At 32.2% G+C, this 63354-nt stretch overlaps 1 protein-coding gene across 1 annotated transcript; it reads left to right on the top strand.

Moving 5' to 3' along the window:
- Nucleotides 1-14981: 14981 nt before the first annotated feature.
- On the top strand, nt 14982-49552 carry LOC132712715 (uncharacterized). Its single transcript, XM_060695136.1, has 10 exons — nt 14982-15536; nt 16279-16497; nt 16884-17174; nt 20592-21116; nt 23657-23866; nt 33712-33915; nt 34876-35103; nt 38904-39122; nt 39443-39667; nt 46612-49552. Exons 1-10 carry the CDS (start codon nt 15005-15007, stop codon nt 46863-46865), a joined length of 2907 nt encoding a protein of 968 aa, XP_060551119.1. The 5' UTR covers nt 14982-15004; the 3' UTR covers nt 46866-49552.
- The last annotated feature ends 13802 nt before the right edge of the window (nt 49553-63354 follow it).

Here is a 63354-nt window from a genome sequence, read left to right as displayed (position 1 = left end):
CACTTGTGGTAGTGACGAAAGTGAGTCTCCACTTGATTACTGGCAAACAAGTAAACGAAGAAGTTTAAAATGATATATTTAAAAAAAAAGTTGAATAAACAACAAAAATAATATTCAAGAAATGTTCCATTTTTCATTTCCATTTTTTTTTCTGAATACGTGCTTACTGTTCTCGTATGTTATTCGAGTGAAGAAATAGTATGGCCTATAAAACTTGTTTTAAAACATTTTCAGTATAATTGACCTTATTTACTTCATATAACATCAAAAGAAAAAAAACTTTATCTTTCAACATGTTTTTGTTGTATTTGCATCTGGTATAACACCGATATTTCTTAGGAAAACGTGGTTATTTTGACAGTTGGCATATGCGGTGCCTACGAAAACTGCCCGTTTACAAAAAATTCAACACGTCAACATAAACTTTTATTTTTGAATAAACCATAAAAATTTGCTTGAAAATTCTGTTAAAGAATTAAGAAGCACGAACAACTCATTTTTTAAAGAAATATCTTCAGATTATCCTACCTTTCATACAAAATGATTGCAAAAAGTTATATTTGTATACAATTGTGCTTGTAATGTAAACAATTTGATATGAGTGTGGCTATTTTGACACTTTTGAAATACATGTATTTACGGTTAGTTATCATGGATACTGCCAGTTTAAAAAAAATCCAGTACGTCAACATATATATTTCTTTTTTTGAATTATTCATTAAATTTTAATTATCATACAAAAACTTTCATAGAATGCTATAAAAGAAAGTTGTCTATATTTTTCATAATTTACATAATTCGTATTTTTCTCATTTCTTGTTCAATTCAGAAGCTTAAAAAACTCATATTTTAAAGAAATTAATTTAGATTATCATTTGTTTCATTCAAAATCAGTATATAAAGTTATCTTTGTATAAATTTGTGCTTGTTTTGTGTATATAAAGCTGTCTTATACATGTTTTTAATACACAGTGAGACTTTTTTCACAGTTTTGATATATTCGCTATCCAACACCTCAAAATATGTTTTTCTTTCGTTTTTTTTTTAAATTCTCTATTAAATTTTACTTATCATACAAAAAATAGGAAATTCTATGAAAGGGTTAAATTTAAAATGTCTTTAACACACATTTATTCATTTAATAAGACAAAATTTATTTTTGCATATAAATGTTAAAAAAAAAAAGAAAAATAAGTTTCATTTATTTTGAAAAGATGGCTGTAATGAATTGGACATTTTTATCATTTTGACGAGGTTTATCAGCAGTATTACTTTGACTAATATTCAAAGTTGAACTTAATCTGAAAAAAAGAGTTATTTCCAAAGAAATTGTTAAACTTTATATATTTCATTTGTTTACATTGTGTACGTCAATCCATTGCTCTGTAGAAAGGCCGAACATTTTGTTTTCTGGGTTAAAGTCATATGCTTCATACAATCAGCATAGGTTTGTATTATATTGATATTTTAAGATAATTCTAACCATACCTCCTGAAAAACTTTGATAACTCAGCTTCAAGACTGCAAAACGATATGATCATTTTCTGTAAAATGGCTTCTCGTTGATATACTCAATCAATGTAATTAATTTGCGATTATGTGCTTACTTCCTTTTATCACAACCTTTGATTGATTGTGTATAACATGGTTATAGCGAACTTCCCGTTACATGTATAAGGAACATTTTTTCTTGGCCCTTGTTTTGTCCTTCTTCATTTAGATACAGTTATAGCGAACACGTTTATAAGGAATTATTGCTTAAAAAGAACTCAATGTGAAGTCCCGTCCCAATTAAGTTAAAAGTACAGAAAAGTACGCTTTTTATAAAGTGAAATGGTCAAATAAATGTTTAAAGTGGGTGGGGCAGGGTAACATTTTTATGCATATGAAATTTTTTTTAATTTGTTTAGAAATAATCATTTTGCTCGTGTCATTTTGTACCTGAATGTTATTATTTGTTTCTTAACAATGAGCAATAGCAAATCATTTTTCATAATGATGATATTATAAATTATTTAGAGTTTCCTCATTTCTGAAAAAAAACACCTTCTAACAACACAGTTTATAGTTCAGAAATATATCCATAACTCATAAATCACACGGTAAAGTTTATTTAAATTTTGCATACAGGTGACCTTTAAGACACATAACTGACCTTTGTTGACAATTTTACAGTTCCTTATACTGCCCATTACCAATGGTCTACATCAAACAGTATTTAAATTACAATGAATGGTCTTTTGCAAATGTCGTCTATGTTAGTGTTCATCCATGCTGTTCTACAGAAATAAGAAACTTCGATGGGAGCAATAGCGACAGGAGAATGTTTCTAATTTCTGTAGAACAGCTAAGAAGAAGCACTTACATACTTAGTGACAAGCTTTATTTGACCTCATTAACATACGCTTAATTACGTCAGTCAATTACACGGTTCTATGAAGCACTAAGAAAAATAGAAGGCGACTATGAACGGAATTCATTATAGTATCGACTTTTTTTCTTCTATGAAAATTAACACATATAATCTTTTACAAATGTAGTGTTTTCATTGGATGACAAACAAAGCTGGACACTTATATTATATAGTGATTTATAAACATTATTAAGGAATTTGTTACCAATTTTAACGTGTTTAAATGTTGATTTGTTTTGGTTGTAATGAAATTGAGTTTAAGAAAGATATGGTGGAATTTGTGAAAAACTCAGTTTTGCCCAAAAATTATTTCGTCGACAAGGCCAGAACCAAGTTCCTGAGTGCTTCTTGGCTAAACCTGACGGGCTAAAATACGGTCCTTTAGTTCATTACATACATGCTCTATGGGATTAAGATCCGGGAATCTGGCCGACCAGTTCAAACGAGTCATACCCTGTTTTTCAAAGTACTCTTGGACGACATTGGCTGTATGGGGGCGGCATTATCCTACATCAAAATGAACCCATTACAAATTTCACCAGCATACAGCCTTACCGGTGTGTTGAGGATCTCATCTCGATACCGCTGGGCAGTCAAGGTTCCTATGTCGAAAACAATGAGGTTGTACGTCCATCCCAGCTGATTCCTACCCCGACCATTATTGATCCGCCGCCATAGCGGGCGTGTTCCGCAATATTTGCTGTATGGAATCGTTCCCCTGACATTCGTCATACTCTCGCACGCCTCTCTGTGCAGTTCAGGAAATACATTGACTCGTCGATGAAGAGGACAGGCCGCACGTCCATCCTGCTCCAACCAACAAGGTCCATGGCCCAATCATATCGGAGCCGGCAGTGGTCTCTAGAAAGCGGGATCCGTAAACAAAGTCATGGTCATCTCGATCGCATACCACTTTCATGCAAACGTGTACGTACGGTTTGTGTTGACACACGCACCCCTGAGGATTTTGAAGGTCAGAACAGAGTTGGGATGCAGTTGCATAACGGTTTCCTCGTGCCTGGATGACCAAAACGATCCTTTGCCACAATAGTCGCCCTTATCCTGCCACCATCATGTTTTTAACAAGTGTACCATGCTGTTGGAACCTCGCGCGGACTCGGGTTATACCGTATGGTTCACAACAAACATTTCAGCAACCTCACGATGTCAAGCCCCCTGCTCCACCATACCAACTTGCCGCCACAATAAATGCCTTCTAAAATTTGCATTCGCCATTATTCAATCTTAAATATTTAATAATTCAATGGAAAATGAAGAATAAACACCATACACGTGTCGGTACGTGTATGCTATGTCTAATTAAGACAGTCAAAATACAGGGTTACATTGTTTGTACTACTTGCACGTGAAAATGGCGTTTCATACACAGGGTACACTCTCGATAGATTTACAATTTAAATCTCATTACAATATATGGTGTAGAATGCACGATGCTGTGTGGAAAAGTTGGTGCTTAGCAAACTTTGGTTTATACAGAATTTATTTTAGTTCGATTGCGTAGGAAGCTATAAGCTAATAAACACACTTTCGAATCCGTTCCTGGAACCAACCAGTACTGAGCAATGAGTGTAAAGTTTCTTGCTCAAGGAAACAACGACTTGCCCCTGACAGGGTTTGAACTCATGCGGATAGCGATCAATATATTACTAGCCCGAAGCGTTAACCGCAAACTTTTAGTAGTATATGTCGGATACCTTCTATTTTTCATATTACATCATAGAATCGTATAGTGACCAGACCTGGGGATGATTAAATTGATCAGTAATTGATTTAATTACAATTACTTTCAGATTTTATTGTAATTGATTATTATTGATTACTCAGACTTGCCTCTGTAATCAATTGAATTACAATTACTTTAAGAGAGTAATTGATTGATAATTGATTACATTCAATGTAAAGGAGAATCCCTACTTAAGACCACCCCCTTAATAAGACTATTTTTACAAGGTTCTTCATGTCAATGGTTACATGATCCAGAATTAAGAACAACCGCTTATTCACTTTTAAGACCACCTGATTCAGTTCATATTATTTGCTTTATTCTAAATTTGACCCCACTATTGAGAACACTTACATTAAAGTCAACACCTATCTAGATCTTAAATTTGTTGTTATGATCTGCTTGAATGCTTTGCATGACACTTAATTCCACAAGGTGTGAAAAACTGTTATTATTGGGTTATTGTATGAAATAAGGTGAGAAGGTAAAATTTAGAGTTTTCAGCAAATTCATTTTGTGAAGAATTAATTTTTATTTCATAGGTGATTTAAATGACTAAAGCAGACCATGGTCATAAAGAATGTAAGCAATGGAAAGAATATTTGCAATTAAGACCACCCCACAATTAAGACCACTTTGGTCCAGCCCAGATGATGGTTTTAATTAAGGACTTTTACTTTATAAATGTAAAACAAAAGTTTAAACTGTATCATCAGTCATGTAAAATAAAGGCATCCTTTGAATTGAAATAGTTTCCTGTTAAATCTGAAAGTAATCAATGTCAATCAAATTGTAATCATAATTACTGACTGAATTTTAGCTGTAATTGATTAATTACAATTAAATTAATCAATTTTTGGCAAGGTAATCAATTACATGATGATTACAGTGTAATCGTGTAATCAATTAAAAAATCAATGATTATAATTAATGATTACCCCAGGTCTGATAGTGACGTTATTTAGTGAATAATGATGAGGCCAAATAAAGCTTGACAAAGTACGCTAGTATTGATCCGTAGCTGTTCGTTAGAAATAAGAAACATTCTCCTGTGGCTATCGCTCCAGTCCAAGTTACTTATTTCTGTAGAACAGCACGGATGAACACTAACAATAACTGCGTTCGTAAAAATAGTCGTCACGTTATAAAGGACAAATAAAGTTTGACATTAAGTATGTTAGTATTCATCCGTGCTGTTCTTCACTCCTCAAACTCTTTTGTTATATCCATTGGACATTTGAACAATGACCAAATTGATGTTTGAATTATACTTACTTTTATTACTTCAAATTTTACATGTTTATATGAGTTTTAAAATATATATATAATTATTGATACTATGTTTCGTTTGGTATGTTCATGTGTATGTTGAATAGTTATAGAGATGAAATGATAAAACATAAACCTTATCACCAAATACACAGCGTACACTCCTTTGTCTGCTAAAACTTCCGCTTGCGAGTAAGAAAAACGCAAAAAAATGATGAAATGATTTTGAAATGAAAAATGATAAATAAGTTCAATAAAGACCAATTATGGAGGAATTCTTACTTAATATATAACTGGGCGTTACATAAAAGAGATTATTTCTTACCTAAGTCCTACGGTAAACCCTATTAATATTTTTTTTAAAAAATCGATTTCACACCACGATTCCTCAAAAAATGTCACACTTGTTGACTTCAAACACCGATTTGAAGCTTTGCATATAATATACGAGCAAATCTCCTTGCCCCTTTGAAAAATTCATTCAACATTTTCCCGATTATCATGAGGAAAATGTGTTGCGTACATTTTGTACATGTTCTATATGACACACGTTTCGCAAATATATAACTTTTTCAAAGGATCCTCACGTGATGTTGAAAAGTCTCTTTAATAGAGGACACTATTTATATTATAATTTTTATTTAATAATAATAATAATAATAATAATAATGATGATAATAATAATGAAATAAAAGTAATTATAACAATCGTCTTTCAAACAAGTCGTCTGGTGCTCAAAAATGCGAAAAGTATTTTAAGCAACCTTACAGTGACCTCGCAAGCAACCGGACGACTTGTTTTTCAGATTATGAAACCAACCGTACAGTGAGAAAACCTCACCGGTGTCAATTCAGTGCCAATATTTTCATAACGAAGGGGTTCTCTTCAAATATTTCCTCATTTTGCTGTTACCTAGATAAATACTCTTTTAAGAGTCAAGAGGGAAAAATATGTTTCATGTAAGACCAACTCATAAAAATAAAACAAATCTTCAATGATCGATCTTAACTGAACTGGTTAACCTATATTTAAGTCTAATCCGCGTTTTGTCGTGTATAACTCTCTCGCAAGCGGAAGTTAAAGCGGACACTGGAGTGTACTCTGTGAAATAACCTTTTAAAATACTAAAATCTTATCAACTGAGAAAATCAAGATTTGAAACAATGATTCATCTGAAATACACGCAATTTCTGTAATGTCATATTTTATCGTTTTCAAAACTGTCTATTATAAACAAAACAAAACGCCCCTATTATAAAGCTAATAGTAAAGGCGTGTTAAGTCAAAAACTATGAAACGCCATGATTGACTAATACGAGCACACAATTTGATAGATGTGAATATATCGTAAAGTGGTTCACGAAAATCAATATATGGTAATCAATTTCCGTATGAGAATGTAAGATCAAGAGTTAAATACAATAATACTATTAGTGAAGAGTTTGTATATTACTTTCGAGTAAGACAAGGCGAATCCATGTCGCCATTTTTATTTTCTATGTATTTAGATGATATAGAAAATATTTTATGTTAAATGGTTTTGAAGGTATTGACTTAAGTAATATAAAGATATTGTTATTATTGTATGGAAATGATATAGTGATTATGTCTGAAACAGAGGATTACAAAAAGGATTCAGATTATAAGAGATATACTATGATAGGTGGAAATTAAGTGTTAACTGTACAAAGACAAAGGTTTTGATTTTTAAAAAGGGGGTAAACTTAGACAGAATTTGAATATCATTATAAAGGTCAATCAATTGAAATAGTTACAAAGTTTATATATCTAGGCATTGTTTGTTTTCTGTAGGCGGATCTTTAATGACCTTTGAAACACTTTCTGGACAAGCATTGAAGGCGTTGTATAAACTTGAAAAGCTATAAAATTTCTTTGTTTGTCAGTTAAACATAAACTGGATTTATTTGATAAAATTATTTTACCAATTCTTAACTATGGATCACAAATATGGGGTTTTCTTGATAGTCATGTATTAGAAAATATAAATTATATTTAAAGTATTGTAAGAAATTGTTAGGAGTTAAAAGAAAAACACAAAACAATTGTATCTATGGTGAACTTGGAAGGGACATCTTTAAAAACAATGAGATCTATTAATGTTAAAAAGTTGTTCAGTCAAGTAGTACAAATATGCCAAAGTTGTATATGATCATATGTGTAAAGAATTAGAACATAAACCAAATTCAATGTCCTGGGCTAAGTCAGTTATGCTTTTGTTACAATCTTTAGGTTTCAATAAAGTATGGATTAATCAGGTCGTTGGAGATATAAATTTATTCTTAGCAGTCGTAAAACATAGATTAACAGATACATTTATACGAAATTGGTATGCACTTTGAGAGATTCATCAAGAGCAAGAAGTTATGTATTATTTTGTGATTTTGGTTTTAAATCATATCTGTCAATGGTTAATATTGAACAATTTAGGAAATCTTTATCACGTGTCAGCACTTCTTCGCATAGATTAAAAGTAGAAACTGGTAGATGGCAGAAACCTGAATGCAAGAAAATGTAATATTAGCTCAAAACTAGAAGATGAATTCCATGTATTATTAGAATGTCCACAGTACAATGTTTTGAGAAAACAGCTTATAGATAAATAATTTTGGGGAAAAAAACCGAAATACCAAATTTATTGAATTGTTAACATCTCAAATTGAAAGTATTATAAGAAAATTATCGCGCTGTTGTTGTGTTATAATCGTACTATTAAGTGTCACCATCAACCTGTTGAGGTGATATCACCTTATAATTTAAGTATCATCATCATACTATTATAGCGTCATCCTCGTACTGTCATTATCGCACTGATGTAGTGTCGTCATTGTACTGTTGTAGTGAATTTTACTGAAGAAGTGTCATCATCGTAGTGTCGTAGAGTCATCATCGGTCTGTTGTAGTGTAATCACCTTATAATTGAAGTATCATCACCGTACTGATGTAACGTCATCAGCGCACTGTTGTAGCATCATTATCGTACTGTCGTAGTGTCATGATCGTACTGTAGTAGTGTCACCATCGACCTGCCGTAGTGTCATCACCTTATGATCGATGTATCATCATCGTACTGTCGTAGTGTCATCATCGTACTGTCGTCGTGCCATTGTCGTACTGTCGTAATGTCATCATCGTACTGTCGTCGTGCCATTGTCGTACTGTCGTAATGTCATCATCGTACTGTCGTAGTGTCATTATCGTACTGTCGTAGTGTCATCATCGTACTGTCGTACTGTCGTCATTATACATGTACTGTTATCATATTACTGTGTATGCAGTTTACCTGGATTACAGATTAACAGATTGTTATGAGGTTTTATTTGCTACAAACGAATATTGTCCAACAACAATTACCTGGCACTCGTGCATTTGACCCTGTAGTCGGTACATTCCCTACACGTTACGATCTACTTGTAATTCGATGTGATGAAAATATACAATTGTTGAAAAAGTGTAAATTAAACATCCCTCTTAGCGCAGTTGGTAAAGGGTTTGCACTTGAAGAATGTAAACGTAAACTGGTTGGTCGGAACCTAGTACAGTGATTTCTTTATTATTTTAATTTTAAAATGTCCATTCTCTTAAAACAATTGCGAGCCTTTGTGTTGTGTCTGTACTGTCTATGTAGTATTTCAATTACTGCCCTTAAAGCGTTTATGCGCTAAAGCATATTCGATTTCATAATGTCAAAGAGAACCGTTGAAAGATACTGTAATAAAATGAAAAATATAATTGTGTATTAAAACACCACTTAAAGGGTGTTTTAAAACCAGGTCTAGTAAAACTATTTCAAATTTATTGTTGCCAAAAAACAAAACAAACAAAAAAAACATAAAAAACGTGGTGTTTGTACAGAATCGAACACAGAAGTCCGACATCTATACCAATACACCACACCTCACTGACGAGTAAAGTTAACAAATATATCGATATATTCAATAGATACCGATCAGGGTTTATTCGAATGACCTTAACGAAGTTAATGAAGTGCCAGGTCAATATTGTTGGACAATATTTCGATTCATCAAGCATTTACATTTCGAATCTGTCTAGCTTTCATTTGACGATACCTACATCATTGAATACATCACAGTTCTTTCGCCTGTGTTTATTTAGAATAACTAACACAATGAACTTTAAACCTACTTATGTATATACAGTAACCACAATTTTTACTTATGGTAGATATTTTATTATAATAATAAATAAAAAGAATATAAAATGTCAATTTCCAATCTTTTGAATTAAATTTTAAAACAACAAATTATCATTTCCCGTGTTTTTACTTAAAAAACTATTTTTTTTAAAAACGATCTTTTTTTATCCCGGTGGTAACATAAGAAAAAATTTTTTAAGATGGTTTTAGACTTTATTTTAAAAATCCCTTTGATGGTAAAACAAAATTTAAAAAATTTTTTTTATCTTTATGGGGGGGACATGGAAGAATACTTTGATGATAGAAATAAATAATTTCTTTGATTGACGACAAAGTTAAAATTCTTTGATTGTAGACATAGTGAAAATTCTGTGATGGTAGTCATAGTTAATATTATTTGATGATAGGAATAGTTTAAATCATTGCCAGTTTATGTTTCATTGTTATTTAAGAGAAAATATGATACGCATGTTATGTTATGAAATTTTGAATGCTTATCTTAAAATAAAAATGACAGACTATATTATTTGCACTTATAAGAAAATATAATTGTGTTACTTATAAGTATATAAAAATATATTCATACAGTTTCATGAAAAAGTAATTTTAATTTTATATAAGTATATATGTCTTAACCATAAACTGAGAATGTAACTAACTAACTTGTACCACGCAATACTATTCAAAAGAAAATAGTGTATAAACCGTGCATAGCAAAAACCTATGGGGGACAAAAAAATTAAATTGCGACTGAGAGGTGTTTTACAAGAGAAACTAATTTATTGTGAATGTCAACTTTGTGAAGAAATAAAAGGAAATTGCTCTGAAAAGGGTCGGTTTGCAGAGGGTATACTGTATATGTTTTACACAATTATTGATAAAATGATAAAATGTATTACACAATATACTATTTGTTATGGTGTGTGTAGTTATTACTGTTATTACTTTCGACATTGAACTATACACTTCAATAAAATTACTATTAAAGGCGCTCATATTTTCTTTATAGTTTCTTTGGCATCAATTGTTTGAGTATAGAATTATATATTTGACGATAACTTATTAGTATAGTATTATGTTTTATAGTAATATCGATATTATATATATTCTTAATTAATAATAACTATATACATATCCGGATTGGATATGTATTGCCCAGTAATGTTTTGCCTATCTCAGTGGTTAAAGCGTTATGGTTGAGTATTGGTTTTTCCAAATAGCAAAAACATATTTGTGTCGCCAGTCCTACTCTTAACTATTAGGATGCTGCTCATAATGGTCCTGCACTTGAAAAGAATGGCGGCATTGCGCTACACTGTAAATATACAAAAGCGCGTTCATAGAAATTCACGAGAATCTAGCTCGACTCATGAAAACCTATACAAGTAGAGAACAGGCATTACACTACAAGAGACATATTGTGATTAGATGCGACGGAAGCGCATTTTTAAAAATTAGGTCATACCTGTGAAAAAATAATCATTAGTGTCCTTCATATTCATTATGGACATCTAAATACTTTTCCAGCCTCAGAATCTATTAATGCATTAAACCAAATGTCACTAGTAGTCCAGGACTATAAGCGGGATGCAGCAAAACCTCTATTCTCTGCTCCCCTAAATAAGCTTGAAGAAGGCCGACCGATGCGCAGGTTATCATGGAGTATTTTGATTCTGCGCACCCCAGACCTCCAGTTCTTTATAATGTACTGATTGCCTACAGCAGTGATAACATAGTCACTGTAAAATGTTTCAGTTCAGTAACACTACCCCTCTCAGGCCAAGCGAAACGGGCAACTATTCAAATACTGTACAAGAAAAGCATTGATGCAAAGCATCAAATGGCGACGCCAAAAGAATTTGATCCAGGTTTGCACCTAAATACTTAACAAAAGATGTATACTTTATAGCAGTACCATTACATGTTACCTGGAGGCTAGGCCCAGTTTGAGTTGAAACTTAAACCAAAAAGAATAGACTCTGTCTTGCCAAGATGCAATAAGCAATTTATAGTCAATTAACCAATCTTATAAGACTCATGCTATAAGAAAGAATTTCCTCAGATTTATTTTACAAAATACAAGGATACCTGAGTCATCAGCATATAATCACAGACACGAGTATCGGACATGGGAAGAAAAAATATGACCAGATTGATAAAAAACTGTGTTCATAAAAAACAAAAAACAAAAATGTAAATAAAGACCCCCTTTAAAAATATACTATGAACTTAAAGTATTTTTTCAAAGGGGGTCATTATTTACATTTTTGTTTTTTGTTTTTGGTTTTTGACACTTTTAAGATGAACATAGGTTTTTTTATCAATCCGGTCATATTTTTTTCTTCCCAGGTCTGATACTGGTGCCTGTGCATATAATAAAAGCTTATTGCTTAGGGTTGCAGACATGTCATTGACATATATTAGACATAAAAGAGGACCTAAAATGAACATCAGGGGGACACCATAGGTACTCAGAGCAGTTGTAGAATGAGTACTAGCCACATCCACCAGCTGCTGAGATAAGACTTAAAAAATGTAAGAATGTCATTACATATGGCAGATGCTTGAAGTTTCATGAAGAAGAAGAATAAGAACTTCTTCATGTGCAGTATAGTGTGATCAACTGTATCATTTGTCCTTTGTAGATCTCAAAGTATCATGCAATATTCCAAATTTAATGCAATCTGTTAAATAAATCAAACATGTGTCAGTTGAAAAACCACTTCTAAACCCTGACTGAAACTGCCTGACCATGACTTGAACCCATGACTTTCAGAAGACCAACTGAGCTATCCGGCCGGCTACACATTTTCTCTTTAATAATGAAACAGTTTTAAACCAAAACATATTTCCTCACTATATTGATTTGAGTCATTGAATTTTCCATGTTTACAGAGCATAGTGAATTGAACCCATGCTTATATGCAATCACAGGATGGGAAAAAACGTTCAGCTTGACCAGAACTCGAACCTGTGACCCACAGAATAATGTACCGCAGCTGTAGCGATTAAGCTATCTGGCCGCTTACAAATTTTCCTCCCCTAAATATTTAACAGTTCTAAACCGTGACAGATACTTTTTAGATTTTTTAAATTAACAGATAATTAATTCTTAATTAAAAAAAAACGCTTACATACTCATAGTCTTAATTAAATAAACAATTTATATATTATTGTATAATTAATTTTTACTAAAAAGGGCTTAGACAGTTATTGGTTGTGGCATTATTTATAGCAGGTCAATTTGAAAGTGAAAAACAAACTGTGCTAAAACATGTACCAATATCTATTTTTTTGTATAGATAAAAAAACTAAACCTTTTTTCTGTGAAAAGAAATTTTATGAAGGCTGATTTGTATTTTCCATTCAAGGGCACTGGGCGGAAAACATGAAAATGCCAAAACAAACGACCCACTTTGCATTTTTTTGTTTTCATCTGGCGCCCCGCTTACTTTTTGTACTATGTTTGTTTTCATATGGCACAAATCATCCACTTTAAAATTTAGTGCACAAATTTATTCAATCTACTCTCTGAAGTCTGTTGTCGGGTTGACTCAGGTTTCCTGGAGGTTGAGACCGGTGTCCCTCCATAACAAATAGATAAGACAGAAGCTGTCCTTTTCAATCTACGCACATGTTAAGAGAAAAAATTAGAATAACTATTCAGAATATGATTTTTTGAGACTTTATTAATTATATTGCTTGATCCAAGTTTAATGACATTTTTTAATCAATAACATGTTTTATCATTAAAACTTTTTAAATGAAAGTTGCATCCCTGTAATAAATAATGACATAACTGTAAAACCTCTTTTTAAAAATTCAGAAATATTAATAAGTCTCCATCATATCAATATACTAAGGCACATAACATTAATAATTCCCAGTTTCTATTAGATAAATATGAAATCCTAACATTTACATTAACAATGCTTTTGATGACCTTACAACTGGTAAATTTTATACAACAAAAAAGTAAGTAATACCTAGATAGACAGAAAGAACAAATAATTTAGTAAACATGAGTTTACTCCCTTAAAATATAGAAAACCTGAAACCTAAAAGAACACCCTAAACAGCAAATTATGAAATTTTGCAGGCTCAGTTTATTAAGCCATGCAAATTAATGGTAAAGTATTCATAAAAAATAGATGGCCATGTGACACAGCAGTAACTGCAGAAAATCGGATAGCTTTCAACATCCGGATAACTGGTACACTTTGTAAACAAATCATTCTGTGCAACAGATAAAAACGTAATATGGATAAAATCATAGGATATTCGTTTACAACAAGTTCATTACCTATCATGATACTCATTTGCAGGTGCACTTTCTTCTTGTAGAAAAATTTTGAAAATATAGAAATGAATGAATGAATGAATGAATGGATACGGCATCAATGTAGACCACAACGATATTCGAAATCCGGGTTTTAGTAACTAAGGGACAATCTGTTAAACAGAGCCTGCAATTTCGTGAAAATAATATCACAATGCACATGCTTTTTACATAAAGTTATTAAATACAAATATAACAACATATTTGTTTACTTGATTATTACGAATCAAAATAAAACTAATTAACACAAGATGACATTAACTGCTAATAATAACTGTTACAGCTCCTTCCATAGGCCAAAATAAAAAGCATTCCATAAGAGACGACGCCGCTCATCGGCGTCGCCAAAAAATAGAGCGTACATAACTCTTTAAACGCCCCCGCTGCGTGAGCGATCGCTATTTCCGTCTACCCATATTCAGTTAATTGTCGGGATCAAAAAATAAAGCAACGTTTCATTTCCAGTGACAATTTCTCTCAGGCGTCTAGGGTTTTGATTTTTGAACCTAGTCACTTAGGCCTTTAATGATAGATTTGAAATGCTAAAAGAAATTTACACTTGCAAAGCGTTAGAAAAATCAATAATCTTTCCACTTGTATATTATATATGTACTTTCACATACAAAACATACTTAAATTAAGATGTTAACACTTATTAAAATATGCCCTTCAAATTAAGTGCGGATATAGAATTATAGGTTGGGGTCCGTACCAGTGTTTAATATCATCTTGTTTATTAATGAATGGATAAATTTAAAGCTGAAGGAATGTAAATATAGGATATCACAAAATATACAGGATAACAGCTACAACAAATATGACATAGACATAACATAGAATGATCTACGTTCCACAATACTAAACACATATTGACATGCAACATACAACATATTAACATGACCTTGCAACATTTAAGTACTAGTAATAATCAGTGTCATGTCATACTGTACACTTAATTCCAAATTAATCTTAAAGATTAAAATACTTATGGTATAAGAATCAATCTGGTAATAATAATTGGTTGTCTTTGTTTTAGCTTCAGTTTGGTTTGAGTTACAAATTGATATGGACAACAATATAAGTGTAGACGCAGTGGGTATCTCACCGAGGCACCAAGAAGACCAAACAAATTCACACCCACAAACGTTTCAAGACAGGGATTCTTTTCCTATAAAAGATCAACAGGAGCAAAATAACTATCTACCACCAGATACCAGAAATATTACTTATTCTCCTGAACAACACGGGTATTACCAGCCTCAGTCAAAAAATGATTCAGAGGCTATAAATATTACACAAGTAAGACATGAGGAAGAAGTAAAAGATTTGGTTGATGTAGACATCGCGCATGCAAAGAAAGAAACGGAAATCAAAACACCTCAATCCGATCTAAGTATGCCTGAAACACAAGAAACACAACTTCCTGGAGTAGGCAATTATGATAACCAAAACAGGCAAGTACACACGGGTAATCAACATAAAGAACTCTGTCTTCCGCCGTCTCCACCGCTTGATTGGCGTTTGAATGAACTTCTTGACTACATTGCTACAAATGTTGACGATACAGAATTAAAAAGAATAAAACTGATGTTCACAGGTATGATGCTTTTGACAATTTCAATAAGGTTACAATAACAATTTAGACTTTCACATCATGACAGGAATTAGGTAGACTTGATGATAATAATGATTTGTAAAACATGTTATACCTACTAAAAGTTTCATACGCAGTAAACAATAAAGCCGCTTAACGGATAAATGACGTCTCACACGAACATAATGTCAAATACGTAACGCCAACATATTGCGTGTGAGTCACGTAAAGATGGGTAAAACTTACACGATAAAAGTTTAAATGCGACGTCATTCTTAATCAGCGACTATTTGTAAAAATAAACAAAAGTGGGCCAGTTATCGTAATATGTAGTTTCCATAGCTACCGTTGCTTACATAAGATACATATGATACATGACTGAACAGCAATATTTTCAAAATATGATTGTCTATAAAACTGTAAAAGATTAATTCAGTTAACTTAAAAAAATAAGGAAAAAGCGACACTTTTCTGCGTTATTATTGAACACCCGGTTTAACGAAAAGGAACATAATATTTCAATATCTCTAAACATAGGTATGCGATGACAAACAAAAGTGCATAAGTGTCAAAAGCACAATTAGGCATTTTTGTTGTATTTGAATGAGGTCGTTGGTTCAAGCTTATTGTTAACATGTTTTCTTCTTTGAAATGTATGTTTTCGTTAAGGCACTTATATCAGCCTTCTAAAAAAATCGAAACCGCAGACTGATGTTTAAAATCATCATATCACATTATCTTTCAGGACCAAACGGAATAGGTAAAGGAGTTCTTGAGAAATGTGACTCGTGTCTTCAATTGTTCATAGTCTTGAAGCAACGAGGGTATATATCGAGAGATAATATTTTGTATATGAATAAAATTCTTTACGTTTTGGAACGTCGAGACTTACATCAGAAAACAGTTGAGTATTGTGTGAACGAAGGCGATGTGATACATTATTATTCTGTTGACAGACTACTTGGTAATATATCATTTGATTTTTTTTTCTTTTGAAACTTCAATTTCCGAATTAAGTGTGTTATTTTTTAAAGATGTCAACACATTTATCGGTTGTATTTCGTACATGTCATTCTCGGTTGCAATTATTATAAAATAGTTCGTGATATTACTCATATCAAACTCTTAAATTTGAATTTAAGAAAACAGTCGAAATACTTAACTTAGGTGTAATTAAAATATAGTTCGTTATTTGTTTCTCGCAAAAATATAAATATATAAACCATGGAAATTCTCGCTAACTAGTTTGTTTCGTTGACCTCAATGTCAACAAATACGAACTACCTAAAATCTATATTAAATTTTAATGATATAAAACATCTTAAAAATATGTAGAAAAATAATTTATAGATGTCGGGGAAAAACAGATAAAGATCCACGTCAAAGCTGATGTTCAAAATTACAACAAGGAACAACTTGATCGGTTACGTAACGTTGTAGCTAGTATTGCTTGTATTCCCGCTGAAGAAATATTGATATCTGCTGTTGCGCCAGGGTCAAGCTTACTCATCACATTCACGATGCCTGAAATGTACGTCGACATACTACAAAGCTTGTTTGAGAAGAAAGTGAATCTTAGAAGATTTACAGCCATAGATGTTGACATCATTATAATAGATGGCAAACAATACGATGTGACAGGTAAGGCAAACTACACAAAATGGAGTGTGTCCGATATAAATGTTAATATTTCCCAATGAATAATTCGACTACTTGTTGGCAATATAGCCGTCAGAAGAAAATATCATGTAAAGTTGGAAATGCATGTTTGACATTTTTTACATGTCTTCTATTTTCTTTTGTTTTTATTCTTTTTCAATGGGGGGGGATAATAAACATGTGGCCTGATATGAAGAATAATAACTGACTCGGAACTTTGTCTTACATATGAAAAGTAGAATACAATTCTCACCGAAAATATCTAAATATAGCTCTATGCAACAGAGCGTCCTTCTGTCCGTCCGTCCCTCTGTCCGCTCTCAAGGGATAGTAATAATGTGGCTAGAGGGACAATAGGTAACTGTTCTTTCTCTTTGATGTCATTCATTCCGTAATGTTTTTATGTGGCTATTTTCTTTTGTTTGGCTAAAAAAACAATAGAGAAAAAATAGAGTAGCAAAAAAACTGTGTTAGAACGTGTTTTTTTTTTTGTTGTTGTGTATTAATTTTTGGTCCCCGGATAACTTTGTAATTTTTAAAAAAAGTTTTAAATAACTGGGCCCCAAAAGGGGTTAAATAAAAACGATGTTCAGCACCAAACCAAAAACCCCCCCTCCCGGGGAAGGTCCAAACCCTAATCAAGGTCAAACAATTGTTTTTTTAGGGGAAAATTTGTGTCCGGGCCTTTAAATTTTTATTTTTAAAGGGTTTTTTAAAAAACTTTCCCAAAATTTTTAACAAATAAAGACAATGTTCGCGCAAAAATGGCCCTACTTTAAAAGGCAATTTAAGAGGGCAAAATTAAAAATGTCTGTTAAGATTATTTTGGTCCATCAAATTTTTTCATAGATCAAAGGATTTTGAAAATACTTAGCACAAATAGTCACTATAATAAGACGATGTGTCGTGCGCAACACCTGCATCCCTACATCCAAGGTCAAGGTCCCAGTTTAAGGTAAAAAATTAACACAGTCAGTTATAGGGTATATTTTGTGCCTGATCTAAATCTTCTTCATTTTAAAATAACTTATAATTGGAGGTCAAAGATTAACATAGTTTGTTATAGGCTATATTTTGTGTCCAGTCCATAACTTTTTCATAGATCAAAGGATTTTGAAAATACTTGGCACAAAAGTCACTATAATACATACACACAATAAGTCATATGTCAAGTACAACACCTGCACCCCTACCTCCAAGGTCAAGGTCACACTAAGAGGTCAAATGTTCACAGAGTCTGTTATATGGTATATTCTTCTTCATAATCAAGGGATTTTGAAAATACTTGGCACAAATAGTCAAAATGATTAGATAATGTTTTATGCGTTAACATGTGTCCCCACCTCCAAGGTCAAGGTCACACTTAGAAGTCAAAGATTTACCTGGTTTATTATAGGGTATATTTTGTGTCCAGTCAATAACTTTTTCATAGATCAAGGGATTTTAAAAATACTTTGCATAAATAATCACAATAAAAAGACAATATGTTAGGCGCAAAACATGGGTTCCTACCTCCAAGGTCAAATTTAGAGGTCAAAGATTAACATAGTCTGTTATAGGGTCTATTTTGTGTCCGATCTATAACTTCTTCATAGGTCCAGGGATTTTGAAAAAACATGGCACAAACAGTAACAATAAAACGACGATATGTCATGCACATCACCTGCACCCCTACCTCAAAGTTCAAGATCACACTTAGAGGTCAAAGCTTAACATGATAGATTTTTAAATTCAGTATTTCTTTATATTTCTTTAGTGCTGTTTTTGTTGCATTTGGAGATCTAGCATTGATCATAATTTTGGACTGAAAATACTGAGATCCATACCTCAATCTTTTGAAATAGCACAGTTTAATGCTTCATATAAAACTTACCTGAGGCGGGGGGGGGGGGGGGCGTTGGTAACTGTGTTACAAATTCTTGTTTACAATTATGTCAACATGCAAACAATCTATGATAGACAAAATATGTATGCATCGTTTATTTCTTCTTTGTTCAGTTTTAAAAGTAAATAAATATGCAAACTTATGAATCCGTTAAAAAGTTTATTGACGGGATATACGTGAAGTTAAAGCCTTGTTATATTCATTTAATTCTCGGCTGACGCATTTGGTTACATAAATGTAGCACTTCTTTCGGCTATATCATCCACTAAACCCTGTCATCAAGCTATATAATCGATATTGTTTTCAGACAAAATAGCAAATATACAAAACATGATCCTTGTGTGTGTTTAAAAATACGAATCTGAACTGAAACGAAGTACCATACTTTTAACGCTTGATTTTGTTTCATGAATTCAATTCTAAAGAGACATTATGCTCATTCTTTTCGCTGCCAAGTTGAGCTATAGTTAAATTAATAATATATTTTGAGCGATTGGCTATTATGATTGTGATTGACATATAATTAAAAACGAAATGAAAATGGATTGAATGTAAAAAACGACCTATATTATAAAAGTCTGTCCCCCTCTATTTAACAGTTTATTTTTTCATAAAAATATACGAGTCACGTGGTGTATTCAGTTTTGCATAGTAAGAAATAATATTGAACATGATAAGGATAAAATGTAAAGAAATTTTGACTTTTACTTGTGCAGACATAATTGGTAATTGGATGGGTATAAATTCAATTTAAGTTTAAGGGATCAACTTCATACTTCAAATATATGTGCCTTATCATCAACCACATCTTATTTGAGAAGGTTCATAACTCTAGCACAAATTTTATCAGATTTATCTCCCCTTGAACTTAGAATTTTCTTTAAACCTATTGTTGTTTTTACTGTTACTTATTCATTTCTTAAGGGACCAACTTCATACTTAAAGTATATGTACCTTATCATTAACCACATGTTATGTGACAAGGTTCATAACTCTAACACCAATAAATCAAGAATTATCTCCTTATCAATGTAGATTTTTTTACTTGCAAAATGCTATTTTTACTATAACATTTTTAGTTTTAAAGGTATCTACCTCAAACTTCAAATACTTATTTCTTATCATCAATTCCATTTTATGTAACACAAGGTTCATAACTTGAAGCAATTTTTACAGATAAATCTCTTTTTAAATTAAGATTTTCTTTAAGAAATATAATATTATAACTTCTTTACTTTTTAACCAAGTTTTCAACGAAAACCGGCTTATTGTAATGCCGAAGTCGGCGGGCGGGCGGGCGTCAACTTCAGTTTCTGCTCAATAACTTAAGTTTGTTTTGGCTTATTGACACCAAACTTGGTGTATGGATAGCTTATATCAGACATAATTGGTAATTGGATGGGTATAAATTCAATTTAAGTTGATGTGAAGTATGAAAATAATCTCTTTTAAAAACATTACGATAAAATAACCACTTTTCATCATAAATGTAATAAGGTATATTTTTACTATAGGACAAGAAGCTGTCATAGATGTAAGTGAGCAATGTAAGGAACTCATGAACGTATATAAACAACTTGAAAAAACAAGAAATGATCTTGAAGAGATGGAGATTACAAACTTGAATTGCAAAAAAGAACTTGAAGAGGTAACTGATCGACTTAAAAAGGCCGAATCGACTAGGAACTCAGTAGTAACCCTTGAAAGTAGGAATTCAGAACTTGTGACATTATGTTCGATGTTGCAATCAATGCATTTTACGTATGGTGTAACAGAATCGTCTATTGAAAAATTAAGGCTATTGATGACAGAAGCAACTAATAAAGATCAGGACAAAGAACTCATACAAAGAATTATCAGAGCAAATACAGAAATTGTGGCGGCATGTCATCGCAATCGGAACGAGTTAGAACAAAAGGAGAGGAGTATAAAAGATGAAAAGAAGAAATTTATTGAATTTGAACTGAAACGTGATTTAGCCACTGGTATTAGGACTGCGAAAGAGGTACTGGTTGAACACTTCAATGTGTTTCTGAGAGGTATTGTATATTACAGCCATCAGATATTTATATAAAATATCGATTGCACTCGCTGCAAGTTCTGGGCGTTTGATAATTATCTCTTAGAATCGAAGAAAATTTGTTTAACGTATTTTGCAATTGATTAATTTCGAACATTGAGTCTCTTGACAGTTTTTATTACAGCTTATTTTCTAAAGGAACAAACAATGAAATTGCTAATTTAGAAGAAGAGTTTGGTGGACATATTGTCAGGAGAATGACTTGATGGTCTTTTTATGCCACCGCAGCATCTGCGATGGGGTGGCATATAGCGATTCACCTGTGTGTGTGTGTGTGTGTGTGTGTGTGTGTGCGTGCGTGCGTGCGTGCGTGCGTGTGTGTGTTTGTATGTATGTGTGTTCTATAGATTAAATAGTGAACTTAAAAATACTTCTTGTGAAAAACCACTAGTCCAGTTTCAACCAAATTTGGCGGAATTGATCCTTGGATGAAGGGCTTTAAAATTTGTTCAAAGAATTTCATTCCATGCAGAAATCTGGTTGCCATGACAACCAAAAGGAATTATAAGAATAGATTTAAAAAATCTTCTTGTAAAGACCCAAAAGGCTTAGAGCTTAGATATTTTGCATAAGGCATTATCTGGTAGACCTCTACCAAGATTGTTCAAATTATAGCCCTGGGGTCAAAATTGTCCCCGCCCCGGGGGTCATTCATTTTCACCATATGTACATTTAGTAAACACTTAAAGTACCTTCTTGCCTGAAGGTACAAGGCTTAGAGGTTTGATATTTGGTAAGTGATATCATCTATAGGTACTCTACCAAAGTTGTTCAAATTTTGCGTCTAGTGTTAAAGTCAGCCCCGCCCCGGGGGTCATAGGTTTTTCATAATTATATGTATATAGTAAAAACTTAAAAATATTTCTTCTCGAAATTGACAAATGCTAGAGGTAAGATATTTTGCATATTTTAATATTGTGTATTATAGCGAACCAGACGCTCTTGACACAGGCTTGTTGCGTTATAAATATATTGTCATTTTTTGTCTGTACATGCTACGGATACTGTCGATGATCTGTCGGTGTTTCATATGCTCTGTTCACTGACCATTTAATCAGTACGCAATTGACATGTTAATAAAATAGGGAAATATTACATTTTACTCATAGTTTTACTATTTAAGGTTATTCTGACAAATGTCTATGAGACTTTTATTTCTTTCCTCTTGTAGAAAGTGGGTAATTCTAAAGTACATCTTTATTCTCTGTTTTATATGCAAATTCCGTATTTACAAGAATAAAAAAGCCGCCTCCGTGGTCGAGGGGTTAGAGTCGGTGACCTCTAATCCAGTTACCTCTCTGGCGTGGGTTCGAACCCCGGGAGATGCTTTGGTAGTTTAGCGCTGAGGAAGGTAGTCTAGTACTGGTGTAACTCTCCAGGAACGATGGTTAGTAAACTACCCGCCTATATGACTGAAATACTGTTGGGAAAAGGCGTTAAATGAAACAAACAAACAAGAATAAAAAAGTCATATTTTGGTAATATCTGACCTTGAAATCAAAACAATCCGTATTTTAGTAAATACGGACATCATACAAAGTTTCCGTATATTACGAGTGTGTGGATCACGATATATTAGTCATATACGTATTGCATGATACACGGTACCGTACATTTACGTATTCAAATTTCACTTATTTAACCTGTATAGCTATAATATACGGAATTCCGCATCCTTTATTGTATCAATATATATTCCGCAGTGGTCATAATGGCGTAAAATGACGTTTACAGCGGAATTTTGACACAGGATGATCTTTTTAATGACAAACAAAATATTGTTCAGTCATTTAGACTGAGTATACATTTTAAAGGACGTTTTAAGAAACAAATCAAACATTTATTTAGGAAATTTTTTAATAAGCCGCTTTAAAGGCGACAAATGCGTCAAAACTGAACGACAAATTCTACACAAAACTGACAGTTTTCTTTTCATTTTTCAAACATTTTTCGGCGTCAAATGATAAATTTTATATCAGCTTAAAGGAAATATTACTTTCCATCAAATGCTATAGAGTTTAAGATAATTTGTTGTAATATCCGTAACAGTTGCCAAGGATACGCAACGACGTCATGTTCAAAAACGGGCTTTGATGGTCAAGTTTGACGTCGTGTGTACAAAAATTGGCTAAAACGATTGGAATTAAATTAACGGAAGCTAATCATAAATATGGTCAACTTCTGCATGCTAATTTTCAAGACGCTACCCGAAAGTTCGCAAAGTGTCGAGTTCTACTTTAACAATTTGACATTTACAAGTAGAAATGTATACAATGTGCACACAAAAGTTCTAAAATAACCTTTAATTAACTGAACCATAACACTCCCACTACACCTCAATGTATCTCTGTAGAAAAAATAACTCCTTGTATATAAAAATATAAACCAAGAAGATAAAAGTTATGATTATTCTGATTAACAAAATTATTTTTTTACATGTATTGTATCGTGATTGCAATATAAAGATATCTCTAATGATTAAAACATATTGTATTACAGGTTTCGATTTAGGAATGAAAATGGAATTAGTTGAAGCTATGTATAAGACGTCGGAAAAAATCTCAAGCGAACAGAAAGCTAAACTTAGAGTCGTGTATGAATTGTCAAAAGATGACGTGATAAATGCCTGCATAGACGCTGACGAAGGGTTGATTTTGCTTGGTATAGAATGCAAGGAATCAATAGCGGAAAATAAACCGAACACTTCTGGTATACACACTTAGCTCATTATGAAAACAAAGCACATGCATTGTCTAAAAATTTACATAATAGCGGGTTATTGCACCTTTTTATCCCCCGCCGAAAAGGCGGCGGGGGATATAGAAATAGTCTCCGTCCGTCCGACCTTCCGTGCTTCCGTCCGTGCTTCCGTCCGTCCGTCCTTCCGTCCGACATTTTTGTCCGGAGCATATCTCTAAAAGTATTTGAGTAATCAACTTGAAACTTCATAGGTGGATAGACCTCATTGAGAAGGAGTGCAGTGTACAAGAATGATAACTCTACCCTGCATAATTTTTGAGATATTGCCCTTTGTTATTTTTCAAAATTGATTTTTGTCCAGAGCATAACTCCAAAAGCCTATGAAATATCAACATGAAACTTCATAGGTGCATAGATCTCACTCAGGAGGTGTGCAGTGCTTAAGAATGATAACTCTACCTTTCATAATTTTTGAGTTATTGCCCTTTGTTATTTTTCATACTTAATTTTTCACCTGAGTGGAGCATAACTCAAAAAATGTTTGACATATCAACATGAAATGTCATAGGTGGATAGATTTTATTGAGGAAGAATGCTGTGCACAAGAATGATAACTCTTCCCTGTACAATTTTTGAGTTATTGCCCTTTGTTCTTTTTCATACTATTTTGTCCGGAGCTTATCTCAAAAAAGTATTTGAGGTATCAACTTGAAACTTCATAGGTGGATGTATCTCATTGAGGAAGAGTGCAGTGCACAAGAATGATAACTCTACCCTGCATAACTGTTTAGTTATTGCCCTTTTTTATTTTTCAAAATTAATTTTTGTCCAGAGCATAACTCAAAAGGCCTTTGAGATATCATTATGAAACTTCATAGGTGCATAGATCTAACTCAGGAGGTGTGCAGTGCACAAGAATGATAACTGTACCTTTTATAATTTTTGAGTTATTGCCCTTCGTTATTTTTCATACTTAATTTTTCAATTCAATTTTTTTCTCAAAAAGTATTTGAGGTATCAACTTGAAACTTCATAGGTGGATAGATTTTACTGAGGAGGGATGCAGCACACAAGAATGACAACCTACCCTGCATTATTTTTCAGTTATTGCCCTTTGTTATTTTCAGCCATCAGTAATGACCTAGGTTTCAAATCTGTAATTACTATAGCCATCAGTTTTCATTACCAAAAGACCTCTTAAAATGGAATTATTCTGCTGTACTACATATACATTCTTCCAATGAGCAAACACATTCGGCGGGGGATGGCCATGTTGACATGGCTCTTGTTAGCTTTATAGCCCGAGCCCGAAGCGCGAGATATTAAATGATTTCGACGGATTCTAAAAAGATAAATGCACAAGAAAGGAGTATTAGCGAAATTCTTGCGTTAAAGTGTACGAAGTCTGGTTCTGTAATCTGCCTTTCGATATCATTTTTGTATAAAGAAATTGATGCCGTCATGCTTTTCACAACCGTCATTGCTTTAAGCTATTTTACATACCTGTGTCACCCATATAAAACCCCAGGGCGGCGTTCTCACTGAATCCAAAGAAAAATTCAGAACACCGAGGTGAGCGCAGTAAGATCGCAAGCATCGCGGCATTATCGCAGTGGCATCTCCTACAACGCAACAGGAGCGCCGAAGAAACGCGCAGAAGGAACGCCAAATGAACGCCGTGATTAGCAACGGCGCGTGTACGGAGATTGTGCGTCGTCTCTTCCGCGCTTATACTGCGTGTGTACGGCGCTTTTACGGAGCTTTATTTTTCTCAAACGCTCTTACTGCGACTTCGTGGCACTGTTACGGGAACCTTTGCGCTCATAAGGCGTACTTACTGTATTAATCTGAAATTGCAGAATACAGTTCAGTAGAATCCCTACTTAAGACTACACAGGAATTAAGACCACCCGTCTATTGAGATAAATCTTTAAAAGAACGGAATTTTCTGTTCTTTATTTTAATGGTCACATGATCCACAATTAAGACCCCCACATATCAACTTTTAAGATCATCAGTTCCAGTCTCAATCCATTGTTTTATTTATATTACCCGACTATTGAGACAGCTGATATTCCAGTCAATACCTATTCAGATCTATTCATCTGCCTGAATTCTCTAAAGCATGTCACTTGATGAAAAAAGGTGTTAAAACTCTTGTGACTGGACAATCGTATAAAGATGAGAAAAGAAACTTCCGCGTGGTTAAATGTTACTTTCTGCACATTTATTTTGTGAAGATTTTTTTTAATTAATAAGTTTATTAATACATGAAACAAGACGTATAAAACTTCTTTAAAAGTCTCTTCTCTTAAAAATATTTTATGATTAATATCTCCAGATTTATGCACGAATTAGGATAAATATTATAACATCAGATTATAGTAATATTTGAAGGTAAGAATATAATTCTTTAAACATGTTTATGCATAATAATTCAAAAAGAGTGGTCATGAAATATACATGCCTTAATAATTATATCTACCATTATGACCACCCGCAATTAAGAACACTTAAGTCAAGACCCTTTGGTGGTCTTTATAGAGGGTTTTCACTGTTTATATTAAACGTGTTTGCAAGTTTTTCCGATTATGTGGCCCCAGCTTTGCCGTGTGCAAAATGCGCAGCGCTTTTAAGTTTGGGAACCACATAATCGGATAGCTTCGTTCATAGCCGTCTGGTCCATTGAATTTATCGAAAGTTTTTGTCGTTGAAAAAAAACGGCGAGAATATTGATGTTTATTTCGGCTGTTGCGTTGTTTATATTACCGTTGAAGTTTAAAATTGACCATCATCGTGAAGAATTATATCTTCTGTGTCGATGGACCAAAGGATTATGTGAAAATATTGGAAATGGATTAAAATACATGGTGATTATGACGGTAGGGGTGCGGATTTTTTCCGGCGAACATTTTTATCTTGTGTATTATTATAGATGTTGAAATATGATTTTTTTCAAAACGGCATATATTAAGATTTTTTGATATATATGATCAGTACATGTCCTGGGATTGACAAATATGCATTTTTTTTTGGATTTTAAAGGCGTTTTGAGCTCCAAACCCCAAGCGTCTGTGGAAAAAGCCAACATATACGGGTTACTTTTGTCGGCGTCCCCTTAAGCTTGTCCAGAGCGTAAGTCAGTCATTATAAGTCGGATTGACTGCATGCTTCTTATAATGACCCGAAGTGCAATGCACAAGAATTGGTACTCTGCACTTCTTAATTTTTGAGTTATTGCCCTTTGTTAATTTTCATACTTTATTTCGGTCCGGGCCATTTCTCCTAATGTATAAAAGCTTTGGACTTGAAACTTCAAAGGATGATAGATCTCATTAAGAAGAAGTGCAGTGCCTAAGAACCGTTACTATGCATTTCTTATTTTTTGAGTTATTGCCCTTTGTTTATTTTCATACTTTATTTTTGTCCATGCCATTTCTCCTAAAGTATAAAAGCTATCGACTTGAAACTTCATAGGATGATATATCCGGGCTTATAATTTCTCATAAATTATAAAAGCTATGGACTTATAAATTCATAGGATGATAGATCTTATTGATAACAAGTTTAGTGCACAGAAACTGCTGTTCTGCACTCCTTTTTTGAGTTATTGCCCTTAGTTATTTTCTATGTTTCATTTTTGTCCTAGCCATTTCTCCTAAACTATATTGTTCACAAGGCGACACATCCCTCTCGTGGAGGAGTTCTAGTTTTAATAAACTTGAACAGGGAAGCTTAGGCGCATTACCGGGGCATCCCCGGGACAATACCGGCATCACCCGTAGCTCAACCGTGGTGAAACCAGTGATGGTTGGGATGGATGGTGATGAAACCGTTTGTAGGCGGGTCTCGAAGGGATCAACCAGGAATACACCGGGTTAGCATCTGCACTTAACTGTATATAGCCTGTGTTATATTGGGTACTAAAAGACAGGAATGCACCTGGCCTTGGCTTTGCCAGAGATGTGTAAACGCAATTTGATTTTTTTGAAAAACAACATGGAATACTCCGGTTCAACAGTTTGAGACACAGTAGTAATACCGTGGCCATTACCAGGACAGTGTAAATGGAGCTTTAATGGCTTAATTTGACAGCCCAATTATAAGTTTAAACCAAGTCTGAGCTGGCTTATATTTTTTTCTATTATAGAGTAATGGGAATATTGTTAAGGTTGGCTAAGCCTGTATGTTGTAATTACATGTACATGTAACTTTGGGACAGATTTACTGAATGAATTTATTGATGTGACGTCTTATTTATATGTTGGAGGGACACTGGTTTCAATATTCAGTTCTAGAGCAGAATCAATCCCACTTCAGACTTTTAACAGAGTAGGTGTTTTCTTGCACTCTTGTATAAGACTAAATTTTTTGGTGGCTGAGTTGGTAATTAACATACGTACCTGATGTATATTGGGTTTTTTTTTTTCAATGCGTGTTAATTGAAAATTAATTTACCGGTTTTTAAAAGCTATCTAACCGTATATGTCATGGGTAAGAGGTGTTCACTTTTAAGCTCTTAAAAGGTGTAAGCGGCCGGACAGCTCGAATTACGCACATTTCGGACCATGGACTTTTCGGACCAGATTTTTTGGTCATTTTGGACCAGATTTTTGGACATATCGGACCTTGTGATGGTCATTTCGGATCATGATGGGGACAATTCTAACCAGAACATATATTCCTTTTAATATGTAATTATTTGTTTTTTCAGGATGTATTTACAATATTTTCTAATAATAAATACAACAAATATTTGACATTTTTATGTTTTATGATGCAGTAATGACCTGTCCGACGAGATTTTCACATTTTCTGACAAGCTTATATTACCATTGTTTTGACTATCCATGTAAAATATTTATATCATAATTCATTTATGTATTTCTGAACGTTTGCAATGTTTTAATATTAAAAAAATAAAATAAAAATAATAGCCATGAAAGTTGATCATATCATAATAAATTGTCTGCAAACGTGTGTCATTAAAACATTTCTAGTTTGTTTTTTAAATTTCTTCATTTATAGTGCAAAATATATAAAATCTAAATCGGGATAGGTGTAAAATCTTCCTATGGTGTCTCATATATTCTAAAGTTACACTTTAGTTTATAGAATAATTGATGCATAATATATAAAAAAAAGATATTTATTCTGGTCCGAAATGTCCAACACATGGTCCGAAATGTCCAAAACAGTGGTCCGAAGTGTCTAACGCATGATCCGAAATGTCCAACACATGGTCCGAAATATCCAAAAATCTGGTCCGAAATGTCCCTTAATATGGTCCGAAGTGTCCCAAAATGTGGTCCGAAATGTCTGGTTCGAAACGTCCATGGTTTGAAATGTCCTATTACCGACAGCTCAGTCGGTAGAGACGCAGTGTGGTAATCTGAGGGTCACGAGTTAGGGTCCCTTTGACTGCCATATGGCTAAGAATTTAATTCACATTGCTCTGTAACCCTGGGAAATTCGAGAAAATATTTGAATATTTGCATAATATATAGCAGGGAAGTACGGTTTAGAACTGTTCAGTATTTAGGGGAATAAAGTGTAAGCGGCCGAATACCTCAGCGGGAAGAACTGCGATAAACACTGGTTAATGTACATGGCTTCGAGTCCCTACCAGGCTGTTACATATCAATAAAAAATATGTTAATAAGAAAAAGAAATAAGAAAAATGGTAAGGAATTGTCTAAATTTAATATCACCCTAAATAGGATTCGGACAGTCTGTCTAAAAATGTATTCCGGTGTGAATATCGTGCGTCGATGTCCGGTGTTCATGATACTTCATCATAGGGTCTCAAACTAGATCGAATGTTAGAGTTAACAACGCTAAATTTATGTTATTTATAGAAAATATTTTACTTGAAAAAAAAAACGACAAAAAACTGTCAAATATTATCATATAAAGTAGCTTAGACTATATGTTCTAAACTAATAACAGAAGCAGACGCACGTTATTTACACATTCTGGACCAAACGATAAATGGACACATGCGCACGCTAAACGATAGCAAACGCACACTCTCAAACGCACGATAAACGAAAAACAATACACGGAAAACGATAAGGCGTTAAACGAAATACGCTAAGCGATATACGCACGCTAAAACGCACGCAAAATGAAAACGTTTCTAAACCTTTATTAAAAAATCTTTTCACGTGTAAAATGTCTTTGAACATTACATTCCTAAGTTTCTATATTTGCAATTAAGAACTTAAATTGTCTGTTTTTTTAATAATTTCATTTTTCTTGCGCAATTCTCTAAAATGTGAGACTTGGTTTTTCTATATGCGTTTCACAATAAACATTCACCATACCAGGTTGTAAAATAACTTAATTTGGTCCTTAAATCGGTTTTTACCACAACATCAAACTTCATTCAGAATTCATGTCTAGTTATTGTGAGCAAAATTCTGAGTTTCCTTTAGATATAAGCAAGAAAATGTTTTATTACCCCCGCCGAAAAGACGGTGGAGGATATAGAATTAGTCTCCATCCGTCCGTCTGTCCTTCCGTCCGTCCGTCTACATTATTGTCCAGAGCATATCTCAAAAAGTATCAATTTGAAACTTCATAGGTGGAGATATCAACTTGAAACTTCATTGGTGGATAAATCATATTTAGGAAAAGTGCAGTGCACAAGAATGATAAATCTACCCTGCATATTTTTTCATTATTGCCCTTTGTTATTCTTCAATCTCATTTTTTGTCCAGAGCATAACTCAAAAAGCCTTTGAGATATCAACATGAACTTTCAAAAGTGGATAGATCTCACTCAGGAGGTATGCAGTGCAAAAGAGTGATAACTCTACCCTTCATAATTTTTGAGTTATTGCCCTTTGTTATTTTCCACACTAAATTTTTCCCCTGAGTGGAGCATATCTCTGAAAAAGTCTTTGAAATGTCAACATGAAACTTCATAGGTGGATAGATCTTTTTGAGGAGGAATATTGTGCGCAAGAATGATAAATCTATCCTTTATAATGTTTTAGTTATTGCCATTTGTTATTTTTCATACTTTTTGTCCGGAGCTTATCTCAAAAAGAGTGAGAGGTAACAACTTGAAACTTCATAGGTGGATAGATCTTATTGGGGAGCAGTGCAGCACACTAGAATGATAACCTACCGTGCACTGTTTTTTCAGTTATTGCACTTTGTTATTTTTCATACTTTATTTTTGTCCAGGGTATAACTACAAAAGCATTTGAGATATCAACATGAAACTTCATAGGTGGATAGATCTTACTCAGGAGGTATGCAGTGCAAAAGAGTGATAACTCTACCCTTCATAATTTTTGAGTTATTGCCCTTTGTTATAATATACTAAATGTTTCACCTGAGTGGAGCATACTTCTGAAAAAGTCTTTGAAATGACAACATGAAACTTCATAGGTGGATAGATCTTATTGGGGAGGAATGTTGTGCGCAAGAATGATACCCTTTATATTTTGTTAGTTATTGCCATTTGTTATTTTTCATACTTTTTGTCCGAAACTTATCTCAAAAAGGTGTTGGAGGTATCAACTTGAAACTTCATAGGTGGATAGATCTCATTGATGAGGAGTGCAGCGCACAAGACATTTAACCTACCGTGCATTATTTTTCAGTTATTGCCCTTTGTTATTTTTCATACTTAACTTTGTCCAGAGCATAACTACAAAAGCCTTTGAGATATCAACATGAACCTTCATAGGTGTATAAATCTCACTCAAGAGGTATGCAGTACACAAGAAAGATAATTATTCTACTCTACTACATAAACATGGCTCTTGTAACAAGTTACATTATGATATTTAAAAACCTTCTGAACAAGTTATCATGTCAATTCAACACAATGCTATTTGGAGATACCTTATCAATATATTTAACTGTTTTTTGTTGTTGTTTTTTGTGGGGGGATGGGTGTTTTGTTTTTCGCCGTGACACTCATATTGCTGCATTTCCCAGCAATTTTTTACTTGTCTATAATAACCTCTGAAACAATACGGATTGCCAGTAGTTCTACCACGTGGTTTCAGATGTAAACAGAAACACAGATAATGTAACACGAATGCATTTATTTCACATCTAATGTCTGTTCCGGTACTCTTATGCTTGAAAATATGTCTGACAACAATTTGAAATTTAAATATGCCCACTGATGTTCAATTTTAAACAAATCCGACTATATGTTAACAGGTCAACAGGTCAACAGGTCGGTTTCTTCAGCCATAAATAAATATATCAATAATGTATTGTTTTCTTTTGTACCTATGAAGTCACTTATTTCAGGTGGACTTTTACTACATATATTGAAAATAAACTTGTCAACAACTCCCAACATTTAATTACTATTTGTTTACATGTTTAGTTTCTTAGCGTAGGTTTGACCGAAATACCGCATCCGTTCTGTTTATTGATACTATTGTGTTCCAGGTCCTTATCCGAAGACTGACGGAAAGGGCCGAGTAGTTGCGATTGTGACAAACATATAACTTTTGCATTAAGTAGTTACATATCCTTTCTCAAAAACTGAATTAATAATCAATTTAAAATTAAATTATTATCGCCTATTACAAATGCCAAGGTTTATATTATTAAATAAACTGTCAACACCTTCATATAAGTATTGTCACATTTTTTTTACCAAAATACACATACAAAAATATCCCTTTTATCATTAACACCATATGGAGCAAAGTTTATTTCATCACCATCCATATTTGAATACTTATTTACCTCCTTTAAACTTCTTAAAAAAGTCAAAACTGAGAAAATAGCAACTTTTTACAACATCCGTTTACGGATTAACTTTAAACTGCCATTGTTCCCGCTGATAAGTAAGTTTCCACACGACAAGTTCATGACGCAGTATTTATAATAACATTATTAAAATAAACATCATCTGAAATTGCTAATTTTGTTATTTTATAGACATTTTATTGGAATATGATACTAAAGAAATCACGGGAGAGAATTACGCCATTTGTTACCCAAACAAACAAGATGACGGATGCAGTCGAAAAATAAGTGTTTCCCCTTTTTCTCCGAAATACGTGATGTTCCGGTGTAATGGTACATATAATAGCCTTGTCCATAATTGTCCGGGCTCAAAGGATTTTATTTAGTGATGTTTCGTCCCATACTTTATCTGAAATGCGCGTAACCAGATTTGAAGCGAGATAATTTTCCGCCGGTTTGATCGTGATAACGTACTGCTTTTTCTCTCAAATTCACTGTTTCTTTTACATACACATGCATGCATATTAACTGAAACCACTGACTTTAAAAAGTTGTAATATGTTGTCATCTAAGCATGCATGCTGATTCTGGCTAGATTTACGGGTATAGATATTAATATCGAGGCATTTCCGGAAATGATAACGTATGACGCACAAAATATCAGTGATAACGTATGGTGCATTTTTCTGCTTAGTGGATTTTCTGTATATCAGTCATTTTTGAATAGAGTGTTCATTTGGAAAATATTTTATACAGACTACCAACAAGTATTCCTTAATTTCGGTATTGCAATGAATCTATATAATGTGTGCGAGAAAAAAAAATAAAAGAAGGAAAGACCTAGACATGCCTCCGCCATCAGTGATTCTCCCCCGTGGAATAGAAATAAATCAATATAAGAATAATACTTTTTCTTGGGTGAATCTTGTCAATTACGTCCTGTACTGTAAAAATGGTAAGCGAGCACTTTATCAGCAAATATTTGTAGATATTTTAGGAGGATAATTTTATTTCGCATTCAGAAATTTTAAATGCAATTGTACATTTTGTACGGAAGATGATACAGCACGAAAGCAGCTATAATCTTAATTGCAATACCTTTAGTCTTTTGAAACATGTTTTAGATGACATACTTGCTCGATGTGGACAAACGATTGGTTTAGATCTTCTAAGTTTGTACAATACATTTGTACAAGAGGTTAAAGAAGAAAAGAAACAACAAGAAAAAATACAGATTCACAAGCAGCTTATTCGGCATCTTGAGCATAAATCGAAGACACCTCAAGAGATAGTCATCATGTTCGCAGAAACTCTTACATTCAAACAAGGTTGCATGATTTTTTTTCTAATTTAAGTCATATAGCCATTCAAACTGTTTAGTTTGTGTTCGAGCACGAAAGACAAAATATCATATAGAATTACAAATGTTTTGATATATAAGGCGTAATTAAGCTGAAAAGTTATTTTTTCCCTTGCAGTTTAAAGTTAAACAAATTGTAATGTTTTTTTCTTATAATTGACTTAATTTATACTTAATCTTGTAAGCAATCGTACCATGTAGTTTGTAAATTAAATTATATAATGTCGTATAAAAGTTCATCATTGCAAGATGCCAAAGAGTTTGAATGGCATTTTTAATAATTTTTTTCCGACTATCTATTTGAATTAAAGAATGATTCAAATAAAGACTTAAATATCGGATGTTGTACGAGAGTGATACATTATCACATGTATGTTGATAACTTATACATCATAGACCTATGTACCCTTTCACCTCATATGGAATTTTAATCGGCCTTTGTTTATTTTTCAATATGGGTATTCTTAAATCATTAGCATAGTTCTCTGGTCAGGTCTTATTTATCTCTATTTTATTCATATGCATAGCATGTTTTAGGCACATAGGAACCTAGACTGAAAGAATATCTCAACGAAGAATACATGAAGATACTATACAAAAATTATAAATGATACTAAATAAAGAAGGATGTCAAAACGATAGAATCAGGAGATTTCCATTTGTTTATGTTTTTCTCTCTTTTTGGAGGGGGCTGGGGCGGGAGGGGATGGATTTATATACATTACTAATTATACCGCGCCGAACGATATAATGAGTATGCCTAAAAAGTGTTTGCACAAATGAATAAGTTAATTCATAGTTTACTAAAGGAAGTCACCTTGTATTCAGGACATAATTTATTCACTTATTTACTGATGTACAATTATAAGATCATTATGTAGTGCTGAGCAATTATAATTTGTATATTATAATTATATCATTATTACAGGTGCATTTCAGCAGACCAAGATTGATCCCAGTTCAATAGCTAATATTGTACAAAAATTCAAAGGGCTGTATATGTTACTGACTGAAAGTGAGCGTGAGGAGCTTTCAAGTATGCTTGTCTCAGAGGATGTCGATGCAATTAGTAAAAGTATTGAGTTAGACAAGTCTCTTCTGATTTCTGGATTGATGTTCCAAAAAATGGAAAGTTTGGAGAAGTTTATAAATCCAGGTAAAACTGAATATTGTATAATTTTAACTATGAAGTTGTGTTCTATATCACTTAAGATATTCCTGCATACTTTACCCATTTTCAACATTTATTTGTCAATTAATTTTATCAATTAATGTCACTTGAGATGCCGATTGCGTGTGATTGCATTATGGAAGATAATTCATGAAAAAAGTGTATTCTTCTCTCTGTTTAATGTGTCATGCTTAATTTTTAGCTCGACTATTCGATAAGAATAAGTAGAGCAATACTAGTCACCAGAGCGTCAGCATTTTGACAGAATTATGTCCCTTTTTCGACTTAGAATGAACGTTAAAGATTTGAAACACCTCAAATATGTTCAAAGTCCATTTATATGTGGCAGTGAAATTTTGCACACATGTTCACCGACATGCCTCCAATGTGTACACAGCGGGAGGTAACTCTATCAAGCAGATTGACAGAATTTTGTTCCTTTTTTACTTAGAATTTATGTAAAAGTTTTTTTTGACACCTCAAATATTTACAAAGTCCATTAACATATGGCTTTGAAACTTAGCACACTTGTTGACCATAATGCACCCAATCTGAAGACAAGAGGAGGTAACTCTATAAAGCATCTATACAGAATTTTACCCATTTTACGACTTAGCAATATATTAAAGTTTGCATACCACCTCATATATTTTTATATTCCGCTGACATCTGACTTTAAATCAAGTTGAAATTTTATACACTTCTTTGAGACCATAATAGGACTCTTTCCAAGGCCTATAACTGTACATTGATTTTAAGAAAAAATCGACCAATTTGTTAAATAAGAAAATCATCAATGCTCTTTTATTATCAAGCACTAAGAATAGTCGAGCGTGCTTTCCTACCGACAGCTCTTGTTTAATTGCATATATTGTAAATGTCTACCAATAACAACTTGGTTTTTCATGTGCTGTTCTTGGTATAGACAGTTGTTTTCATGCCACTACAAACTTATATCTTGCAATTGTAATATCATTGCTGTTTCATGTTAGAAAAGGTTAAAAGCCATGATACTTTCTATACGATTTGAAGGAAATTTATCACTATAGCAGTTCGCACCATTTCTGATATGAAGCAGTACGAATTGCAATTCTAAACATAGAACTTTAAGATTATCAGTATAGCATTACGCAACAGTTCAACAGCATTAAGCTTAATTAAATATAGCCGGGAACCTACGATTGCTTGGTGGCCCGAACAGTGCAAACGTTTTCATCGCTTCTCAATTACTCCCTTCGTCTTCTTTGACTATATGTATTCTATTGTGATTACTGTATAACTTAACTACGCGTTGATTACCGAAATCAATCGTGTTAAGGTAAACAAAAAATTGTCTTAAATCAAGAGGAGCAGATTCGATTTTTTTTTCAAAGTGTATTTGTACAACCCCTTCAGTGATGACGGCCGTGTTGTAATCTGAAAATTGGATAATTTAACGCATCTTAGGTCATACATTTGGGCGCTTCATACGAATTCGAACACATTTATGGATGAAAGTTTACAATACAAAAAAATCAGTATATTTAACTCCTATAGACCCTCTACTTAAGCGATAACAGTCAGGGATGAGTTACTTCCCTTACCAGATGTGACATAAATGGGGGATAAAGCAATGCAGGCCGCATAGAATGTTAGCTTATTGAAAAGTTTAATGCCGAAAAATACTGATCGTTCAATTAAGACATGTAAAAATGTACGCATGCATACAGAGATTCAATATCAAGACAATAGAAAAAATACAAAAACAAAGATTGAGATTAATTCTCTATACGGAGTTAAACAGCGAAATTTCAAACTGAATATTTCTTTTAGATCTCGATTTTCTCTAATGCCAGTAACTAAATCAAATTTTAATATTTTTACCTATACACACTGAAATTGCCTATTAAATTTAAGTTTTCTGTGTTATTTTCTGTCATTTAGAAAATTCCGGCGTATTTATGACAAACATGAAAATAAGATTGCCAATGTCTTTTAATGATTGTTTTTCAAGCTTTAATAGAACAATAACAGACTGCATTCTGTCATTACTTACTGAATTATCATTATGCCGTATAAAACATTTTTAAAGAACCAGTGAAGGATATAATTTTATAAATATTCCGGAAAGAACGAAAACCATGTGGCATTGACTTTAATAATTTTAGATTCGCAACAGACGATAATAAGATAATTTTGATATTAAAAATCTATTCTTATAGTATTCTTATAAAAATAAAGACATTTTCCCAGTAACTAATTTCATAAATAGATAGATGTGTATATATAAGCGCCACTCGGCCGTAACATATAAATTAACAGGGTGCATATGTTATATATACAAGCGGCACTTGACTGTGATATCATAAATCACCAGGGTGCATTTTTTAGAGTTATAACATAACATTAGATTACGTCACTTTTGTTAGTTGTCAAAATATTTATGGTGGATCATCTTTGAGTCTTTATTGGTCATGCCTGACTGATTTGATAATCGATCCAGAGTCCTACCAACTGGCACAGTCAAAAAGACGTAAAATTATAATTCAGTTAATAACAATTTTCTGTGAACGTGTTTCACAACTTGACTTTTGTGATTTTTTTAAAATTATTTGATAAGCATAGTATGAATTAAAAAGTATCAAGTTGAAAATATTACTTTACCAGCTTAAATATATTGGTGTGATGAACGATTTTTTGAGAGTGCATTTTTTGCCGACACAAATAGGATAAAGTCATGTACATTCAAAAGGATTTTTACTTTTTATGCCTTTACATTTTTTTGATTGTTATTACAAAGATTTATATCGTAGTTTTTCTTTGTCTTAGTAATGCTTAAATCAAAATGATTTTTAATAAACCAGTATCTTGCAATTAATTATTACGCAGCCGTTTTTCGAAACTACAGAATCCTTACATTTTTGAAACACAAAATATCTTTTAGGTATTTATATATAATTAGCAGAGACATACATAGATTATCTATATCTTTGGTATTAGCAAGTTAGTACGATTTAACTGCCTGGTAAAATTTTCATTATTAAGAATGTAACGAAAATTGTAATCATGCTCAGTTACCCAGCAATATGGTCTACTATCGTAAAACAAATCGTTAACATTATTATAGTAAACATTTTTATTCATTTCACCATCTTTTGTATGTAATATATTATTCAATTACACACAATTTTGACAAATTTAATCTGCCAATCTAACAAGAGAAACGATTAAGATCTTTATATCCCTCTGTTATTGTACTAAATCGTATCGGCATTGACCAACATATCCCCCAAGGGCGACAACTTGAATACGGTCTTAAATGAAAGGGTCTATACTCTGGTGACTTTTATTCCTTGTTAATGTAAAACATTTATCTTAATATTTAAAATGAATTAGTCCATAATGAAAGGTCTTTTCTACAAGAAATAATTGTGTTGATAGCATTTAGTTTTATACGTGACAAGAACACAAACAAGGAATAATTTTTAAGTTATTGGTAAGTATAAATATGTATATAGCAGATAATAAATCGTTCTAGAATAAAACAATAATAAGTCAATTTCAAATCGCTAAGAATGTTGTCAACATTTTTGTTCAAGCAATATGTTATGAGAATACCAATACCGGTATTTGTTACTTCTTATCCAATTATATGTTTATAAGTATTAAACTTCGTAAGTTACAATTACAAAAACACTTAACTGAGCTAAGATAATGGCGCTGCATTTAACTCGGTATTCAATGTTTCAGCTAAATATAGTATCTTAAGGTTCTTTTTCTTTACATTTTCTTATTACATATGAAAGAAAAGTTCGTGATTGAAATACAAGAACGGCTAAAAAGAAAAGATCTGTTGCGGTTATGTCAAGAATTGAAGGAAGACGAAGACGAACAGCTTAAGCAGATTAAGAATTATGAAGAGAAAAGGTTAAAAGAGACCATATTGCTTCAAGACCTCAAGTCAAATAGAAATACAGCTGAGGATGTTCTTCTACAAAAATTGACCTATTTTACATTCAAACTAGGTAAAAAGAATTTCAAATTGTATTAAGATGCTTGAAGTATTATTGATGTAGCGTCTGATTATTTTTAGATAAACAATGAAGGCCAACACAATACTTGTCTTTTTATTTTCTCATAATTGTTTCATTAAATTTCATATTGTCTATGCCTCATGTTGGTAGTTTCTGGAAGATAGCATTCCATAAATCACATTCTATTGCAGTTCAATAGAATAATTACTTTTTCGAGATCATTTTATAATATGCTTAAACTATCATTATCCATATATGAATGATATTGTATGCAACATCATTTCAATTGATGTATTTTTAATTGCATACAGTTGAAAGTGCTGATATCAATGCTGGCTCATTCTTTCCCAAATTGACAAAACTGTTGCGTGACATAAGTTCACAGTTCACCGAGGCCGAATGCAGTCGTCTTGTTCGAAAAATGCAATGGGGTGATAATGATGTGATAAGAGAATGTATTCGAGCAAACAGGAGTCTCCTCATACAAGGTCTATGGCAAAAAGAGATAGAAAATCTACAAGGAGTACCGAATATAGGTATTGTGTTATTAAGGCATTTTTATAGAGTGCACAATAAGCACATCTATTCATTACCTTTTTAGAAAAATAAGTAGATAACTTAATAGAAATGAAGTAAAATATATTATTATTTATATTACGTTAGTGAACTTTTGAGGAGTAAGGAAAATTCTATAAATGTAGCTAATATAGTTCTGGAAAATAAAATCTTTATAAGCTTATCTCACACTCCAGGTGCAATAGTTTTCTGTATGCATTCAAGCACATTCGCAACATCCACTCCTCTATTAACAACTATAAATTTCATAAAGACACAATATATTGAAAACAATATTGTAAGTGTACCCACGGAGTCGAAACATGTGAATCATATTTGTCAATGAATGGAATCGTTCCACTTAATACCCATAACTGAATTTTAACTGCTCATTAGAATTCTTTTATTCGCTAAAGGATGCAAGAGAAATAAGTAATGATTACGCAAACCGCAACCGGACATCATATTGATGCATATTTATCCATGTTTTATGTTCCAAAAACCGCTGTTATTATGACATACTCATCGTTTATAGTTTTGTTAATATTTTTTGATTTGGATCTATCAAAATTTAAGTCTTCGCCAATCTCCAGACTATATTCAGATTCAAGCTAAAATGTGTCGTAAAGCTATTTCCCCCGCATGCAACCAAAGTTCAAGAAAGACATCTCTGTCAAAAATCATTGGACCAAAACCAAATTTGAATTTCACTTGTATTTTCTGGTTAAATATGTGTACATGCGATTTCAATCTTATACAAACATTTCCACGAAAGTAAGTGAGGAAACTTTCATTTCTATAACTAAAGTTATTGAAACATGACCAAATTCGAACTTGTCATGTGCATTTCTATGACATATCCTTATCTTAAATTTGAATGAAATGTGTACAACTGGGGAGATAATTGACGGAAACTGAAAATTCCTCTTTTTCTAAAGTTTAACCCTTTCCCTCATGAGCATATTGTGAAAAATGGCCGTTTTCACTGTAGAGCCTCCTGTTAAGTTCAAACTGCTATGAAACTATGACAAATGCTTTAATACTAATCAAACTTGGCACAAACGTTGACTGGAACATTGTCTTTGTAACGACATGCTCAGTCTTAAATTTCCTGTTACCATGGCAACGAGGGGACATCTCAAAATTGCCAAAAATCACTATTTACCTCGATTTGTTCCATCAAAATTTATTTCAAGTGCTGAAACTTTTCAAGGGATTGAGATAGAGTCAAAGGCTTTTCAGCATTGGTTACACGTTACCTTATGATCGACCTGGGGTCATTTTTAGCCTCTCACAAGTCCAAAATTTTGTTGGCAATGAGGGGGACTCAGCCCCCCTTCAAACCCCCCAAACAGAAGGGGGCACATCCCCCTTCTGGCAGCCCCCTGATGTATCTTTTGGATGGGGGACGGCGCCGAAAAAGTGCTCACTTTCTTGAGCAACATTTCTCAAACGAAAACATGTGTTTGGGGCCCAAATAGGACATTTTTTTCACTATTTCAGGCCTAAAAAGGGGGGGGGGGGTCGAAAGTGCGTTGTTTCGCGTATATATGAGGTAAAGGGTTAACAAAAATGACGAAAAACTTTGGAATCACCCAAAATCTAGTTTTTCCAAGTTAACATAACTATGTCAAAAATCATCGAACCTTGACCAAATTCGATTTTGACCTGCGCATTTGTATGACAAATCTGTATGAAAATTTGACTTGGGGAGATAAAGAACGGAAATTAAAAAATTCTTTTTTTTTTCAAAGTTAAAGAGGCAGAACTCTGTCAAAAATCATCGAACCATGACCAAATTCAAACTTAACATTTGCATTCCTTTGTCGAAATTTATATGTTTAATTTGAATTGAATGTATTTAATTGTTGGGGGAGACAATGAACGGAAACTGAAAGTTTTTTAAATTAATTTTCAAAGTTAAAGGGGTACAAAAATAATTGAACCATGACCAAATTCTAATTTGACTTGCGCATTCCCTTACTTTAGCTCTGGCGATTATCTTGTTCAGCAAAGCGGATTCATTTTAGCCTTTTTTGGAGGAGATCATCTAAGGGTCATTCCTGTTTAGTTGCAACACTATTGGTGTGGCAGGGTGTTAGGAAGAGATTTCGTTTAAGTAAAATGTTAACGACGGATGACAGACGTAGGACGCGAGGGTATTACAATAGTACACCTTGTGCACATTGTTCTCAAGTAAGCTAATATTTAAAGGAGGTGCACACGATTGTTAACAATATGAGTTAAATGGGACAACCTTCATTGGCAGAATTACTAGTTTCACAGAACTTTCCTTTTCATATGAAAAGTCATTGTCTTACTTTTACGAAATTTATCCTTTTTTTACTCAGCCAAAGATGGAAAAACATTGTCCCTAATGTTTAAATAGTATTTTATTTCGTACATTAAAGCCAATGTCTGAAATAAAAATTGTGGTCACTATGCTTCTTATTATGTAATTTGCCCCTAAATTTGTGTTTATTTAACCCGTTTTGATAATTTTCAGGAGAAGAAATCCGAAATAAATCATATTTACAGTTAGTCCGCATCTTCATCTTCAAAATATTAAAACTGACACTTTCTGTTTTAGACATAAAACAAACTTTCTATCTTACATCCACTTAACAGATATTTTACTTAAAGTTTGAATGAGATAGATAAACTTACATTATTTCCCTAATTTGAAAAATAATACACCTCCGTTTTTCCGAGCAAATGTTCATTTTGCCAGCATATAATCTTTCAATCCATCAAAATTGCTACAGTGTTATTAGCAAATACAAGTTTTCTTCGTTGAAAGTTTAATTACGTCCGAACTAGAAGTACACGTTTCGTCCTGTGACAGGACGGGTACGCTTCAGTCAATGTAGTAATTTGCCAGGAATCCGACACTCGTGTCTTATTTATATAATGGTTTACCATGATGCCTTGATCATTGATTAATTTTATCCCGATTGAACGTTTTATAATAAAGCAAATGGCCAACAATAAAACATCAAATTTGAGAATAAACGTAGTAAAAAAGATATTTAAGGTATCAGACCATATCTAACCAAAATAAAAGAGCACATGTGTGACCTTGCTTTACTATATAAAAGGCTGTTATTTAAGTTTTTGAAAGCAGAACTTTGTCCGCACAGCACTAATCAAATCATATCAAAATTAAAATAAAAAAGATTAAAAGTTGAATTTCGTCAAAAACGAACTTGTTTCCTAGTTTCTTAAAGTCAACAAGTGGATAGATTGAAAAATTCAGACAGTGCAATGCAACAGCTCTTACACCGATGTGTTTTTCCAAATGCAATACAGTTCCCCTTTTGGTGGAGACAACTCATCTTAACGAATGATTTTCTTTTAACATTGGTTCCACGAAATAAAATCTCAGTAAACTACAGACAATTGCACAGTTCATTGTATACGGAGATAAGAAAACATTGTTTTTCTATATGAAGAAAATGAAAAGAAAAATGTTTACAACAAAGACAGAAATTTAAAATTGGCCATGAAGTGTAAAGCTGATATATGTAAATATTTTATGTACTTGCATTTTATAAACCACTTGCAAAATAAATCGTGTCATTCCGCAGTAAATCATGCGTCTTATTCAAAGTCATGTACAAGTAAAAAATTGCTGGCAAATGCAGCAATGTGATTGTCACGGCGAAAAACAAAAAAAGAAAGAGAAAAAACACCCCCGACAAAAACAAAAAACACAACAGTTAAGTATAATGATAAGGTATCTCCAAATAGCATTGCGCTGAATTGACATGTTAACTTGTTAAGAAGGTTTTTAAGTATTATAATGTAACTTGTTACAAGAGCCAAGTACATGTATTTGTAGTAAAGCAGTTATTTATCATTCTTGTGTACTGTACACCACTTGAGTGAGATCTATCCAAGAAGTTTAATGTTGATATCTCAAAGACTTTATTAGTTATGACCTGGACAAAAATTAAGTATGAAAAATAACATTGTGCAATAACTGAAAAATAATGCACGATTTGTTATCATTCTTATATGCTGCATTCCTCCTAAATGAAATCTATCCACCTGAAGTTTCAAGTTGTAACCTCGAACACCTTTTGAGATAAGCTCCGGACAAAACGTATAAAACATAACAAAAGGCAATAACTCAACAATTATAACGGATAGAGTTATCATTCTTGTGCACATCATTCTTTGTTAATAAGATCTATTCACCTATAAAGTTTCATGTTGACATCTCAAAGACTTTTTGACTTATGCTCCACTCAGGTGAAAAAATAAGAATGAAAAATAACAAAGGGCAATAACTAAAAAATTATGAAGTGTGGGGCTATCACTCTTGCGCACTGCAACCGCCTGAGTAAGATCTATCTACCTATGAAGGTTCATGTTGATATCTCAAAGACTTTTGTAGTTATACTCTTGACAAAAATTAAGTATGAAACATAACAAAAGGCAATTACTGAAAAATAATGCACGGTTTGTTATTATTCTTATGTGCTGCACTCCTCCTCAATGAAAATTATCCGCCTATGAAGTTTCAAGTTGTTACCTCGAACACTTTTTGAGACATGCTCCGGACAAAAAAGTATGAAAAATAAAAAATGGCAGTAACTAAGAAATTAAAAAGGGTAGAGTTATCATTCTTTCGCACATCATTACTCCTCACAAAGTCTATCCACCTATGAAGTTTCATATTGACATCTCAATTTTTTTGAGTTAATTTATACTCCACTCAGGTGAAAATTAAGTATAAAAAACAAAGGGCAATAACTCAAAATTAGGAAAGGTAGAGTTATCACTAAGTGAGATGTAACCACCTTTGAAGTTTTATGTTGATATCTTAAAGGCTTTTTTTAGTTATGCTCTGGACAAAAATTAAGTTTGAAAAATCACAAATGAAGTTTCAAGTTGATACTTTTTGAGATATGCTCCGGACAAAAAAATGTGGACGGACGGAGACTAATTCTATATCCCCCTCGCATTTTCGGCGGGGGATAATAAAACATTTTCCTGCTCATATCTAAAGGAAACTCAGAATTTTGCCCACAATAATGAGACATGAATTCTGAATGAAGTTTGATGTTGTGGTAAAGACTGATTTACGGACAAAATTAAATTATTGTACAACCTGGTAGGGTGAATGTTTATTGTGAAAATGTTTATTATGGAAAACCAAGTCTCAGTTTAGAGAAAAAATGTGTTATTGCGAAGAAAAATGAAATTATTCAAAAAAAAAAAATTAAAGCTTTTAACTGCAAATATAGAAACTTAGAAATGTAATGTTCAAAATACATTTTACACGTGAAAAGATTTACTCCGACATGAGAACACATAAGTCCAACTTTGTCGTCCTTTCTTGTTTTCGCATTTTCATATTTTGAGGCGAAGATGCGAAAATACGACATAGCGTAAATCAGCCACCATACATAATCATTTAACTGGTCATTGTGCTTATACTGCCATGTTAACTGGCGAATTTCTCAAGCGTGTCGAAAGGATGAGCGGAAATGTGTTAATATAAATTACTGATATTTCGTGTGTTGATAAAATACTGTTTAGATTCTATATGGGTTTGAAAAAAAACTGTTTCTATGTAACTTTTCACGGAAATGGGCTGTACAATGATTGCGTAAAAATCAATAAAATGTCGGCTGTAGAAATCGAAAGGTATTTTGTCACGTGACTTGCGCCCATGCTACCGAGAAATACCCATCACAATATCACGGCGTTGAGACGCCGTGAAATAAAGACGGACATAGCCCTATCTTTCTTTAGCGAGGGTACGAGCATTTCCCGAGGGGCGGTTACAACGGTTAAAATAATAACATTGACAAATTGACAAACTGCTGAATGTCAACTGTCTAGCTCGGGATTTGTGAATTGAACGTTTTACTGATTTTCTGGCTCAACATTTATTTTGAAATTATATTTGAAATAACGAATATCGAATGTTCAACATTAAATACTGAATAAAGATTGTTGATTGATTTGCAAAGTTAGATGGCCTTTCATGTTAAGGCCATCAAATTAACTTATTACTGGGGTCAATAAGATTTTTAGCCTTTTAAATTGAAACTCAAATTTTATAAGGTCAGCATGATGCTGTACATATCCAGAAAAAAAACAAGATTTTTAAAAGAACAAGAATAAATCAACACATTGTGAAAAGTTGATATAAAGATTTACATAACATAAATACATGACTTTTATAAAATAGAGAAATACAGAATCTCTACAGACAACATTGAAAATGTTGCAGGCTCGGTTTGATTGAGTCTGTGCTTGGACAGTAGTGGTAACTAACAGCTGCTGTCTATCATCTCTAGCATCAGCTTTAGCAGAGCGGGTAATGGTGAAGTTTAAATTTATAAATATCTATCGCATACGGCGGTTATCATCGCCCTTAACGAAGAAACAATGGAAGGAATTGAATAAAATGGAATTTTGATAGATAGGGCATCAGTGGTTATAAAATGGTGCAAAAGCGAGATTGGTACCGTGACCGAAATATATTTTATCCGAATAAATATCTAGTTGAACCATACTTAGATCTGCGCAATCTGAATATTCATTAAAAACCAATATTATTATGTTTACTAAATAAATATATAAAACTTATAGCCATTTTGATTTTAAAAAAATGCAATACTTTAAATAGCACATACGGTATGGCGATTTTTGTCTTGTGCTAGGCGTACTTTACAATCAACGCCGGGAACCAGGATAAGTAGTAAACCGGCAAATGAGTTCAGTTCGTATAAAAAGAAGTATAATAGTTTTGTTTATAAATTACTACGAGCGTATGTATCATAGTAAGTGAAAAAATCAATTATCAATCATTGGGAAATCTCAAAATATCTAACCCAATGATTCATCATATCTATGAACGTGTTTAATTAATGTATTTTTTGTGAATTTCATACGTTGTTTGTTTTAGATACATTTATTTCAACCATTTGCAAGGAAGTTGGAAGAATCGATATTTACAATCAATTCGAGGAAAGCGGACTTTTTTTACTTATCGATGATAAATTTGTTAATCACGTCTTTGAAAAGGCCGTTGGATATTTCGGGAGCCAACCTTATGTAGGCATACATGAAAAGCAGCCATTTGCAGATGAAGCGGGAGCAACATGCGCATCCGGTAACAAAAGTTCTCTTGGATCTACATCCTTAGGAACATCTTACTAAGTGTTTTAATACAAATGTAAAGTGAAGTTAGAAATAAATATGTAACATATATGACTCATATTACAATGTAACAATGAATTAAAAAAAACACGTTTTTGGAACTCAAAATATATTTAACAAAATTCTAATTGGGAAAATGGTTTGCACTTAATTTACTAGACACGTATTTATAATCATATATTTGACATAAGGTTTTGATTTGCAGATAAAACTTAACTGTTCAACTAAATTGCGATACCTTGCTGAATTATTATGACGAGTGAATAGATTTTGTACTTACTTATAAATAATAAGGAATAGTTACGGCATCTCATTGAAACAGTCATTGTCTATGTACCGAGTCTGAAAGATTGATCTAAAAATATGAATAATTTGTTTTAAGTGAAATAATGAAAATATTTTTTTAAATGCTTTAATTACAATGTTTGTATCACTGAAGGGAAATGGTATCTAAAAAAATTATTTTGAGTGGTAATCTAAATGCTACATTTTGGCAATAAATGTTGTAGAAACATTAAGATTAAAGATTAGCACAGAAAGAGATATCGTCCTGTATTAAAATGTTGGTTTGACTTCCAGGTTTTTAATAATGCAAATGTCTCTGAATATTTAAGTTTCGAACTTTTAAGGACTTCTGATTCATAGAAGCTGGGAAGCTATTAATTAAATAGTTCCATGATTTTATATTTATTATTTACTGTAGCATGCTTTAGATTTGTATGAGTTATGCCCTCCTTCATGTTAATATGAATTGTTGGAATATTGACCTTTTATTCGTTGCTTCATAGCCTTATCAAATTTAAAATTTTATGTAAAAGAAAGTTTATTTACATGTACCATACTTGAAATATGTGTTGGTTAGTTATTGCAAATGTCTCCTACCACTTGGAGCGTGAATGTTTTGGTGAGGCATCGAAATTTGATTGAAGACCCAACGTGTAAGGCAGCAAGTTTGCATTCTTTATTTTCTAATACGCTTGCTCAGACGAAAATAAATAATTAATTGATTCTCATTAAATTGGCCAATATCGAAACGTACAGAAATAAATTGAAACAAAAATCATGTAATGAACGTTGCCTTTCATTACTCCATAACTCTGAATGAAGGCATTTTCTTTTAAATATAACAGAAAAGATAGCTCCATCAAAATGAGCTTTTGGTTTTTGAAAGTTTACTTGATAAATATATCAGTTTACTCAGTCAAATTGTAGGAATGGGTGGATTCGAGTGGAAAATGAAAAACAAGTGAACGAAGCAATGCAATAACATTGTGTAAGTTGAAACGCCTTCCTTTTCTTTATGTAGAAATCTGATACGCTTAGTTTGATGCAAGAAACTACCGTGCTTTTATCACATTTTAAACACAAAATTAGTGCTGTTTCAATATTTGCGGTGCTATCTTAGTCTTACAAAAGAATGTATTATTGTGAATACATGCATTATTCGGGTGTTTTTGTTTTTCATTAAAAAACAAAAATAGCAGGTATGCATGCATGTGACTACACAGTTTAGCACCAAGGGAGAAACAGTATTTGAACATTGAATCTCTATTTAGGCTATTTAACTCCCTTAGACCATTGATACTTGACGCACGTGTAGAATGAAAATAGCTGTATTATATATGTATATATATATATTTACTATAATTTGTATAAATTATTCTGCTATAACATGCGTACGACATAACTAGCAAATCAAAAAGATACAGATGTGAAATATATTTGATTTTATTTGTTTATATTTAGGCTTTCTCTTTAATGGGATATTTCACACAATTACACAAGCCATTTGCTTTTAATAAAACAAATTGTTGTCATTATAAAACCACTGATAAAATTTTTGAATACAGTAAGATATAGTTACAAAAAATACAAATTCCATTAAGTTTGAATAAATTAATGTATAAATCATAAAATGCAAGAGACTGCTGATTTCACTCATTAAATGATAATGAGAAACTGTTCTATATTATAATTCCATTAACTACTCTTATTATTTCGTTTTGGAAAAGAGCAGTACAAATGAAAATAATCACTTTATAAATTCACTCACATGTCTTAAAACGTGTCTTGTGAAACATGTATAAAACATAAAATGTTAGAAACCTCTGATTTCACTCATTAAATGATAATGAGAAACTGTTATATATTGTAATTCCATTTACTACTCTTATAATTTCGTTTTGGAAAAGAGCAGTACAAATGAAAATAATCACTTTATAAATTCACTCACATGTCTTAAAATGTGTCTTGTGAAACATGTCTAAAACATAAAATGTTAGAGACTGCTGATTTCACTCATTAAATGATAATGAGAAACTGTAATATATTATAATTCCATTTACTACTCTTATAATTTCGTTTTGGAAAAGAGCAGTACAAATGGAAATAATCACTTTATAAATTCACTCACATGTCTTAAAATGTGTCTTGTGAAACATGTATAAAACATAAAATGTTAGAGACTGCTGATTTCACTCATTAAATGATAATGAGAAACTGTTATATATTATAACTCCATAAACTACTCTTATAATTTCGTTTTGGAAAAGAGCAGTACAAATGGTAATAGTCACTTAACCCTTCCCCCATGAGCATATTGTGAAAAATGGCCATTTTCACTGAAAAGCCCCATTTTTATATATTATAATTCCATTACTTACTCTTATCATTTTGTTTTGTATATATTATAATTCAATTTACTACTCTTATCATTTCGTTTTGGGAAAGAGCAGTACAAATGGAAATAATCACTTTATAAATTCACTCACATGTCTTAAAATGTGTCTTGTGAAACATGTATAAAACATAAAATGTTAGAGACTGCTGATTTCACTCATTAAATGATAATGAGAAACTGTTATATATTATAACTCCATAAACTACTCTTATAATTTCGTTTTGGAAAAGAGCAGTACAAATGGTAATAGTCACTTAACCCTTCCCCCATGAGCATATTGTGAAAAATGGCCATTTTCACTGAAAAGCCCCATTTTTATATATTATAATTCCATTACTTACTCTTATCATTTTGTTTTGTATATATTATAATTCCATTTACTACTCTTATCATTTCGTTTTGGGAAAGAGCAGTACAAATGGAAATAATCACTTTGTAAAAATCACATGTCTAAAAACGTGTCTTGTGAAACATGTATAAAACATAAAATGCAAGAAACTACTTATTTCATTCGTTAAATGATAATGAGAACTTGTTAATTATTATAATTTCATTAACTACTCTTATCATTTCGTTTTGTATATATTATTCACTCACATGTCTTTTGAAACATGTATAAAACATAAAATGTTAGTGACTACTGATTTCATTCATTAAATGATAATGAGAAACTGTTATATATTATAACTCCATAAACTACTCTTATAATTTCGTTTTGGAAAAGAGCAGTACAAATGGTAATAGTCACTTAACCCTTCCCCCATGAGCATATTGTGAAAAATGGCCATTTTCACTGAAAAGCCTCCTCTTACAAGTTCAAACTGCTATGAAACTATGAGAAATGCTTCAATACTAATCAAACTTGGCACAAATGTTGACTTGACCATTGCCTGGACCATTGTAACGTAACGACATGCTCAGTCTTAAATTGACTGTTACCATGGCAACGAGGGGACATCTCAAAATTGCCAAAAATCACTATTTTGCCTCGATTTTTTCCATCAAAATTTATTTTAAAGTGCTGCAACTTCTCAAGGGATTGAGGTAGAGTCAAAGGCTTTTCAGTGTTGGTTACACGTTACCTTATGATCGACCTGGGGCCATTTTAAGCCTCTAACAAGTCCAAAATTTTCTTGGCGATAAGGGGGACTCCGCCCCCACCCCCTTCAAACCCCCCAAACAGACGGGGGCACATCGTCCTTCTGGCAACCCCCTGATGTATTTTTGGATGCGGGGCGGCGCCGAAAAAGTGCTCACTTTTTTAGCAACATTTCTCATACGAAAACATGTTTTGGGGCCCAAATAGGACATTTTTTCACTATTTCAGGCCTAAAAGGGGGGGGGGTCGTCGAAAGTGCGTTGTTTCGCGTATATATGAGGTAAAGGGTTAATAAATTCAGTCACATGTCTTAAAACGTGTCTTGTGAAAAATGTATAAAATACAAAATGTTAGAGACTGCTGATTTCATTCATTAAATGATAATGAGAAACTGTTATATATTGAAATATTTCCATTAACTACTCTTATCATTTTGCTTTGTATATATTATAATTCCATAAACTACTCTTATCATTTTGTTTTGGAAAAGAGCAGTACAAATGGAAATTATCACTTTATAAATTCACTCACATGTCTAAAAACGTGTCTTGTGAAACATGTATAAAGCATAAAATGCAAGAAACTACTAATTTCATTCAATAAATGATATTGAGAAACTGTTATATATTATAATTCCATTAACTACTCTTATCATTTCGTTTTGTATATATTATTCACTCACATGTCTTGTGAAACATGTATAAAACATAAAGTGTTAGAGACTGCTGATTTCACTCATTAAATGATAATGAGAAAACGTGTCTTGTGAAACATGTATAAAACATAAAATGCAAGAGACTACTGATTTCATTCATTTAATGATAAGGAGAAACTGTTATATATTATAATTCCATTAACTACTCTTATCATTTCGTTTTTGAAAAGAGCAGTACAAATGGAAATAATCACTTTATAAATTCATTCACATGTCTTAAAATGTGTCTTGTGAAACATGTATAAAACATAAAAAGTTAGAGACTACTAATTTCATTCATTAAATTATAATGAGAAACTGTTATATATTATAATTCCATTTTTATATATTATAATTCCATTAACTACTTTTATCATTTCGTTTTGTATATGTAATAATTCCATTAACTACTCTTATCATTTCGTTTTGGAAAAGAGCAGTACAAATGTAAATAATCACTTTATAAATTCACTCACATTTTTTAAAACTTGTCTTGTGAAACATGTATAAAACATAAAATGTAAGAGACTGTTGATTTCACTCAATAAATGATAATGTGATAATGAGAAACTGTTATATATTATAATTCCATTAACTACTCTTATCATTTCGTTTTGTATTTATTATAATTCCATTTACTACTCTTATCATTTCGTTTTGGAAAAGAGCAGTACAAATGGAAATAATCACTTTATAAATTCACTCACATGTCTTAAAATGTGTCTTGTGAAACATGTATAAAACATAAAATGCAAGAGACTGCTGATTTCACTCATTAAATGAAAATGAGAAACGTTTATATATTATAATTCTATTAACTACTCTAATTTCGTTTTGGAAAAGAGCAGTACAAATGGAATTAACCACTTGGTAAACTCACTCACATGTCTTAAGTGAAGAAGAAATAGACAGTTACTTGAACTATATTTTATTTACAATATTTAGATGTATGTGTATGACACACGTTTTTCTCGGGTTTTTAAGATGTTTTAATATGTAAACATGTATATTTTTTCTGCAGATAAGGAAACATCCTTGTTTTAACAACATTCCAAAAGTAACTATTAAAATATTAATACTGTATATTAGAGGCCATGTAAATGCATATTTTCTTTCCGATATAAATATTTATTTGATATATTTAACATCTTTTCATAAAAGTGTCTTGTGGAAAATGATAAAGCAATGATATAAGCAGTTTAAAAATTTGATTACCTTTACCAAATTTTGGCTCATATATTTCTTTCCCTTTTTTTTACTAAAATGCTGTCAGACAATTCGTCAAGCATGTCTTTAAAACCAATACACTGTTGTAACGTAAATGCGTTACCATGAAGATTAAAACATAAGTATATGTAAACTGCTACATCTTCTTCGACATATTGTAATCATGATTATGAATACATGTTTTTATATAGGCATACTGTACTTCTTTTGATAGACTTGTTTTGATTTTGTGTGTTGTTTGATTTTTGTTTGTTTTTGTCAGGTTTTGATCGCTCTATTTTTCTAAAGCTGGATGTTATAATTAGAAAAGGAAATATTGTATAACGTATAAAACGTCCATGAATTGCATTTATTAATAGATTTTGTCGCTGAAGCTAAATATTAAACTAAAAGAAAATCGTACTGAATAACGTTTTGCCATTCATGTAAAAGAACAAACGGTATTTCAATATAATCTATTTACTAATGTATTTCTATCTGCTGTTGATACATCTAAGCATGATATATAAAATGTTGATTATAAAATCATTCAAAAATGAACTTTATAGACTCCAGTCGGTAAACACAAACTTACAAATAAATCTTTACTCAATATAGTATGTCTTCAACTGAAATATGTACTTTTTATGTAAAAGGTTTATCATCGACAATCAAACGTGACCGAGTTCTGTTTTGGCTTAACCAACAAAAGATTTCAATAGCGTCGTTGCAAGAAATTCATTATAACTCAACCACTGATGATACAGAAAATTGGTCGGCAAAGTGGAATGGAAAATCTTACTTAAGGTAGAACGCGACACTTTGCGAACTTTCTAGTAGCGTCTTGAAAATTGGCATGCAAAAAATTGACCATATTTCTGATTGGATTTCGTTGATTTTATTTCAATAGTTTCAGCCAATTTTTGTACACACGACGTCAAAGTTGACCATCAAAGCCCGTTTTTGAACAAGACGTCGTTGCGTATCCTTGGCAACTGTTACTGGTATTTCAACGCCATTGGCGGACAAAATATCTTAAATCCTACAGCATTCGACGCAAATTATTTTTTCCTTTAAGCAGATATAAAATTTATTTACGCCGAAAATTGTTTGAGTAATGGAAAGAAAATTGTCAATTTTGTGTAAAATTTGACGTTCAGTTTAGCCGCAATTTTCGGCTTTAAAGCGGCTTATAAAAAAAAATTCCTGAAATAATGTTTTGATTTTTTTCTTTAAACGTCCTTTAAAATGTATACTTAATCAAAATAATTAAAAAAATTAGGGGGTCACCGACTCAATTTTTTCGGTATACGTGATTTTATTTCCCCCACCCCGTGAGTAATTTTGTAACGAAATTCGACGTATGCAGATACGTTTGAGACTTCAAAGTGCGGCAATAATGTTCAGCTTATCAGGAATTGTTCTAGAATTGTTCTAGAGTTTTAATAATACATATAAAACAACAACAACAATGTTCCATTGCAAATTCTTAAAATTGTACGAAAAACAAACGAATTTTTTCTTGTTTTTCAGCATGATTAATAACTTCATAAGGAATTGTAAACAGACGCATGTAAAGAAAATGACGTCAGGCGTTCAACGACAACGCGTACGCTGCGCAAACAAAAATAAATACAGCTGAGAGTAATCATTGCGGTGTTCCTTTTAGATATTGTAATAAACTTGAATAGAGAAATATGCCATAAGGAACAAAAGCTTCTATATATTTTTATGTAAATTGAGAAATTTACGGAAATTCAATCATAAATTAATACGTAGTCTACAAGGAATTCTGCAAATCTATACATTTTGCATTACCCACACTATGAGTGATATACTGTGAGTGATAATTATTTTATTTCACCTATTAAAAACCAGAATTGTAATCAAAAAAACTATTGTAACAATTTGACAGAATTGGCGAAATATTGACAAATTAAAATATACGGTTCATAAATGAAATTTAGTCAATTATATTAGGGTGAAGCAACAGTCATGCTTTAAACGTTAGCTCAGTGGGTGTTGGATTACAGATTTAGCACGTTCGATTCTACAAGTAAATAAACATGTGTAATACATATTCTCTCGTTTTGCTTATCACTTTAGAATATCATAATTTTAAAAATAACGATTAATTGAGGATTCGCCATAAACGTTGTATTAAACACATTACTATCAAATCGGCCTTTGCAAATATTCATTATTCACTGTATAGCCAAATTTATGGTAGACTTTATTTTGAACAGGAAAATTTAGAATCAGTTCTTTAAACAAGAAATATAATGAAACGCTGTAAATACACGTCTGCGGATTATAGCAGAACATATACGCGAACCGGCGGCCCTGAGCTAAATACTGCACAAAGGAGTGTTACGTTGTAAATCTTTATACAAAATAAAGATATTCAATGTATATTGTCATTTTTTTGTCTGTACATGCTACGGGCGCTGTAGAGGACCTGTTGATGTTTCATTAACTATTTAATCAGTATGCAACTGACATGTTAATAAAACCGAGAAATATTACATTTTACTCAAAGTTTTACTATTTAATGTTATTCTGACAAATGTCAGATCAGACTTTTAATTATTTCTTCCCCCTAGTAGAAAGTGGGTAATTCTGAAGTACATCTTTATTCTCTGTTTTATATACAAAATCTGTATTTACAAGAATAACAAAATCATATTTTGGTAATATCTGACCGTGTAATTAAAAAAAATACGCATTTTAGTAAATACGGACTTCTTTTAAAGTTCGTGTACGGATCACGGTATATTAGTCATATACGTATTGCATGATATACGGTCCCGTACATCAAATTTCACTTATTTTTACCTGTCTATCTATAATATACGGAATTCCGTACTCTTTATTGTATCCATATATTTTCCGGAGTGGTCATAATAGCGTAAAATGCCGAAAAAAGCGGGATTTTGACACAGGGCGATCGTTTTAATAACATTAAAAAACCAAACGCCCCGTGATAGCGTGACTTTTATCCAAAGGGGTGGGGGAAATAAAAGCACGTGTACCGAAAAAATTGAGTCGGTGACCCCCTGTTATTTTTAATCATTTTGATTAAGTATACATTTTAAAGGACGTTTAAAGAAAAAAATCAAAAATTTATTTCAGGAGTTTTTTAAAAAGCCGATTTTAAGCCAAAAAATGCAGCTAAACTGAACGTCAAATTTTACACAGAATTGACAATTTTCTTTCCATTACTCAAACAGTTTTCGGTGTAAAACGATAAATTTTATATCTGCTTAAAGGAAAAAATAATTTCCGTCGCATGCTGTAGGATTTAAGATATTTTGTCCGCCAATGGCGTTGAAATACCCGTAACAGTTGCCAAGGATACGCAACGACGTCATGTTCAAAAACGGGCTTTGATGGTCAACTTTGACGTCGTGTGTACAAAAATTGGCTGAAACTATTGAAATAAAATCAACGAAATCCAATCAGAAATATGGTCAATTTTTTTGCATGCCCATTTTCAAGACGCTACTCGAAAGTTCGTAAAGTGTCGCGTCCTACCTTAAGCGGAAAAAGTACAAACAGCTTACGCGACGGTATCTTTATTGATACGTCTTGCAATTGTAAAATTTTAGAATATCAAGGAATTATTGTAGGCAGAATGCAACGAATTAAACTAGAAATCGAGGAAAAGGTCATAAATATATTCAATGTTTATGCTCCAAATAACGACGATATCAATTTTTTCATTATATAAGAAACCAATCTTGATAAATATAGTGACGAAATACTACTAGTTGGCGGTGATTTTAATACTGTTATTAATTATTCTTTAGACAAACTAAACGGTAAAAGTGATACAAAAAAACGAACTTCTAAAAAGGTTAATGATATAATTGATACATTTGATCTTTGTGATGTTTTTAAAACTACTAAATCCAGAAAGAAAACTTTTTACTTGGCACTCTCATAATGACCCACCAATATTCTGCAGACTCGACTATTTTCTTTTTTTCCACTTGTGCTCTTAATTCAATAACAGACTTCCAAATAAAAAATGGTTATAAATCAGAACATTCTATTTTGATCATGCATCTAAAGTTTATTCAATGTAAAAAGGGCCAAATATACTTTAAACTTAATACTTCGTTGCTTTCAGATCCTGATTATCAAAATAAAATAAAATCATCAATACAAGAAATAGTTTCATTAAATGACCAAGCTTATCTAAACGTATTATGGGAAATAATTAAGGGCAGAATAAGAGAGGAAACTGTCAAATACGCTAGCATTCAAAGAAAAATGATCTTAGAATTGAGCATGAAATTAACTCTCAAATTAGGGATCTGGAAAAACAATAAGTTAAATACAAGTAATAATATTTTGATAAAAAATCTTTAATCTGAAAAAGCAAAACTTAATGATCTTATTGACAAAAGAATTAAAGGTATCCTGCTAAGAAGCAAAGCTGAATGGGTGGAAGGGTCAAAGAAAAACACAAGATAATTTGTAAACCTTGAAAAAAAAAATGCTGAACAAAAATAATTCGCCACCTAAAAGATAATAGAAATAACATTGAAACAAATTGAAACAACATTCTTATTAGGACTTAAGATTTTTATGAAAGTTGATATAAAAAAAGACTTACACATAGAAGATTGTGAATATTCAGTCTTTTTCGCCAATGAAATAATTACTTTAAAACAAAATAACAAATATGTTGAAAGTGGTCATCTTATAGAATACGAATGCGGAGTTGCTCTTAAAGATATGTAAAATAACAAAAAACCTGGAAGTGACGGTATAACTGCTGAATTTTACAAAATATTTTGGAATGATCTAAAAAAATATATTATTAATTCTCTAAACTACACTTATGATAATGAAAATCTTACGGAACTTCAAAAACAAAGTATAATTAATCTTCTTTCAAAGAAAGACAAAGACACATTATCAATAAATAATTGCCGTCTGATCTCTTTACTAAATGAAGATTACAAAATTGCGACAAAAGCAATTGCAAATAAAATAAAAACCAAACTTCCAAATATAATTAGTCCAGAGCAAACATGCTTTATCAAAGGTAGACATATTGGGGAAATGTTAGAAGTTTACAAAAGAGAATCAAATATATTAATAATTAAAATGAAAAAAGTCTTATATTTTTTTCTGATCTTAATAAAGCTTTTGATAGTATAGACCCTAACTTTATGAAAAAAATGGTTATTGAAATTTAAATTTCCTTATCATATAATAATAAATTGGGTTGGCCTTTTTGATAAAGATGCTAAACGTGTATACATAATAATGGTCATCTATCCAGTTTCTTTAAGATAGAAAAAGGCGTTGTTAGACAGGGGTGTCCTTTAATAAACCCTTACCTATTTATTATTTGTATAGAATTACTCTCACATGAAGTTACCATAAATAAAGATATTAAAGGCATTAAGATAGGAAACATTGAACAAAAACAAACACTTTTTGCCGATGATGCATGTTTTATAACTGATGGAGAAAAAAGATCGTTTCTAACACTTATTGCAACACTAAAAAAAAATCAAATATATCAGGCCTTAAATTGAATAAAGATAAATGTACTGTTTTAAAACTTGGAAGTTTAAGAAATACTCAAATCAATTTCTGCAATGACAATAATTTTAACTGGACATCTGCAAAAGCTAACACGCTCGGTATAACTTTCACTAATAACATAGACGAAATGCTTAATAATAATTTAACACCTAAACTGAAAGAATTCGATCAATGTTTGCAAATGTTGCATAAATGGAAACGATGGAAACTAAGTCTTTTTGGAAAAATAACCGTTCTTAAAACTTTTGCAATGCCCAAACTTATTTATCCTCTTACAGTTTTACAATGTACATAATCCAGACCAAGAAATCATAAATAAAATAAAAAATATCATGTTTAACTTCCTGTTGGACAACAAACCAGACAAAATATCAAGAGATAGGATTATACAAGATTACCAACATGTGGGGGGGGGGGGGGGGCTTAAAATATATGACATTGAAAGCTTTATATATGCCTTAAAATGTTCCTTGGTTAAACGCATTAAATTGTAGCAACACTCGAAATGGGTTAAAGTATAAAACAACTAGATAAACAGATATGGAAAACAATTCATATTTAAATGTAATCTAAACATTAAAGATATTGAAAATTTTGATATTAGATCTACATTTTTAAAAGACGTACTCAGTGCTTGATCGTAGGCAAACTTTAATAAAGAAATAACTGATGTTGGTCAAGAAATTATATAGAACAAGACGAATATAAAACTAAATAACAAACCATTTGTTTTCTGTGAATGAATGGAAAAGAGCATATTCTTTATCGAACATATATACGATGATAGGAAAAAACAATTTTATAGCCTTAACGAAATTCAAAACCGTTATGGCATAGCCCAATCAAACTTTTTAAACTATCACCAACTCATAAAATGCATACCGAAAGACGGGAAAATAAAACTAAAATCTGAAATGATTCAATGCAAAGCAAATAACTACTTACATGACTTAATTGATAAATTAAAACCGCAAATTAAAACCTGCCGATTTATTTATACTATGCTTATTCAAAAGAAAACAAGTTGAACAACAAACAATCATCAACAAAACAATTGGAAGCAGCGAAACTCTCAGGCCACTTTGAATGGAAAAATATATGCCATCAAATAATAAACATACATGACATAACGATTGATACCAAACTTCGAAGTTTTCAGTATAAATATGTTGTGCATATTTTTCCAAACAATGAAAAACTCTTAAAATATAATATGAGTCAATGTTATGCGAGTTTTGCAACTCGGCACCAGAATCTAATTTACATTTATTTTGGGAATGCTCAAAAATTCAACCATTTTGGTGTCAAATCGGGATATTATTACAAACAAAATATTCTACAGACAAAACTTTGGTATCATACGGAACTGTCAGTTTGTGTAATGTGAATATTCAAAATAATATGAAAACTATATCTTACTCTTAGGTAAATATTTTATCTTTAAAAATAAATACCAGACAACTATACCAAACTTCAGTGAATTTTAAAATTATCTTTAAGTTAGATATAAACTAAGTTTAGAAAGACTCAATGCTGAAATGAAAAATAAGGTCGGTGTACATAACAAGTGGAGCATATTCACATCATAAACACACGCTACTTACTGGAGTCTATTAAATATTACTTAGACGCTTTCTACGAAACGCGTGTTTTTTGATAAATGAAAGCATAACCATAAATTATTATAATAACATATATCATTCTCTAGATTTCCTTTTACATTTTTGCTTTCTTTATAAGCATAATGTTAAATCAGTTTGAATCTACTTTAGTCTTTATAAAAGTTTTTTTCTGATGTAACCATTGTTTGTTCTTGCAATTAAAAATATGTAATATGTTTGTAAATTTGTATAATGTATGCAATGTATTTGTTTGTGGATAATAAAAAAATAATTAAAAAAACATATCTTAATAGCTTTTAATAGCTCTTCCAAGAATGAAATAAAAACATTTCTTTACCTCGGGGTAACGTTTAAGGTGACACAAAGTATTTGTAAAAGGTGGCTGCCGATTTACTAACTGAAGCCGAGGGGAATGCGTAAATGCCTTCTAATGAAGAGACGACTTGAACGGCTACGCAATTTGCTTGTAACAACAACACTCATTAGAGCTAAGCTCCTTCGTTCGTTATTGTTAATGGCTACCGTACATTTTAGTGTTTAGGTCCAATTAACCGTTGTATGCGGCACAAAATACATTCCTTTGACTTCCTTTACCTACTGATGTTATTCGCTTGAAACTTAAGTTTGGGATCAAATCGTAGATACCTAGTGAAGATTCTTAACTCTAGAATATGCAATGACATAATAATACATTTTGAAACTTTGAAAATATTGCATGCAACATCAATCTTAAAAATGGAGGTCACTATGTAAGGCCCATAATTCTAGCATGGAATTTGAATGCATTGTAGCCGTTTTTGAACTTAATAAACTGTAGGTTAAAGTTTTGCAGGCAACATCAATCTTTGTTATTATCTCAAATTGATAAAATGATGTATAAAGTTTCAAGGGTTAACATTATCCTAGTTAGTTCATTAAACATATATATCGTATCGTTTGATTATATATTAATTAAAATTCATATTACATTGTATGCACATATTCATATGGACACTTTTGAGAATCGACTTCTGATAAAGTAGCGGCTTTGTGAAGTTTATCGTCACTTCATAATGATGAAATATTACTTTTTGGTAACATTCAATACACCATAGGTCCGTTATTGTTTTTAAATACTATGTGCGGATGTAGGTTACAATCTTGATTTCATAGCATAACCCACCATCTTCCTGCAATAAAGTGTTAATATCAATATTATGTCAAAACCCCTACGAAATAGTTTTTGGTCCTCGTAGCCGGATCTTTTCGCCTTTAAATGTACCGAATCACTCTCAATATTACTATAATTTGTTTGTTTACGACAAAGCTTTGGGGAAAATGATCAGGATCCATGCTGTTCGCTTGCAAACCCTATAGCAAGTAGAGAAACTGATAGCGAACAGCATGGATCCTGATCAGACTGCGCGGATGCGCAGGCTGGTCTGGATCCATGCTGGTCGCAAACGCACTATGTTGGTTTTGTCATGACACGGCTCATATTTATAAAAGGCTACATTGACTGATTCACATCTGTAAAAAGAGGGCACAAACGCCAAGGTAAAGGTGAGTAGGTTGATTTTAAGATACTCAAACACAATAATTAAATGAAAGGATTTATGAGTTACATTAAATTTTCCCAACAAAGAACGTTTTCATATGGCTTTCACACTTCAAACATGTACTTGTAAATGTACTGCCAACTGCTGTGCAATCGTATTACATTTTACTGCAATTTTTTATCACCTCAATTCAAATTCATTGCAGTTGTAATTTCTTGACCATATAATTATATCGTGTGTATAATCAAGTTTACCTAATAATTATTATTTGGCTATATGTAAAACAAAGCTATTCTTGATAAAAAGTAAAATTCGTGTAATAGGTGAACTCATGTATTGCTTGTTATTTGAACAGCACAAATTAATTGGAATGTTATAAGTATTATGACCTAATTCCTTCATTATATTTAAAATTATCAGAAGTGTCGTATTCAAATCAATCTATTTCATTTTCTTCTTTAATTTTGAGCCACATTTCTCATGAACATAATCAAATATATTTGCTCTATGTATTTCTAAGATTAGTCGGTCACATGTTCGAGACAAATTCTTGACAATATATACGCGAGCCAGATATCGCGACAGCTTAAAAATAAATACTTTTAAAGTCAAATGCAAAGTGCCTCTCCAAACTCCTATCTTAAACATAAGTCCTGCAAAACAACTTTTAATGTACTTATAAATGAAGCTGAATGTACAACACTTGAAAATGCAACCAGTAGCACTATGTGTGCCTGAACATGGGCCAAGATTTGTTTTCTAGACATCATTTATTCCGTTTTTTGGTAACTGGCGCCTTAAAGACGAAACGATCCACAATGTCAGCGACCTGTATAATAAATGACCAGATGTGTTTTGGAATTATATAACAGTAGACCTAGGCACATTGATCAAATATCAAATGTGTGCCATGTTGTTGGAAGATTGGATATCTGTTAACGATTATATAATTATTATACATGTAATTTAAGTAAGATTGTTTTCTGTATCATAGTTTTTTCTTTACATATACATGTACATTGAATAAACCTTTAACACAGTGTAACAAATATCTTAAACACTTGTTTTTTCTTTGCTGATAAGAGGGATAACTCTGCAGCAAATATTACCGAAGTATATGCAAAATTACCTCCCTTTTTATCCATTTTTGTCATTAAAAGTTTAACACATTATTGCCAAAAGTACGGATAGTTGCATTTACATTAACTGTAACATTTATTCTTGTCGTGACATGACAAAAGCAAGCAGTTATTTTTTGAAAGTCAATTTCGTTTTTAAATTATAATTCTTTTTAGATACAGACCGAAACTTCATACTAATTATTACATTAATCATAAAAAGCCCTGTAGTTGTGAGCTGCTTACCCACGCCCGTTTAACTCACAACGAGTGAAAAATGTCCATCGGTAAAAATGTTGTGAGCAACTTCCGTTCCTCGTTGTGAGCACCCATCTTTGACGTGTTACACGATAAACAAGGTGAGTTTTTTTTTTATAATTTTTGAAGATTACAGACATTTATGTAAAAATATCGGAATGCAGTTAGCTAGCGATGTGTTTTCTGAGTATGCACATGTAAAGATATTGCCTGTTGGTGGACAATTTGATGGAAATACCGTGCGACGCAGTCACTCGGGGTAGCAGGAAAACTGGAGAAAACTTCTCTTTAGACCTAATTTAACATTGAAAACGTCGATTCTGGTGACGTTTTGTACAATCTAACCTAAAACAGATGCCCACAAGTCTTCAGCGTAAATTATTATCTGAAAGTCTTCATAGAAACGAAGATATACCCTTTTTTGCTTTAATCCTCGTTGTGAGCACCATAACCTCGTTCTGAGCAAGACAAGCGCAGTGCGTGTATGGTTTTAATATGTAATTCAGAGAGATGGGGCACAAAATGGGCGCAATTTAATGAAACACTTCTAATATGTTACAAGTATAACTCTAAGTAACATGTACGTAACATCGATGTAACACATATAAAGGCTAACACCCTTAAGGTAACTTATATGTGTTTTGAAATCAATCGTAAAAAGTAAGTAGAAATGTTCATTACAATCCCAGTTGGCGTAACAATTGGGCAA

Source organism: Ruditapes philippinarum, unplaced genomic scaffold, assembly GCF_026571515.1.
Source record: "Ruditapes philippinarum isolate M1 unplaced genomic scaffold, ASM2657151v2 ctg6734_1_1_1_1, whole genome shotgun sequence".
NCBI classification, from domain to species: Eukaryota; Metazoa; Mollusca; class Bivalvia; order Venerida; family Veneridae; genus Ruditapes; species Ruditapes philippinarum.
The sequence above is the reverse complement of the archived record's forward strand: the minus strand, read 5'-3'. Positions and strand labels throughout refer to the sequence as shown.

Bases quoted from the DNA above. Each gene is read 5' to 3' on its own strand.
- LOC132712715 (XM_060695136.1), top strand. From the start codon at position 15,005: ATGGACAACAATATAAGTGTAGACGCAGTGGGTATCTCACCGAGGCAC. The intron at 21,117-23,656 runs GTATTGTATATT...ATTGTATTACAG, and splicing joins CTTCAATGTGTTTCTGAGAG to GTTTCGATTTAGGAATGAAA. The intron at 33,916-34,875 runs GTTGCATGATTT...TCATTATTACAG, and splicing joins AACTCTTACATTCAAACAAG to GTGCATTTCAGCAGACCAAG.